The sequence below is a fragment of the Cydia amplana genome, chromosome 14 (genome assembly GCF_948474715.1).
Source record: "Cydia amplana chromosome 14, ilCydAmpl1.1, whole genome shotgun sequence".
In the NCBI taxonomy this organism is placed as follows: domain Eukaryota; kingdom Metazoa; phylum Arthropoda; class Insecta; order Lepidoptera; family Tortricidae; genus Cydia; species Cydia amplana.
Genome location: NC_086082.1, coordinates 5,789,244 through 5,850,191, shown reverse-complemented (window position 1 = coordinate 5,850,191; position 60,948 = coordinate 5,789,244). Strand labels below are relative to the sequence as shown.

The following is a 60,948-nucleotide window of genomic DNA, read 5'->3' as shown; positions in this document are numbered from 1 at the left end:
GAGACGGGTATATTTACCTAAAATATTTAAATCTTAGCTCCTGTTGGCTCTTAAATATTCAATTACTCACGATAAAGAGTATAAAGTTCAAGAAATGTTCGTATCTCGAATTTGGCAGCTGAAGTAAATGGCGCTGCACAGGCTCGTAGATTATGTAGGTAGCAAAAGTTGATGTTTGACAATTCAGTCAATTACTAGTTTTTAAATCTTCTACAGTTGCTGCGTCTTGCTTTACGTTAAAATACATAAATATTTTGTCAAAAATATCCTTTCCAAAACATCCAACCTTTTACGAGTATATAGTTATCTGTAGGTAGGTAGCTAACCTAACCTAACCTTACCACATAACTTAAATAGATTACAAAATGTGCAGAAGTATGCGAAAAATAAACAAAAAACTAATTTAAAATTTCTATCCTACATTCCTAGTCTTTCCTAGACAAAGCATTTTTTCTACACAGTAACACAAAAGCTGATTCATAACAAGCAGCGAGCAACGATGTCGCTCGTCTTTCATTTGCTCTTCGTAACCGAAGGAGGGTGGGGCGACAAAGGTGCATATCGCACTTGGGGTATTGCATTTAATATTTTTACCTGAGTTAATTCGGCGAACGGCTGCCACTGTCTTCCATTTAGTCAGTAACTATTCCCGTCTTCACTTGTGTTCGAAATTTAAAATGTCGCAAAGATTGTGGTTGCTCGTGGAATGGGTGGACGAACGTGATGTATTCCCCAGTTATGGAGTGGTTAATGTTGGATCCTTGATTGGTAATGAAACTCAGCTACACGTTGGGAAAATGATATTTGTTCGAGATAAGCACGGGAACAATACTCGGCGGGCGCAAGTTATGCGGATATCGGGTAAGTTTTTAAATAACCGTTATCTAACTGTCATTTGAAGTAATTTGAGTAATTTCCATTATTAAGAGGATAGTGGACGAACGGTTCTCCTTACAATGGTAGTCTCCATTTTCCTCTCTGGATATTGATATTATGGAAAACATTTTTTCCATAATTTAATGTACTCACAGTTTACACAAATACATATGAATATTTATAGGGCTCATTTAGACGGCGCGCGAAATCGCATGCGATTTTAGTTACATTGCGGATTGTTGGTTACTTCCAATTCAACCGACCGATCAAAACCCGCAATGTAATGAAACTCGCATCGTCTAAATGAGCCCAATTATCCTTCAAAAATGGATAGGAAAGTTGCATTCTATCCTCTAGACTGAAGAAAGAAGAGATCCCTCAAAGGGATAAGTTCGCCTTTGTACTTCTTACTATTTTTTTGTTATTTTTAATATGTCTTTTTGTACAATAAAGAGTTTACTACTACTACTAGACTGGCAAGTTGGATTTTGTGCAGAAGATGATTTATTTTGAATGATAAATCGTCAATCATTTGTAGGTATAGTTTTACATCTTTTATGGGGTGAAAATTACATCGATTTAGTGTGTTTGTGTTCAACTAGGTATAGCAAAGTTTGTTTAACCCTCGTGTTTTTAAACATTATAGCAATGTTCAAGATTGTACTTTTTAAACACTCGCAACGCTCGACCGTGATTTAATTGTTGGATTTTTTGCTCGTACATATATTTATTTATATTGGCACGAGGGGTTAGATAACAACTGAGCCCCCTTGTAAAACAAAAAACTGTTTCCAGATAATAAACACTATGTGAAAGAACAAAAGAAATTGGTGGAAAGAGAGGACCATCAAGTGAAGAATGTATTATCGCTTTGTATGCGCACTATTCGAGAAATGAAATCCGGTCCAATGGTAATTATTATAGATAATACTTATTTACTTAGTAGTAACTAACTAATAAGTAATCTTCTCTAGGGGGTAATTGCACAAAAGATCCCTATGGGTCGAAGTGTATCCGCAAGGGCCCCCGAAAACAATAAGATAAGATAACTAATAAGTACTCGAAAGATTTTTTTACAACGTATTTATCTGTTTATTAATAACCCCCGACGGTAGGTAAATCCAATCTTATGTGAAGTGAGATGTGAAGAAAATGAACTCATTTCTACGTATTACGGAAATTAAATTGTTCAAAACTTCAGCAAAGTTTACCAAGGCATATTGCCTATAGCTGGTCAAGCAAATCTTGTCAGTAAAAAAAGACGCGAAATTAAAATTTTCTACGGGAAGATATCCCTTCGCGCCTACATTTTTCAAATTTGCCGCCTTTTTCTACTGACAAGATCTGCTTGACCAGCTATATCTACCTTTACTATGGCTACAGTAGAAAGCTTGTACAAAAAAAACAAAAATGTATTTATTCTAGTTTTCCGGGATGATGAGTTGCGATCAACCGCCTCAAGGAGCTGCCACTGGACCGGTATCATTGCCTCAAGTGGTGCCGGATACTGATAATACTAGCAGCGAAAGTGAACAGGAGGTTAATATTTTTGTTTTTTAATATAAATTTATTATTTATTTATTTTATCGTGACCTTGTGAGCGCTCCTAATAGCCAATTTAGCCGTCTCGTGGCTCGGCTCGCGGCTCGTCTCGTGGCTCGCGCGAGAGTCTAAATCGCTTTTAACAGTGATTTTCCATATCCGTCGTGGCTCATAGGGGCTACCGCGAAAACCGATGTTCGCAAATTGTGGGGGGATCTTTCTCTTTTACTCCAATGAAGGCGTAATTAGAGAGACAGATGCCCGCAATTTGCGAACTTTTTCGCGGTTATAGCCCAGGTCGCAAACTCTTTAGATATATAGTTTGTCAAAGGACTGTCTCATTTCAAACATCGACAGAGAGAATCATACTTTGTCTTATACTCTAATACCTACTATAGCACCCAAAAGAAAAGGATGAGTATAATTTTCCTGGTTCTTACTGACTGACAAATTGGTTAGACCAACTATAGAACCTGATACTGCCGACAAAGAGGCAGAATAAAAAATCTTAAAGCAATTTTGGGCCCCTTGGTTTTGGTTTTCAAAAATAATATTTGTCCAAAACGCATTTCTTGATTCTTACAGATGCATTATGAAGTCAGCCGACGTCATAAAAAGTCGTCCCAGAATGCCCAGTATCATCGTGATGCTTCCAACAGCCGAAGCAGACAGTCCTCTCGCTACCTGGCTCCAAACCCCAGAAGCCGCTCCATGATCTGCAGCACTCCAGTATCAATACCAGGCGCACGCATACCCGTCTTGACCTTCGACCAGAGCACCCAAGTTGACTTCGACGCGGAAGACCGTAAACAAAAGATGGAGGAGATGGAGGTTGTCGTTAAAGGCCTCTACGCCCGCTTTCTGGCATTAGTGGCTAGATGTCATAACGAGAACATCCCATTGCCGGAGGGTGTGGTTGACCCTTTTGAACGTGATGTACCAGAAAGTCAGAACGGAACGAGGTCTCCGATAGATCCAGCCAACGCAGTGGGGGAGAATTTGACTGTGAACGGAAACCATGTGAAAGGCGAAGCGGCTTCGAATCCAAAAACGTTGGAGGTTCGTCGGGTTTCAGCGCACACGACAAACACTGGCGAACCGAGCTATAATGTGATCGACTACGACATGGTATCTGTTGTTTATTTATTAAATAAAAGCATATCTTTTATATATATTACATATATGAAATGATATCCCGAAATAATAAACTATCTTTTTAGATACCGATTGGAGCTGGCAACGCCGTTGTGCCAAGCAGACTGTTGAACGATATAGACTGGACATCCTACAGCACCGCCACGAGGCAACTCCTGCAAGCAGTGTTTCCTCGCAGGTACCTAACTAATTTTACACTACTTACCTATTTTATCAATGTATAAAAATATTTCAATACCTAATTATTTATTTAGCATTTCAATGAGTTTACTTGTAGTCTGTACGGAAAGAGAAGAGTCGTGGATTATATGGGAACCAATACATTCTACGACTCTTCTCTTTCCGCACATACTCGTATAGGTACTCTTTATTTATATTACGATTTAGTTAATGACTCAATCGACAAAAACTGAGCTCATTAAATATTATGATGATGCTGATTTTTTAACGACTATTTACGATTATATACATGTTTTATTTCAGGATACTTGCTACTCATTCCCTGACTGGCAAGCAATCGCCAGCCTTCATGAACATCCCACCGAAGAAGCGGCTCGACCCTCAAATCGTGAATGACATCGTGGACACCGTTGCTGAGCGCTGCGGCGTTTCTAAACGGCTGGTCAGGTATACAAACAGTTTAACTTGTTAACGCTATGATAGCGTCTAGTTTTGGTTTATATTACGGAACCGAAAAGGAAATAGCGGGACGACTAGGATGCATTCTACAATGAATGCTCGGAAAGAAAAGGCCACGAAATAGCTACACGGGATCACAGGCCCGTGGTACAATTGATTAAATAGGCTAATGAAGATGCTCTATTGCCGAACCGATACTGGAATCTAACCAACTGCGAATTAAACCAGCCAAAACCGCTGTAGGTAATATAATTTTCGAAATCAGTGAAGACAAAACAGAACTTTATAGAGGGTGCTAGCCTCTGGCAAACGTATACAATTTTGAGAGCTCCCCCTCTAGATCCAAGTCTTTTGCCAGAAGGCACGCGGCTAAAGTACCGGCTTTCTGTATTCGTCCATAAGATTACCTCAGACGTAAGCCTAGCTGCTTTGCTGTGTGCGCAGTTTAAAAATGGTTAACATTAACTCTGTTATCTTTTTTCGCAGAGGCAGCATAACGATAAAGTGCACTGACGAGGCGAAGCTTTACCGCAACCGGCTGCACTACAGGCAGTCTCGCCAGCACCCGAACCAGGAGAACGTACCGCCCGGACCGTCCTCGGACGAATCATCTACCGTCACCGAATAAATTCGTTGACACGTTGACGAATGATCCTTTGTCTCAAATGGTTTTGAATATAAACAGCGCTGCCTTGTTCCAACGTTCTAACTGCTGACCACGCCATACAATGAATAAAAAATAAAATATAACTTTAGACACGTGTTTTCAATTAAAGCCTATACCTAATATATAGACATTTTTCTCAAACACGCACAGAAATATTCGTCATTCGTGTTGGAAAGGCTGCGGAACATACCTTTGTGGACACTAGGGTCCATCATCATTCAGTTTATAAATTCGCTATTGCCGGACTACGCCGGTAAAAAGAGCTGGAAAATCTCCAGTTGAGACGCATGTCTTTTGTTTTTTGGGAATAAAGCATTATACAAATACCTAGCCGGGTCATGCGGAAACGTAGGTGGCTCCATCCTGCATGGCATGAACACACGTGGTCGTTCGGCGTGGTCATTGGTGGTGCTGAAGCTGCAGAGTTGCGCAACTACGAAAAAAAGAAAAACAGGGCAAATTCGTGTGGCAGCCTTATTGCTCATGGACACACTTTAGAACCTTGTTAATATTGTCATATTGCAATGTTCATTGCATATAAATTATATACCTACCTACGTAAAGAGATTCTTTGGCCCAGTCGATAAGGTCTTCAAACTCTGGTCTGGCGCCGCGACCTGATGCGGCTCTTGCACATGGCGCATGGTAAACCGATGTTGAAGCGCTTACGTAGTTTACATACATCGTTTAAAGAACAGCAAAAAAGCATGGGTCTAGTGGCTTAATCATATGCGGTGAGCCAGCCACGCAAGTAACCACCACAATCTGCGCAACTGAAGACAGTAAAAGCGCGGGATACTACTAATAGCTTAAAGGCATGTTACTTGCGCAAGTAGCTTGCACCAGTTACAGTGGTAACACACTATCGCACCGCACCGCGACCTTGGTGCGTCGCACTCATAAGTGAGAGCGAGAAACAGATATCTCTTTCTCGCTCTCACTTGTGGGTGCGACGCTCCAAGGTCGCAGTGCGGTGCGATAATGTGTTACCACTTTTATATATGTCAGACATACAAATATACGCGATTAACAAGATAGTATGAAACGTGACGTTTATAAAGACACACTTTGTTCTGAATGTTCTGTCAAAGTCGGTTCAGATTCAGAGTTCGCGTAAACAGGCTCTAGTGCATGTTGCTTGCGCATGCAGCCCATATTAAAATTTCATCTCAATATGCGCAACCTAAAGTCTATTTTTTTATTCGGTAGACTGAAATGACAGTTAGTATGGTCATGAAATGTCATTTCATACTATTAACTGTCATTTCAGTCTACCGAATAAAAAATAGACTTTTACATGCACCGTGTGCAATAATTTTAAATCCGGAGCTCGGTTTTATTAATGACTCAAACAAGTTCATGTTTTAAGTCTTTGTCACTTGTCAATGTTAGTTTTGTAGGTTATATGTAATAACGTAGTGTCGTGTGTTGTGTTACATTTTACTAAAATAAAATAGTATGGAGGATATCGAAGAGTCCGAATTTGTGGCTTCCGAGCACGATAAGCTGGTCCATGCTATATCGAAACTAGACAAAACTCAATTCATTACCGAGCCAACGCGAAGTGAACCAACTAACCTCAATTCAGAATTTAACTTGATCAAAACTAAACCCAAACTCGATCTTACAAATGTTGTGAAAGTGTTAGAAGACACATCTCACCATGTAAAGATTAGTAAAAAGCTTAAAAAGAGTCAGGACAATAAGCAAGTACTGGCAAAACCGCTTGAAAAGCCGCAAGCTGAACGCATTAAGCGAGCGACAGGGTACGAGCAAGCGAAGGAAAAAGTAGGCAGATGGGATCCTGTCGTAGCAAGAAGCCGTGCCGTAGACTTTGTCTCGTTTCCTCTTAAGCGTGTCTCAAACAAAATGCAGCCAACGCATGAGTTCTTATCCAAGTTTGAACTCAAGTCGAACCTTGAGAAGGAGTTGGAGGAAATTGATCCGCCTAATGTACCAGTTGAGGAAGATGAAGAGGAGAAAGTGTATCCGATGACTTATGAGGAAATGTTGGAACACAGGCAGCATTCGGCTAAATTTAGAGCACAACAATCTTACACGGCCGCAAAAGCTAAGAGACAGAGTAAAATAAAGAGCAAGAAGTATCACAGGTTAAGTTTTAATTGCCAATAGTGTATTTTACACAATATTTATTGAAACCCTGTATCATTCCTTTGTGTAATAAGCTATTAAGTAATGTTTATGTATGTCAGTAAGTTGTGTTCTGTTTTTATATATATTATAATTATCTTTATAGCCCTCATCAGAAGAATCAGAATGCTTTATTTGTAAAACATAGATAGGTAGGTGTGCGGGTTGGAAAAACTGTATTGTGTATGAGTTCTGTTTTATAAACATTTTATAATTTTTAAATTCATAACGAACACTTTCAGTGCCAAGCACCCAATTCCAATACAAAATTAACCCATGCAGCGGGTTCTTGGCAGTGAATGTGTTAACTCCTAAGATAAATTGGGATTTTCTTGAACTAGTATATTTTTTCAGGATTCTCAAGAAGGAAAGACTAAAGTTGCAGCTCAAAGAGTTTGAAGAGCTACAGCAGAAGGATCCAGAGGAAGCTCTCAAGAAGTTAGAGGCTCTGGAGAAAGCTAGGGCTTTGGAGAGACATACACTGAGGCATAAGAATACTGGAAAATGGGCCAAAAGCAAATTGGTTCGTGCTAAATATGACAAAGAGGTACTCTTGACATTTTATTCTTTGTTCTAATTAGCCCTTGTGGCTCTTAGTAATGTTTTTTCAAATTTTATAAACTATAAACCCATTTCTATTACAGACCAGACAAGAACTTGCTGAACAATTAGCAGTAAGCAGAGGCCTAACTCAAAAAACACAAGCCAAAGACAGCTCTGATGAAGAAAATGATGACTCTGAAAACATGCCAAATATCACTCTATCTCAAGACCCCATGAACCCCTGGATGATGAAGAGGTCAGATAAGTCAAATGTTGATGCTGAATTTGATTTTGGTTACAAGAAATATGTCCAAGGGAAGACAAATAAGAAAGATGATAGTGATAGTGATTCAGATGATGATGTATCACAGCATACTGGCAGTGATAAAGGTAGTAAATCACTAGATATGTTGCTTTTGGGAAATAGTATAAATAGAATTAGTCAGGAAGACAGTGATGATGAAACTGAAGAAACTACTAAAACTCAAACGGAGACAAAAGAAACACAAATTGCTAAAGTAAAGAATGTTGGTAAGAAGAAACCACAACTTCCCAATAAATCTAAAACAACTAAACAGAACGATGAACCAACAATTATAGAACAAAATTCTAAGAAACCTAAACCACTCAAAAGAAAAAATGAAGTAAATAATACAATTTCATTTAAGAAAACCAAAACAGCTGTAGCTACTTCTAGTTGGTCTGTGGAACCAATCAATGTTGCCCCAGAGACAAAGAAAGCAAAGAGAGATGTATCAGAGGCATTTGAAGTTCTTGAAAAAAATATTGCAAACAAAGTTGCAAGTAAACTTAACAAACTGAAGAAAGATATTAAAAATTTGGAAAGGGTTACTAAAAAGTCAAAGAAAAATGAAAACAAACAAGAAGAAAGAGATAACCTTGAATACTTGAAACTAAAAAAACAAAAAGTAAAACCAGTCATAGATGAGGAGTTAATTGAAACAGCTGCCAATGCTCCAGAAGATGTACAGCTTAGCAACAAGCCTCTCTCTGATATACTGAAAATAGCACAAAGTGAAGTACCTGCCCAAGAAAATGTTGATGCAAATATTGATCCAACTAGATTCATACAAGCTAAGCCTAAATATTTGAACTCTGTTGTACCAGAAGGAGAAGGTGGCCATGATATGTTAGATGATGATGATGAACAAGTTGTTCCAAAAGTAAATATTGAAGAGGTATTTGAGGAAGATGATGTAGTTGACAGCTTTAGGCAAGAAAAAGAAGATGAAATAAATAAGGATAAAATTGAAGACATTGATTTAAGTCTACCTGGCTGGGGCAGCTGGGGAGGAAAAGGAGTAAAAGCTCCTAAAAAGAAAAAGAATAGATTTATCTCTAAACCTGCTCCAAAATTTCCGAGAAGGGATGAAAACAAAGGTGATATAATCATAAAAGAATTTAAGGATCCTAAACTAGCTGTTCATAAGGTAACCAATGTACCATTCCCATTCAATAGTGTCAAGGATTATGAAGCATCAATCAGAGTTCCGCTCGGTAACACTTTCATCACTGAAAAAGCACACAAGAAGTTAATCAAACCAAGTGTTATTACTAAGGCTGGTGCTATCATTGAGGCAATGGATGAAGATGAACTGCTTGAAAAGAAAAACCGGACTTTCAGAAATGAGAAACTTATGAAATTATTGGGTCAGAAATAAAACTAATCTACTTAATTTATGTTTTATTTTCTTACTTATACTCCAACTCGGATTGGTGGTGAGACTAATATGACACCGTCACCTCGCACAAATAACATGGGAATAGTCCGCTTTGTTGTTCTATAGACTTCCTCGTATGTTTCTTCATCAATCTCCACTGTAGTGATTGTCTCTTCTGCATCTCCTAGGACCATGTTTAGATGTTGATCATAAGCCTGTGACAAAAATATAAATAAGATTTTCAATAAATATTTAACATACCTACATGATAATTTAATTGTTTACTCCTTTGGGTATTTGCACCTACTATTGACATTAAAAATGTTGTTTGGGAAGAAAATGAATGTGCCACTGCAGGGTTTATGTTTTATATAGTTTTATTTGGGTGTCGACTGCAGTCCCCATGCCATGAAGTGTTTATGTGGCTGGATCCATAAAAAAGCCTGTCGAGTTTTTTAATCTAAGCAGACTGTAATGAGGGGAAACACGCTTCGAAGCCAGCATCTTATGATCTACCTACTGCAGGAATTCAAATTACATCATGAAGTTACTGCTACTTGTAAAGAGGCAAAATTATGTAGTATATTCAAACTTACATGCAGTTTGCCACGAAGTTCTCGTTCATTACGCATTTTTACATATATTCTTTCATCTAAGCTTAGCCTTATAAGATCTAATGGCTCCTTCACAGTCATTACCGATACCTGAAAGAAAACAAGGCATATCAAAGTAAATAGTAAAAAAAGAGCAGATACAAAGTATAAAAACATCATGAATTGGCTTGAAGTCTTTGATAAATAAGAAATAAACAACTAGAACTACAACTAGTGTTACATATACGAAAAAATAAACAAATATGTTCAAACCATCAACCTACATTTTCACCATCATCTGCCATGATTTAAAGATGATTCTGTAAAGTTGGTAAGTACAGATAATAAGCTTTACGAATAAAATTCAGTCACAGTCACTGGTTAAGTGATTAATTTCTACAAACGTATTATTTCTTGGTTATATTCGTTACTTGGAGCAATGCAAAGCGTTTGCCGCTACCGCTAGCCGAAGAGGCGAAGAGGCTGTCAAGTTTTTTTTTAATTTTATTTGAGACGCCATTTTAACCGCTCACAAAGTATAATGAGTATGAATGAGCATTACTTTATCTGTTACTAAGAAATGTCAAAAATGTACGATTGATTGCGTGCGTGCATCATTCATTACATTGTTTTAGAATAATTGCTTGAATATATGCGACAAGACAGCGATTAAACTACAGTAAATCAACATGGTTAGAAGCGGGTTAGTATCAACAAGTTATTTGTTTGATAAACAAGGTAACAAAGTCCTTTTAAAATATGGTTGTTTCCAGGCGTGATCGTGAACGCGAACGTGAACGTCGTCGGTCCCACAGTCGGTCAGCTTCGCCCGACCGCAAGAGGCGGCGCTCCAGGTCCAGGAGCAGGGACCGAGCTTCGAAATCTTCGAAAAGGAAGCGTAGCCGTAGCAGGGAAAGGGATTCTAAACGAGATCGCAGCAGGGATAGAGAAAGGGACAGGAAAAGGTAAGGACCCGAGTAATAACACTTGTTTACTTATATATCTAAACACAAAACTCTAACTAATTATGGCTCTGCTTCACAAATTGAATTGAAATTGTTAACCTCATGTTCATTGTTTTGTTTGTACACATTACAAGGTATTTTATTACACAACTATATCCAAAATGAAGTATCTTTTGTGAAATATGTATGGCAAGAACTGGAAATTCCAAGACTGGCGTATATAGAAAACCAGTACCAAAACATGCCTGTTAAACTTTAGTACTTTATTGCAGTGATTTTTAAAATGGCTGGTTAAATATGTCAAGGTACAAAACTGCATAGCAAGTATAGCAACTTCCAATTTACCTACCCTATTCCATTACTTTTCAGTGATAAGAGGGATGACAAACGCAATGGTGCAAGCAGTAAGTCATCAAGGAAAAAGTCACCAGATAAGGATAGAGACCGATCAAAATCCAAAGAGAAATCTATTAAACAAGAGTCAACGGAATATGACCCTGGCTCTGTGGACAAGGTATGTTAAGTTCAAAGTTTTGAAGAAAAGAGCCCTTATGGGATACAAGCATTATAAATCTATAGGTTGTATAACATAGACTTGGGATCTAAGTTTGACTCAATACTGATACACTATAGAATCTGATTGTCACATTTTTGTTCATGAATGTTTCCTTTTCTGCATTAGGAAGAAGAACAAGTTCGCTTAGAGGCGGAAATGCAAAAGCGCCGTGAACGCATCGAGCGATGGAGAGCGGAACGGAAGCGAAAAGAGCTGGAGTCCGCCAAGAAGGAGGTCCAGAAGGGCAGCTTGGTCAGCAACTTTCAGATACCCGCCAAGAAGTGGTCTCTGGAGGATGACTCTGGAGATGAAGGTGAAAATGCTCGCAATGGTATTTACAACAATTTTTATTTATTTTTCTTAAGGGAGCTGTCTGATGGTGGCGATAAAGTAGGGGTTTTTCTAGACAAGTGTTTTCTGTCAATTAACCTGTTCTTGTGCATCTGTTTTACACGGGCTAAACATAACATACATTTCTTTCAGAAGAAAAAAGTTGATCGCTGCTCCTACTCGCTTCTTGAGTTATCACCACTGTTTGGACAGCTACCTTAGTCTTAAGTTTTTTAATACTTATATTTCTGTTTTATGTACCTATTTGATTTAGTCCCCAATTGATTTTGATCTTTTTTGTGTTGAGTGTGTTCTTTCTAGTGATGCCTAATTTGTTTTTCCTTAACACAATTTGTCATACTTACAATTTATTTTTGCTTTACATTTCTGCAGAAGCAATTAAATAAATAAATATTTTGGGGACTATTCTACACAGATCGACCACGCCTAAAAATATTAAGCAAAACTATTAATTTCAAATTTAATTTAATTATACTTGATATGGTCCTTGCAAAGGTCTCCCTTTCATTTTTGTTTTTTTTTTTTTTTTTTTTTCTAAATGGAGGAGCTATACATTTATTCAGTTTTAAGTTATGCTCGCAAGGTCTACAGTTCACATAACCACTAAGTGAGTTAGGTATATGCAAGTTTTATTTTGCCTTAGGTGAGGATGCGGAGGCCAGAGAAAAAGCTGCAGCTGAAGAGAAAATAGAGGTAGAAGATGAGATTGACACCCTGGATGCTTACATGCAAGAGGTTCAACAGGTAAACCATTAAAATACTATTCATAACGTTATTTACATGTTAAGCTTAAATATTAGTGTCTAACCGAATCCGGATGTTTAGCCGATACCGGATTCGGTTGATTTTTATGCCGAAACCAAAACCAAAACTTCAGCCGGACATGACCAAAGACACAGTTTCGACACACACTATTAATAATACGACGCTGTGGCACATGGCTTATGCATGTCTGTAAATTTACATACATAATCTACCCCAGTGGGGACGTACAAGGAAAAATTATGTCTAAACACCATGGCTTTCACTTATGTTCTAGTGGTGTGTCTTTCTGTCTTTATCAGTACTATCTCGAAGAATGAATACAATTTCCGGTGACTACACATATGTGTGTATGTTTTAGGAGGTGCGCAAAGTGAACCAAATGGACCAGCAGAGGGGAATGACTGTGCCAACCAACGGAGGCACGGGCGTGGTCATTCTGACGGGCACGGCAAAGAAAAAGGTCACAGAACAGAAAAATAAAGGTAATTTTACCATTAAAAGCTTAGTTTATTAAATCCGTCAATGTAACATTTTCCAGCCATCCCATTTGCGTCTAGCTTACATTTTACCCTTTTACTTGTTAATATTTCACAGGTGAACTAATAGAACAGAACCAGGACGGTCTGGAATATTCGTCCGAAGAGGAAAACGAGGACATCAAGGACACGGCGGCTAACCTCGCGTCCAAGCAGAGGAAAGAGTTGGCTAAGGTGGACCATGCTGCGTTGGAATACATGCCGTTTAGGAAGGCCTTCTACACTGAGGTAATACAGGTTTATTGCAGCATACTGGTTTAATATATAAGAGGACATCAGGGACACGGCGGCGAAGCTCGCGTCCAAGCAGAGGAAAGAGTTGGCTAAGGTGGACCATGCTGCGTTGGACTACATGCCGTTTAGGAAGGCCTTCTACACTGAGGTAATACAGGTTTATTGCAGCATACTGGTTTAATATATAAGAGGACATCAGGGACACGGCGGCGAAGCTCGCGTCCAAGCAGAGGAAAGAGTTGGCTAAGGTGGACCATGCTGCGTTGGACTACATGCCGTTTAGGAAGGCCTTCTACACTGAGGTAATACAGGTTTATTGCAGCATACTGGTTTAATATGTAAGAGGACATCAGGGACACGGCGGCGCACCTCGCGTCCAAGCAGAGGAAAGAGTTGGCTAAGGTGGACCATGCTGCGTTGGAATACATGCCGTTTAGGAAGGCCTTCTACACTGAGGTAATACAGGTTTATTGCAGCATACTGGTTTAATATATAAGAGGACATCAGGGACACGGCGGCGAAGCTCGCGTCCAAGCAGAGGAAAGAGTTGGCTAAGGTGGACCATGCTGCGTTGGACTACATGCCGTTTAGGAAGGCCTTCTACACTGAGGTAATACAGGTTTATTGCAGCATACTGGTTTAATATATAAGAGGACATCAGGGACACGGCGGCGAAGCTCGCGTCCAAGCAGAGGAAAGAGTTGGCTAAGGTGGACCATGCTGCGTTGGACTACATGCCGTTTAGGAAGGCCTTCTACACTGAGGTAATACAGGTTTATTGCAGCATACTGGTTTAATATTATAAGAGGACAGCAGGGACACGGTGGCGTACCTCGCGTCCAAGCAGAGGAAAGAGTTGGCTAAGGTGGACCATGCTGCGTTGGACTACATGCCGTTTAGGAAGGCCTTCTACTGAGGCATAGACTAGGAATCCTCTAGACTGAGTTTAGAGCAATTATTTCATGAAACCGATGCTGCCAAAAATACGGGGGTGCGGGGGGACGAGGTGAGCGAGTCCCGTGCCGTGATTGGTCCGTTCAAACTTGTTCAAAGACACGGACCAATCACGGCACGGGATTGACTCAAAGATGGAGTAAAACTACCGTATAAGTGGCAGAGGGGGTAGCGTTACTATGCTCAGTCTAGAGGATTCCTAGTCTATGTACTGAGGTAATACAATTTATCCTCTACCCGTGACCAGGCGTGGCTCTCCGCGATTTCGTCGGGTCGCTACAAGTACATACGGCCCACACCAATTTTGGTGTATAGCCATAGTAGTTGCCGCGCACCGCTACGGAACGGACGCCTGCTCGCGCTTGCGCCACCTAGCGGTCATATCTGTCGTTATAGACGCGTTTTGTTAGAGAGTGAATCTTCTGTACCTAGTACTATTATTTATTCTGTGCCGTGACTTCGCGTGGATATTGTTAAAGCGAACCCTTCCTTCCTTAATAATCCTGGGCATATAATGTTTAAGGGAACCTCGACATGAAAGAACAAGAAGAATGCATGATCTAAGTTAAGATGAAAGCGAAAGTTAAGCTTGAATTTATTTTAAGTGTTTGTTCAAAAGTGTCGAAATGTTGGTTTAGCTAACCATAAGAAAATACAAGAAACAGTGTTTCTTAAGACTGCCAAATCAATGCATATTCTAGTAATTCAGCTCCCATTTTGTATTTATGTTTTTGATGGAATTATTTATTAATTAAATATCAATCTGTTAATCACCAGGTCAGCGAATTAGCCCGAATGACCCCTGAAGAAGTGGAAGCGTACCGCACAGAACTAGAAGGCATCCGAGTTAAGGGCAAAGGGTGCCCTAAACCCATCAGAACCTGGGCGCACTGCGGCGTGAGCAAGAAAGAGATGGACATACTGAAGAAGCTCAACTTCGAGAAACCTACCCCGATTCAGGCGCAGGCTATTCCGGCTATCATGTCGGGAAGGTGAGTTCAAATATCCCACATAATCTAAAATGGGGCACAAAATATAAATGGATCATAAAATATTTGGTAGAATGTGAGCGATGTTTTGTTATACATATAAGATGCCTTTTTATATATGTAATGTGCAGTTTTCTCATTGTAAAACAATTGTACCTATTAAAAAGTAGGATATTTTTACATATTTATATTTAAAGAGTTCATAGAAAAGGTAAATACTACTTTTTTTTTAAATTAAATAATAGATTTACCTTATTTTCCTCAGCCGGTCTAGCACATGATTGGCGCGACAGTATCTCGCGGCGAGATAGTCTATTCCCGTCCTTCTTCAATTAACATAGAAAAAGACGGGTAGTCTATCTCGCCGCGAGATACTGTCGCGCCAATCATGTGCTAGGCCTACTGGACTCTATATTAAAAGTACCAATAGGTATCACAACTAAATATTCTATTTTCCAGGGACCTAATAGGCATAGCCAAAACCGGTTCCGGCAAGACCCTCGCCTTCATCCTGCCCATGTTCCGCCACGTACTAGACCAGGCCCCATTGGAAGACACCGATGGACCCATATCACTCATCATGACCCCCACTAGGGAGTTATGTATGCAGATCGGGAAAGATATAAGGAAATTTGCCAAATCGCTGGGTCTGAGGGTTGTCTGTGTTTATGGAGGCACCGGGATATCTGAACAGGTTAGTCTCGTGTCTAAACTATTTTTTTAAATGCATACATCATTCGACATATTAGACCAGCCACCCTTAGAAGACACCGATGGACCCATATCACTCATCATGACCCCCACCAGGGAGTTATGTATGCAGATCGGGAAAGATATAAGGAAATTTGCCAAATCGCTGGGTCTGAGGGTTGTCTGTGTTTATGGAGGCACCGGGATATCTGAACAGGTTAGTCTTGTGTCTAAACTATTTTTTTTAATGCATACATCATTAGACATATTAGACCAGCCACCCTTAGAAGACACCGATGGACCCATATCACTCATCATGACCCCCACCAGGGAGTTATGTATGCAGATCGGGAAAGATATAAGGAAATTTGCCAAATCGCTGGGTCTGAGGGTTGTGTGTTTATGGAGGCACCGGGATATCTGAACAGGTTAGTCTCGTGTCTAAACTATTTTTTTTTATGCATACATCATTCGACATATTAGACCAGCCGCCCTTAGTAGACATTAACGGACCCATATCATTCATCATGACCCCTACTAGGGAGTTATGTATGCAGATCGGGAAAGATATAAGGAAATTTGCCAAATCGCTGGGTCTGAGGGTTGTCTGTGTTTATGGAGGCACCGGGATATCTGAACAGGTTAGTCTTGTGTCTAAACTAATTTTTTTAATGCATTACATCATTCGACATATTAGACCAGCCGCCCTTAGAAGACATTAACGGACCCATATCTCTCATCATGACCCCCACTAGGGAGTTATGTATGCAGATTGGGAAAGATATAAGGAAATTTGCCAAATCGCTGGGTCTGAGGGTTGTGTGTTTATGGAGGCACCGGGATATCTGAACAGGTTAGTCTCGTGTCTAAACTATTTTTTTTTATGCATACATCATTCGACATATTAGACCAGCCGCCCTTAGTAGACATTAACGGACCCATATCATTCATCATGACCCCTACTAGAGAGTTATGTATGCAGATCGGGAAAGATATAAGGAAATTTGCCAAATCGCTGGGTCTGAGGGTTGTGTGTGTTTATGGAGGCACCGGGATATCTGAACAGGTTAGTCTCGTGTCTAAACTATTTTTTTAAATAATAAATAAAAATAAATAAATAAAATAAAATAAAATTTGTTTATTTCAGACCATGAGATCCATATTTTTGTTAGTTAACCAGAAAAACTTACATCCTATGTTAGTACTTAAATAAAAACACTTATAACTATTGACTAATTACTACCTTAATATTACTGCGTGCAGAGAGGAACACGGGGAAAAATGGATTATTTAGCCCTGCCTATCACCACCTCTACCCAGTATTTCGTGAGGCGGCAGTCCAGACGTTCGGACAACGTCCTCAGGAGGCAACGTCCCACTGGTACGCACGCGCTTCAGCAGAGACGCTATTCTTTTACGCCTAATTGCGTAAAAGTCATCCACTCGCGCCTCTGCAAACATGCCCGAGGCACTACAGTGCTTCGGCTGTTTCAACAGCATCCTCAGGACGTTGTTGTACTGAACTCTCAGCGAGTTATACGCCCTCTGTGTAAATGTTGCCCACAGACTGCACGTGTTTGACAATATGCCCTAAAGAGCGTTAACTTTACTTGTGTTTGTAATACAAATCTGTAATAAAAATCGTGCAAATCTGCGGGCAACCATATTGCCCCTTACCGCCATGGCCCTCCTCTCACGCTCCAGATCCATATCGTCCTTCAGATCTCCGGTGAGCATATGCCCTAGATATCTGAAGCTGCCCACGACTTACTCCTCCATTTTAATGCATACATCATTCGACATATGAGACCAGCCGCCGTTAGAAGATATTAACGGACCCATATCCCTCGTCATGACTCCCACTAGATCATTCATTCGATCAGATCTTTTAGAATTAATGATAAGGTTACGTTAAAGATATCCGAAAAATTTTCGTCTGCAAGCACCATTTTTTCGAGCTACGTTTTTCTCAATGAGAAAATGAAATGAAAATGGCACAAGGAATTTTGGGCATATTTTACTTTTGAATTTTGACAGTGAGTAGAAAGTTGACAGTAAGTGAAGTTTGCGGTTGGTTCTAAGTACAAAATGCCTCTACTTGCGCTAGCACCATTAAAAAAACACTTTTCGCTAACCGTATAGCAGAGCTTTTATACTGTGGGACGATTTGTAGGTATCATTGACAGCTATGTATAACTTTACCTGGTAAACTGAGCCGCCCTAATAGTACAGGAGAAGTAGCATATTTTGGCGGCAAAATATGTACATCCATGAAACTCTGTTTATGACCTTTATCTTCGCACTAGAAATGAGGATCTGCCGAGTCCTATCAAAATTTTGGTATTATAAAAAAACAACAACATTAGAAAACAACATTATATGAATGGCACATATGTATTCTTTTGTTTTCAGATCGCCGAATTAAAGCGCGGCGCCGAGATCATAGTATGCACTCCCGGCCGAATGATAGACATGTTGGCTGCCAACTCTGGTCGCGTCACCAATTTGAGACGAGTCTCCTACATCGTGCTGGACGAGGCTGACCGCATGTTCGACATGGGCTTCGAGCCGCAGGTACAGCGAGCTGCTAAAGTGCATGTATATTTTATGAATGAATTTCATTCATAATGTGGGTACCTATGCACGTTTGCAGCTGTGTGTACAAAGAAAAAATGTTTCGAATATAACGACTATATTTTTTCGTATAAAACTGGGTTTTGGCAATCAAAAATGAGTATTGCCCCACCTAATATGTAGAAGCTTTATTTCTAAGCATTGTGGTATCGTCTGTAGTCGTTTCTGCTTATCTATCTATCTTATTAACCATTTGAACGCCACGCCTGTCGAATGATAGACATGTTGGCTGCCAACTCTGGTCGCGTCACCAATTTAAGACGAGTCTCCTACATCGTGCTGGACGAGGCTGACCGCATGTTCGACATGGGCTTTGAGCCGCAGGTACAAAAGCGCCTACCGCGAACCACGTTCGACGTCGCACTTGTAAATTCGTACGTAAGTGTGACAGGAAGGCAACACGTCGAACGTGGTTCGCGGTAGGCCCTCTGTTACTTTTTTAGAACTGTCAAAACTATTTGCTAATATGATATACTAGCTGTTGCCAGCGACTTCGTCCGCGTGGATTTGTATGTTGGTGGTAATATATTCTACATGAGCAGAGAGCATTAATGCGGCAAAATATAGTAGTCTTCTTCTTCTTCTTTAATTGCCATGCCCTAACGGATGTCGGCGACCACCTAAAGAAGATAGCAGTAGGGACTGTTAATAATTTGTTAATAATTATACAAAGCATGAGATTTGTCTGTCACAAACTACTCATGAAGTTTCAAGCCCCTAACTGAAAAAAAAAATTCTCGATATAATCCCTCTTGCCTACAGCTCTTAGAAGATTTTCATGTCCACTATTTAAAAGAAATCGCGCCCGATGCATACTTTCAGCCCTTTTTCACCACCTTGAAGGATGAATTTTCAAAAACGCTGAAATGAGTTTTCTTCTCTTTTAATAAAATATTTTTTTACGAAGTTTCAAGTTCCTGGCTAAAAATAAAATTTGAACCCCATACAAACTTTCAACCCCTTTTTAACCCTTTTAACGCTGGAATTACTTTACTTGTATTCTAATAATATGCTTTCGTACAAAGACTCATGACCCGCACTCACAAAAATGTTTGATCTCCATACAAACTTTCAACCCCTTTTTCACCACCTTGAGAGATGAATTATCAAAAACGCTGAAATTAGTTTTCTTCTCTTTTAATTAAATATCTTTATACGAAGTTTCAAGTTCCTAGCTTAAAATAAAATTTGAACCCCATACAAACTTTCAACCCCTTTTTAACCCTTTTAAGGGATGAATTTTTAAAAACGCTGAAATTATTTTTCTTGTCTTCTTATAATATGCCCTTGTACAAAGATTCAAGTCCCGCACTCAAAAAAATATTTGATGTACATACAAACTTTCAACCCCTTTTTCACCACCTTCGGGGATGAATTTTCAAAAACGCTGAAATTCGTTTTCTTCTCTTTTAATATAATACCTTTTTACGTTTCAAGTTCCTGACTTAAAATAAAATTTGAACCCCTAAGACAAACTTTCATCCCCTTTGTAACCCCCATAGGGGTTGATTTTCCAAAAACGTCTTAATTACTTTTTCTGTAATCGGCTATTAAACCTTTCTAAGAAGTTTCAAAGCTTTTGTAATGGATTTAAACTTTCAACCCCTTTTTATCCTTTTTAGGGGATGAATTTTTGAAAACACAGAAATTACTTTTCTTGTATTCTAATAATATGCCCTTATACAAAGATTCAACTACCACACTCAAAAAAATATTTGGACTCCATACAAAATTTCAACCCCTTTTTTACCACCTTGGGGGATGAATTTTCAAAAACGCTGAAATTAGTTTTCTTGTTTTTTAATAGTATACCTTTTTACGAAGTTTAAAATTCCTAGCTTAAAATAAAACTTGTACCCCATACAACATTTCATCCCCTTTTTAACCACCTTAGGGGTTGAATTTTTCAAAATCGCTTCTTATCTCTTGTACACTTTATAAATGCAACCTAGTGTGCAAATTTCAACTTTATAGCTTTTGTAGTTTCGGCTCTGCGTTGATGAATCAGTCAGTCAGTCAGTCAGGACACTTGCATTTATATATGAATATATATATGAAACATTACATCGTGACGCTGTCAACTCACCCATTTTTGAAGTGAAAACTTCTTTAGCGGCGCTGGGCACTTTTTGAGGTGGGGAAAAAATGATAAACTCGAGACAGCGTAAGGCGATCACGTGACCGTAATGGGCGTAAGGCGATCACGTCACCGTAAGCCCCGTAAGGTGGCCACTCATAATTTAAATATTTTAAATGGCATTTAAATCAATAAAGAAAAACTCAATGTTATTTGACATTTATGTTGCGGACTCCTTTCCAAGACTCTTTACCTATGTTCTAATAATTTGACGTTGTCGTGGCAGTATGTAAATAAACATGTCAATGAAAAAGTGTGATCTTATTTGAGAATGATAATAATATATAATAATAGTACATTACTGCAGACGCCGGGAAAGAAGGGCTTGCCGGGTGAGTAGGTATAGCCGGCCGACCGTAGGGAGGCCGGATAGTGATACGAAGCCGGCAAGACCTTTTCACGGCTAGGCATGTATAGTGCTTTTCTCAAACATGCAATGAAATAAAAAAATACACCACTCAAAAAAACAAATTTATAATCTTTATAATAAAAATCCAACTTCACAACAAAAGTTTTTTAATTTTTCTTCCAATCACGCCATAATTGTTTTTTTTTTACGGAAGTCGTCCGTATTTCGCGTGTGTAGTGTTCGAATAGACCTTATTAGGGCCATTATACACAATCTGATAATAAGAATCTCAATTTCTATAAATAAAATAAATGCAGAGGATTTTAAATATTGTCTATGGTCTCTGGTGACTTACGTATAGACAAAATTTTAAATTTATTCATCTACACATTGAATCATACAGATTCGTATTCTTAATATCAGTACGTTCGTGTATAACAGGCGTTAACACGGATATTTTGGTCCGATAACCATTCATTCACCAAAAATATAAAAAAAAAAAATTTAATTCGGCTGTTTAGTCTGTTCATGGACACAGACCCCATGTTTACATTAGAATTTAAAAAAAAATTACTTCCCGGCCTAGGCCTTCAATTTCGTATGAAATTCCTTTACAGTTCTCTGGAGTTGCTCCGCCCTAAACGTGATACTTCGAAGCCTGATATAACGCCCGGAGCGACGACATTTCATTGCATGTTTGAGAAAATAAATAGAATACCTCCGCTAAACGTATGTATCGTGTTACCGGGCGTCGGTAACATAGTGAGGTGAGGTTTCACTTCTATCGGCACTCCCGGAGTGCAACCGTTGTTGTTTGTTTTTTTTTATGGATATTTCTATCCGATTTATTAAATAGAACTTGTGATCTATGTTTATCTAATAATTATCTGGTGCTTTATTTCATGCAGGATGTAAAATTATTTATTTTAAATACAGTCTTATATCCTATTGCGCAGGTGATGAAGATCATAGACAACATCCGGCCGGACCGGCAGACGGTAATGTTCAGCGCCACGTTCCCGCGCCAGATGGAGGCGCTCGCCAGGCGCATTCTGCAGAAACCTATTGAAATTCAGGTAAGACCAATCAATATGTTTGTTGGGAATGTAACATCCGTAATGTGCTCGATTTGGGTTTACAAATAGTTACCTAGCATCGTTCATTTCAACGACGTTATATATTAAAGGTATGGACATTTTCAAAATAATCTTAGGTATATCTTTAAACGAGCAATTCTTGTTTATTTATGAATTTTTATATATGGGCGGTTTTTTTTGTTGTCCCAAACACTTTTTTTTTCAAATTTGGGTTTTTTTATGTTATTTCTACTCGGAATCACAAGCTATTTCTATCCTAATAGGAGAAAAAAAAGTGTCCTAAGGTTTTTATTTCCATTCCGTCACCATTTTTCATAGACTTTGTATGGTGGTCGCGTAATGGAAAGATCGAAAAATGTATGGAAATTTTGGGACACTTTTTTTCACCTATTAGGATAGAAAGAGCTCGTGATTCTGACTAGAAATAACATAAAAAATCCCAAATTTGAAAAAAAAAGTGTTTGGGACAACAAAAAAAAAACGCCCATATTTCGGGGATCTCGGAAATGGCTCTAACGATTTCGATGAAATTTGCTATATTTCGGGGGCGAAAAATCGATTTAGCTAGGTCTTATCGCTGGGAAAACGCGCATTTTTGAGTTTTTATATGTTTCCGAGCATAGCTCCGGTCTCCCAGATATTCTTCTTTATAAGCCAAGGGAAAGGATCGCCTTCGGGTGAAGATTTCTGTCAATGCTCAATCTGTGTCCATATTTTGATTGACAGTAACTATTTCATGCGGATTATGAGGGTTAAAAACACTGACGTAAAACGTCTTTCCTGTCAGGTCGGTGGCCGCAGCGTAGTCTGCAAAGAAGTGGAACAGCACGTAGCCGTTCTAGAAGATGATGCCAAGTTCTTCAAACTGCTGGAACTGCTGGGGCTGTACAGCCAGATGGGCAGCATCATCGTCTTCGTGGATAAGCAGGAAAATGCCGACAGTCTGCTCAAAGACCTGATGAAGGCGTCATACTCCTGCATGAGTTTACATGGAGGTATGTTGATTAATGTAAAATGTATTGTGATTAATCTTTTTAACCGACTTCAATTTCATAGAAGGAGGAGGTTCTGTATTCGCGTTAGGCTATTTTTTTTTTTTTTTTTTATGTATTACTCCTTTTTAATAAGGCGAAAAGTGTAAACATATTTTTAACGTCAACTGTACCTACAGAAAGTACGTTCATTGTCGTCGTGTAAGACAATCCAACGTACATCCTTATTGAATCGCACCAAAATCATGGTATGCAACAAAATTTGGCTTGGCACCGACTTCAAACATATCAGTTGGTAACGCATAGACTTCAAAAAGGATAATATTTTATTTCATCCTTTTTGAAGTCGGTTTTCTTTTTTTTATAAAAAGTTTTTATGTATATAACTTTTTCATGCAAAAAAAAATGTTCTAGAGTCTGTTCGGAAAGACACATGTATGGGGCCCAATACATTCTACGACTCTTTTCTTTCCGCACAGATTCTAGCCTCGACTGTGCCATGTATAGCGAAAAATAATCGTCTGCTTAAAAGAGAAGTGTTATATTAATTCGATACAGAGATATAGTAAGAAGAAAAAAACTACCTGTAGCCAAATATGGAATTCAAACCTGGGTATTTGCTTAACGTTTTATATTTTGTTTTGATTTATGGGAAGAACAAATATTCGCTATCAACGGCTTGACTTGGGTTTTATTAAAACTCGAAATGATACATTTATGGCTACATTGTAAGCATTTGTTGAGATTTTTAGTGTATGTTTAATGTTGCATTGTCGATAGATAACATACGCAATTCCAATTAGCATTATAAAAAACCTTTAGAGACCATCGTTTCCAATATGACTAAATGCTAGACATATAAATTGAATTGCTCGATAGCTTATGGTACATAAATCAATAGTGTGACAAATATCATGTATATTTGAGTATGGTAGAAATAAAGTATATAATTCTTTTTTTTTTATTTTTATTAATGAAGACGAGTTAGATATTGACTCCCAAATGTAATAAAATGATTAAGTACCTATAGATAAGTTTACCACAGAACAGACTACAGGTTTTAATATTTCTTTACAGGTTGCTGTGCGACTTCGACTAATACTTTACCCTGTTTAAAACTTAACTTACAATGGCCAAATTAAACAAAGCTCCAATCTTGTTCGTCACAGATAGATTATCGGAAAACTAAACATTGGTTTATAATCACTAGCCAAACGCTTTAACTATTATATTTTTCGTAATCACAGAAAACTGGCCACCTGTTAGTAACTGGCCACCCTAAACCAAAAATGAATTCTATTTACTTATAAACAGAATTCATTTTAGTATAAGGTGGCTAGTTATTGAAGGCTGGCCAGTTATTGAAACCGTATAGTAAAACGAATTCTGTTTATAGGTCAATAAAATTCATTTTTAGTTTAGGGTGGCCAGTTATTGGCCGGTGGCCAGTTACTGGCGAATTACCCTACCAAGAAACATTTTGTATGTACGTAACGTTGATTTTTCGAACAATCTTTGGACGATTTTAAACATTTTCACGCAACGACTCAATTATCTCCTATTCTTCATACTTGACTGTAGAAAAATACTTTCTCGACGATTGAGAGGGTATCTTTCTACCCAACTGCAATATTGACTATGGAATATATTAATGCGTGCCTGTTACAGGGATTGATCAATTCGACAGGGACTCCACGATCGTGGACTTCAAGAATGGGAAGGTGAAATTGCTCGTCGCCACCAGCGTCGCCGCGCGAGGCCTCGATGTCAAACAACTGGTGCTAGTTGTCAACTACGACTGTCCAAACCATTATGAGGACTACGTGCACAGGTGATATTTAATTTGTGTGGTATAGTTTGTAGCTTTCTAATAGACCCCGAAGGCTAATCCTATTGTCTATTGTTAAGTAAAACCGCTCGTGCCACGTGCCACAACCACCTGCATAAAAAATCGGTACTTCGGTTACTGAGTGCCGGCGAATCGAACGCTACAGAACCAGTCTAAAATGTGTCATCGAGATGCGTAACAAAGGCGCGTTATCGGAGAGCGCACCTACACTGGTTTTATGAGCGTTGGACTAGCCCGCGCTCAGGTACCAAATAGAATAATTAGGACCCTTTTTTGCAGGTAAGTAGCACGTGCGGTTTTACTGAACAATAGACAATAGGATAAACCTTCGGGCGCTACTAGAAAGCTACATACAGGGTTGCTTTTTCAACGCTTAGACATATTTTGCGATATAAGTCGAGAAAGTTTCTATACAAATTGATTTGATAGTAAACGAATTTTGATACAGTCAGTAGAGGTTGCTATAGTTCGTTTTTTTTAGCATTAGAAAGAACTTGCAAGAAGGTAAGCGATCTTGACATGTATTTTAATTGAAAAACGCTTTTTAAAAATCGAAAACTATTACTTATGAAAGTAGAAGAATATACATGATCGTATTAGATTCATAATTGTTACATATTTGCCGTAACTTATTTTTAAAATGTGTTTTTCAATTAAAAGACACATCAAGATTGTTTACCTTATTTCTAATGCTAAAAAAAGACGGAACTATAAGCGGGCGAGGTGTTCAAAATTACATTGACACACTCTTATTCGCTGAACAATAAAGTCGTGTCAAGATCATTTTGGACAGGTGTCAGGTGCCAGGTGGCCTGCTTAGCAACTTCTGCTGCTGACGTACCTTGATGAAATATCCATTTAGTGCGCACTCGTTAGCCGAACCAGTTGGTAGTTGTCACATGTATACACACAAGAATAGCAAAATTATCTAATTTTACAAAAATGGATGTTAATTTCTAATACTTTCACTTTTCTAATAACACAAACTTTACAGATGCGGTCGCACCGGTCGGGCAGGCAACAAAGGTTACGCCTGGACATTCCTCACGCCGGAGCAAGGAAGATACGCGGGCGACATATTACGAGCGGTAGAAGTTAGCGGGGCGGCCGTACCGCCGGCCCTCAGGCAGCTGTGGGAGACGTACAAAGAGGCACAGGAAAAGGATGGCAAGAAGGTGCATACTGGAGGGGGATTCAGCGGGAAAGGTGAGTGATACTTCTATAAACGTCCCTTACCCTGAAGAGGGTAGATACGCGGGCGACATATTACGAGCGGTAGAAGTTAGCGGGGCGGCCGTACCGCCGGCCCTCAGGCAGCTGTGGGAGACGTACAAAGAGGCACAGGAAAAGGATGGCAAGAAGGTGCATACTGAAGGGGGATTCAGCGGGAAAGGTGAGTGATACTTCTATAAACGTCCCTTACCCTGAAGAGGGTAGATACGCGGGCGAAATATTACGAGCGGTAGAAGTTAGCGGGGCGGCAGTACCGCCGGCCCTCAGGCAGCTGTGGGAGACGTACAAAGAGGCACAGGAAAAGGATGGCAAGAAGGTGCATACTGGAGGGGGATTCAGCGGGAAAGGTGAGTGATACTTCTATAAAAGTTCCTTATCCTGAAGAGGGAAGATACGCGGGCGATATATTACGAGCGGTAGAAGTTAGCGGAGCGGCCGTACCGCCGGCCCTCAGGCAGCTGTGGGAGACGTACAAAGAGGCACAGGAAAAGGATGGCAAGAAGGTGCATACTGGAGGGGGATTCAGCGGGAAAGGTGAGTGATACTTCTATAAACGTCCCTTACCCTGAAGAGGGTAGATACGCGGGCGACATATTACGAGCGGTAGAAGTTAGCGGGGCGGCCGTACCGCCGGCCCTCAGGCAGCTGTGGGAGACGTACAAAGAGGCACAGGAAAAGGATGGCAAGAAGGTGCATACTGGAGGGGGATTCAGTGGGAAAGGTGAGTGATACTTCTATAAACATCCCTTACCCTGAAGAGGGTAGATACGCGGGCGACATATTACGAGCGGTAGAAGTTAGCGGGGCTGCCGTACCGCCGGCCCTCAGGCAGCTGTGGGAGACGTACAAAGAGGCACAGGAAAAGGATGGCAAGAAGGTGCATACTGGAGGGGGATTCAGTGGGAAAGGTGAGTGATACTTCTATAAACATCCCTTACCCTGAAGAGGGTAGATACGCGGGCGACATATTACGAGCGGTAGAAGTTAGCGGGGCGGCCGTACCGCCGGCCCTCAGGCAGCTGTGGGAGACGTACAAAGAGGCACAGGAAAAGGATGGCAAGAAGGTGCATACTGGAGGAGGATTCAGCGGGAAAGGTGAGTGATACTTCTATAAACGTCCCTTACCCCGAAGAGGGTAGATACGCGGGCGACATATTACGAGCGGTAGAAGTTAGCGGGGCGGCCGTACCACCGGCGTTAAGACAGCTATGAGAAACGTACAAAAAGGCGCGGGAAAAGGATGGCAAAGAGGTGCAAATTGATGGAGGATACAGCGGAAAAGATGAATGATTTTTATAAATCTTTCCCACCCTAGACAGGGAAGATATGTTGTTCTAGGTACTATGAAGATGCTCTGATGACCAAATGCAGATTGGAACTCTGTAATAAAATAACACAACCTTTTCTTGGACTCATTGGGGTAGTCCATAGACTAGGAATCCTCTAGACGGAGTTTAGAGCAATTATTTCATGAAACCGATGCTGCCAAAAATACTGGGGTGCGGGGGACGAGGTGAGCGAATCCCGTGCCGTGGTTGGTTCACGGGATTCTGACACTTGACTCGAAAATGGACTAAAACTACCTTATATTTGTGGCAGAGGGGGTAGCGTTACTATGCTCAGTCTAGAGGATGTCTTCTCTGTGGGGTAGTCTTAATGATTAGCACAAGCCTGTCTAATGACGAGTACAGTCAGCGACAAAATCTTGTGATATAATAACCTAAGATTTGATTATTGTTTTTATTTTTATTTTATTTATTGAGAATTGTTGTTTAGGTTTCAAATTCGACGAATCCGAAGCAATGGCGGCGAGTGAAAAAAAGAAGTACCAGAAAGCGGCGCTAGGGCTCCAGGACTCCGACGACGAGGACGTGGAGGGAGACCTCGACCAGCAGATCGAGACCATGCTGGCCGCTAAGAAGATTGTCAAGGAGATCAAGGTAGGAAAAACTAAATAGGATATATGTAAAGCTCTGTATAATGTTTGGTAACAATTAGAGATGCAACGGATAGTTGTTTGGCCAGATACCGGATACCGGATATCCGGCCTGGACGCTGACCGAATATCCGGTATCCGGCCGCCGGATATTCGGCCGGCGGAACTATACCTATATTTTGAGTTTTGCAGGTGCGCGTCGTGCAGGTTTCGACCTATTTCGTAGTGAACGTTCGCGCGGACACATTTCTAGGATCGTAACGAGTTTTATCATGTCATTACGTAGTAAGTTCGTTTATAGTTACAAGTGCGCGCGCGTATTTTTGTGTAAACAAATAAGTGTATTGTGTGACATTGGTTACGTATTCATTTCTATTTACAGTGTCGTTAGCATTATGACCGTGACTGTTTTTTTAGATTCCATTTTTTACCCCAAAATGTGTTAATTTTACTAACCGGTATCCGGCCGGATAGAGTAGGTCGCTATCCGGTATCCGGCCGGATAGTAAAATAACGGCCGGATAGGCCGGATACCGGATAGCAACCGGATATCCGGTGCATCTCTAGTAACAATGGCTGCCGAGGCGAAGCCGAAGTCGACAAACATGTGATCTGAGGCAAAGTCAAAGTCAAAATATACTTTATTCATGTAGGGCATGTAGGCCTAGCAACAAGCACTTATGAATCTTATCTAGTTATTACATATATATTATCTCTAGGCTTTCTTATTTACTGGCCGAGGTGTGTATACTATTTTTCTATTCTATGGAGCCGGAAAGCGGCAACCTCGTTTAGCGTAGCGGGCCGAAAGTTGAAGCTTTCCGGCCGGAGGGCAGAAACAAAAATTGCATGTAAGGGTCATTTGATTTCGAATAATTGAATGGCTGTACACATTCGGCATTCCCGCTTAACCTTTTCGACGCCGTGTCAAACGCAAAAGCTGTCACGCTGACGCCACGTCACCGAAGTGTCAAAACTGCAATTGGACTTTATGCTTATGCACGTAGGTCTATGTTGCTCTGTGATATGTGACCGATTAATCTTTGGCGTTGAACCTACGGTGCGGATATATCGGTCAGTGGCTTAGAGGATATAATCAAACGGAGACGCCTTGTCTGTAATTTTCTGTACAAAACAGTCTGCCGATTTTTGCGGGGGAGGGGAACGTCAAATGTATGCGTAACGTAAAAATAGCCATGTCAGATAAACGTCAGTCCATACATTGTGTATGACCGTTGGCCGCCTATTTTCGACAGAGGGGAAAGCTTGTTAATGGCTACTCCGTTTAGTTGTATCCTCCAAGGTCAGTGGCGTCCAAAAGGTTAATTTTGCCGGGCCAGTCTGTATGATCTGTAGCACTGTCTTTCAGGCCAAAAACTAGGGGCCTTAGGCCGTAATTTGGAACCCCTATAGGGCTAATTTTATATCAGCATCTCAACTTTTGTCAGGGGGGTGTCACTCCGCAGTTTAGGTACATTTGGCCGGCGCGCCCATCGGACAGGCGTATGGCAGTGGGCTGCCGCTCGGCGTGCACGATAGTCGTGTCACGTGGCGCTCGCGCAAAATTGAAAATACACAATGGCTTCGAAACTTACTTCCGTGAGAATCAGACATACTATCTCCGGATAAAAAATGTATGTTTACATAATCAACGTTTGTAATTCTTACATATTTATCTTAAAAATAATAAATCAGTGGGTATAGGTATAAAAACTTGTCAAGTGATAACCCCGTGCCGACACTCACAGCTCGGTCATAAAACTGCGGCGCGCAAAGGAGATTCACGGCTCGTGCGCGGTTATAAGTTTCAATTTTGCCTGCAGGCGGCGATATAGGTGTAATTTTATACCTAAATCTGACTTTTGTGAAGGAGTGAATTTTCTGTACGGTAGTACTATTAGTTATTCTGTGCTTTTGTCCCCAGCCGGGCGTAGCGACTCCCGGCGTGCCGGCCGGCGCGGCGGCCGCGGCCGGGGCCGATGGCAAGTTGGAGCTGGCGCGGAGGCTCGCGTCGCGCATCAACCTGGCCAAAGGGCTCGGAGCTGAGCACAAGGGCGCCACGCAGCAGGCCGCCGAGGCCATCCTCAAGGGCGCGCCCTCCGCGCACACGCTCATCACGGTAAGTGTAAGGCCTGAGTGGACGCTCGAGTTGGGCGTGCAGCGGGGCGGCCGCGGCCGGCGCGGACGGCAAGCTGGAGCTGGCGCGGAGGCTCGCGTCGCGCATCAACCTGGCCAAGGGGCTCGGCGCCGAGCACAAGGGCGCCACGCAGCAGGCCGCCGAGGCCATACTCAAGGGCGCGCCCTCCGCGCACACGCTCATCACGGTAAGTGTAAGGCCTGAGTGGACGCTCGAGTTGGGCGTGCAGCGGGGCGGCCGCGGCCGGCGCGGACGGCAAGCTGGAGCTGGCGCGGAGGCTCGCGTCGCGCATCAACCTGGCCAAGGGGCTCGGCGCCGAGCACAAGGGCGCCACGCAGCAGGCCGCCGAGGCCATACTCAAGGGCGCGCCCTCCGCGCACACGCTCATTACGGTAAGTGTAAGGCCTGAGTGGACGCTCGAGTTGGGCGTGCAGCGGGGCGGGGCGTGCGGCGTGCATGTTAAACAAATTATGGCCCGGCAGCTTGAATATGTCATGCTCGCTTAAAAGTCTTTGCTTACGGTGGCGTTGTTGATCGGGTCGCCACTTTCCCGAATGAAGGTTGAGAGAGGCGATGGCTGAGATACGCGTCATACTCGTGAACGGGTGCTGTTTGTGGAAACTGGTCTATTTAAGCTAACACGAGCTATTATATTTAGTAACTTTATTTTTGAGTATAATTACATGGACACACCTCATTCGGTTCTCGTATGCTATTTTATTTTTACTATCATTTTCTTTAATTTAATGAATGTTTTAATTAGGTATACAGGATTTTGACTCTTGGAGACCCTATACATCTCTAAGGATAATTTGATTAACTACTATATATTGTAATCTTTTAGTTATGATGACACTTAGAGACATTTACATCTCTAAATAATTTTAGATTATAGTTTTTGTATCTTTGTGTTTTTTTTTCAATACTATTGTTATTGCGTTTTTTGTAATTCGACATTTAGAGGCTTTATACATCTCTATGTTAGTTTGATTTGATATTTACGGCTTAGTTGTATTTTATAATTATTGATGTGTTTTTTTTTGCTGTATGTAAATTCCATATCGACGTGTAAAAGTGCCCTTGTGGCCTATTTGCTGAATAAATGTTGATATTTGATATTTAAATGCAAGCGTATAGGAGCGGCCTTAGTGCACGCTGCTCACATCACGCGTGAGCCCGACGCCACGCTGCACGCCCCGCCGAACGCTGCGCTTCGAGCGTTCACTCAGGCCTTGCACTAAGGATTTCCTCAGTCGCCAGGCAGATCTTCTGTCCCTTTTGTACATACAGTAATAAATAGTGTGTCAAAGGACTGTCTCATTTCAAACAGACAGAGAGAATCATACTATCTTTGTCTTACACTAGCACCCAAAAGAAAAGGATGAGTATAGTTTTTTAGTTCCTATTTACTGACAAATTGGTTTGACCAACTATAGATGGAACGGGTAGTTTATCTCGCGTTAATGTGCTGGAGAGGGATTCTCACCCTTTTTTGTCGAACTTAGGCAAAGGAGGTGATACCTTGATAATAATTGTTTTCGGTGCTTTTTAAATTTGGTGGTATTAAAATACAATAACAATCTGCGTAGTTTTAGCACTCCCCCTTACATCTTATATTATCCTGGAGATACAGACTTTGTACTTTTGACTTAGGTACCTATTAATCTGTCCTATCCCAATGGCTCAAATATGGGTCGTAATTATAAGGCGTCGAGAGGTCGTGGGAACGGAGAGGTTTTACCTTCAAGGAAAAATACAACAACACAAATTATATGTGAACTTATCAATTAACGAGCACATTCTCCTTATCACTAAAATGCAATACCTTGTTTACTCCCAAGTTGATCGGCAAATAAATATAAATGCACTTAATTGTAAACAATTAAATATCCGATACCGACGCTTGTATTTTAAAAACATATTTTATTCATATCATAAGCCATGCCGACTCGTCGCCAATATTGCGTATCCTTCTCAATAGCACTTACAATGTTTCTCTTATTCTATTCTACTTCCAGGCTAAGACGGTAGCGGAACAGTTAGCGGCTAAACTGAACACCCGACTGAACTACCAGCCTCGTGATGAAAGCAACAACGAACCAGCCGAGGAGGTGTTTCGGAAATATGAAACCGAGTTGGAAATTAATGACTTCCCGCAACAGGCGCGCTGGCGGGTCACTAGCAAGGTCAGACACTGTTTATATCCGGTCCGGTTTGTTGCCAGTCCCATATTGGGATACCATCCTCCAAGGGGGGATTTAAATCCCATACTCCAATTGAGGGGGGATTTAAATCTCGAGGCAGAGGTGTAGGGTTGGAGCCGGTGTAGCTTTATTTGGCGTTGATAAGCGCATTGTAATATGCCTATTTGAATAAACTATCTTTTATCTTTATTTTATCTTATTTTGATATATGCACGTTTGGCGGTGTGCTCAAATTTGGTCAAACTCTGTCTGCCAACACGCTATGGAGGGCAGCATTTTAGGTGTCAAAAGGACCGACTGCGCTCCAAAACCCGCATTGCTGATGTTGGCAAAAAAACCGGACAAGTGCGAGTTGGACTCGCCCACCGAGGGTTCCGTACTTTTTAGTATTTGTTGTTATAGCGGCAACAGAAATACATCATCTGTGAAAATTTCAACTGTCTAGTTATCACGGTTCGTGAGCCTGGTGACAGACAGATGGACGGACAGACAGCGGAGTCTTAGTAATAGGGTAACGTTTTTACCGAAACCCTAAAAACAGCCAGGCTCAAATGAGAATGGGTCGGGCACGTGTATCTCATGTATCAGGATAGGTGGTCTAACGTAGGCCACCAAGTCGATGCCGGTACAGAAACGTGGGCGCGGTAGGCCAAGGATGAGATGGCGAGACGACTTTTACACCTTCCTTTACAACTGGCCGGAGAAAACACAAAAAACTGGCCAAGTGCAAGTCGGACTCGCGCACGAAGGGTTCCGTATCATTACGCAAAACCACGGCAAAAAAATCACGTTTGTGTCTGTTTTTAGTATTTGATGTCATAGCGGCAACAGAAATACATCATCTGTGAAAATTTCAAATGTCTATCTATCACGGTTCATGAGATACAGCCTGGTGACAGACAGATGGACGGACAGACAGACGGACAGTGGAGTCTTAGTAATAGGGTCCCATTTTTTACCCTTTAGCTACGGAACCCTAAAAAGCAGCAATTTCATCTTTGTTGCTATGATAACAAGACATGTTAATGTGTTATAGTTTTTTAATACGTTCCAAGTTATTCAATAAAGGTGTATAAGACACCTATTTTCTTCCGAAACTACGCTTTTTCTGATTAAAACGCCGGTAAACAGCTTACGGCATTCGACTTCTAGACGTGTTTACACCAAGTCTGCTCTTAGATAACCTAAAGCCCTAGTACATATATGCCCCTTCCGTCAGTGCAATTCTCAGTTCGTGTTGATTGATCGTCCAAAATGTTGTTGAAACTTGCTCTCATCAGTGCTTTGGTGTTCTTCTGTATTAAGTTACTGAGGAACAACCGGCATCATTATTGTGTTTCTAAATGTCATTAAAGGTTAGTTCTCTGAAGTTACATTGTTTATCTTAAAATATAATTATCAGTCATTTTAAATTTGCGATAAATCATATTATATTTTGTTAAACATCGCCTCCCCCTTGTAGTCTCCCCTTCCTAGTTCTTGCTGCAGATCTGCTGGCTGGAGTATTAGTATCAGCATTTGACACTAATTTAAAATTCTCAAATTATATGTGACGTTCCACGGGAAAAGGTACCTTATGGCACTTGGCGCTTACGTCGCATAGCACCGCAATTGTATTGGAGCGGCGTTAATAATAGCGTAGGCGCCAACCGCCATAAGGTACCTTTACCCGTGGGACATCACATATTATGATATTGATCTGAACAGCAGATACTCTGAAATAAAAAAATCAAGCTATAATACCACTTGAAATCTTGAATTCCCAGTTTAAATGTTATTTATCAGTGAAACCTAGTTTTATTTTCATTAAATTTGTAGCTAACCTAGATTTAGAAAATAACTTTTAGTTGTCGATCACGTCTGAATAAAAAGGGATATTATATTTTAATAGCTGATCGCTGGCTTTTCACAACGCCGACAAGCAGTTTTCTAATTTCACCCGCTTAGATAGATTGGTTGAATACCTGCCTTAGGCTAAAAGAGTTAGACCAAGATAACTCTGCAACCATTATGACGGCACAGACTATGCAAGTGTTATTTTAACGTCATAATTTCAAAGAAGTTTGTCGTTTAAAATAACATTAGCACAGTCTGGGGTATCAAAATCTCTGCAGACTTATCTTGGTCAAACTCTAGTTACCTGTGGATAACTAATCTTCCTCTTTAACCAACAGGAAGCCCTGGCCCTCATCAGCGAGTACTCCGAGGCCGGTATTACAGTCCGCGGCACGTACGTCCCGCCCGGCAAGAACCCGCCCGAAGGCGAGCGCAAGCTATACCTCGCCATCGAGAGCTCGCAAGAGCTCGCGGTCGCCAAAGCCAAGTCGGAGATCACTCGCCTGATCAAGGAAGAGCTGCTCAAGCTGCAGACCTCGGCGCATCACATGGTCAACAAGGCTAGATATAAGGTTTTGTAGGCGAATACATGATTGGTTGTAATTGGTGTTTCATTTCATACCCTCCTGTATTCAGAGATATTATAAGATTTATTTACTAAGTAGCTATGTACCTCAGCAAAGCTATTAGCTTGGCACTTCGACATACAAATGTGTATGCATCAATTCATTGACAGCTGTAAAAATAATATGCAAAGTCTGTCTACAACTTAGAAGTCAATAGGAATTAAAATCTTCGCTTTAAAAATATGACATTCTTCACAAATATGGTTTTAAAACTCCGGCCGAACGGGAGTGCAAGCTATACCTCGCCATCGAGAGCTCGCAAGAGCTCGCGGTCGCCAAAGCCAAAGTCGGAGATCACTCGCCTGATCAAGGAAGAGCTGCTCAAGCTGCAGACCTCGGCGCATCACATGGTCAATAAGGCTAGATATAAGGTTTTGTAGGGGAATACATGATTGGTTGTAATTGCTGTTTTATTTAATTCCCTCCTGTATTTAGATATATTTATTTACTAGGTAGCTAGGTACAGTCAGCAAAGCTATTAGCTTGGTACTTCGACATAAAAATGTGTATGCATCAATTCAGTGACAGTTGTAAAAATAATATACAATGTCTGTCTACCACTTAGAAGTCAATAGGAATTAAAATCTTCGCTTTAAAAATATGACATTCTTCACAAATATGGTTTTAAAACTCCGGCCGAACGGGAGTGCAAACTATACCTCGCCATCGAGAGCTCGCAAGAGCTCGCGGTCGCCAAAGCCAAGTCGGAGATCACTCGCCTGATCAAGGAAGAGCTGCTCAAGCTGCAGACCTCGGCGCACCATATGGTCAATAAGGCTAGATATAAGGTTTTGTAGGCGAATACATGATTGGTTGTAATTGGTGTTTTACTTCACTCCCTCCTGTATTTAGATTTTAGATATATTTATTTACTAGGTTGCCATTAGCTTGGCACTTCGACATACAAATGTGTATGCATCAATTCATTGACAGCTGTAAAAAAAAGAATATCCCGAACATACTAAAGGTAGGTCTAAAACGCACCATTAAAAATTTGTAACAATTTTTGCACTATGGCTAAAAATTCAAAAAATTGCTTATAAAAATGCGTAAATTTATCGATTGAACTCATGGATGAAAATAACTCATAAATAAACAATGATATGGTCCGGGTTCCCGGGCACGCACAGCGGTCTCGCTCACGCTTAATAGTTACAGTGAGAGAAGACACTGAGCTCACGGTGCCTTAAGACTGTTTGTACAGTGTGTAAAGTCATTCTACTCTGAGATTTAAGCACTTACTTAATTCAAAATCCGAAATGGACCATCGCTTGGCGCAAATTACCTATCCCATCAAAAACATTACATGTAAAAAGGTGCAAGTCTCGCAACGCTTTTACTACAAAAAAGTTTTGAGATGTAATGTGAAACCAAGTCGGTTATTTTAATCAGTGCCAGGGGGTGTTAAAACCGTATCAATAAGATATCTTTAATTTGCAATTAAAGATATATATAGATAACATTAATTAAACCCTAACTCTGTACCAAATTTCAGCTCTCTGAGTTTATGGGAAGTACTAGTTCCATTCTGATGATCATGAGTGAGTGAGTGTCATAAATGCGAAACTTTGCTTTCGCTTAACTTCGGAACCAAATGACCTACAGACTTGAAATTTTGGATTTTAAGTATGTGATTATAGCTTACTGGATGACAAAAATTTCTGCGTTCTGGTCTTATCCAGAGGTTCTCAAATAGAGGCCTGAAAATGCGGCGAAATGGTTCCAGTAAAGGATGGTACGGCAGTGTTTGCTTCGCGCTCGACTTGGCGGGGGCACTGCCGTGCCCCCAGATATGCAACTTGGTTTAATAGGTAGGTACCTAATTATATAAATCGACATATAGGTACTATCTCCACGTAAGCCCAATATCCACTCAGGACTTTAGACCGTCAACCGGGGTGAATAGGGACAAAATTTAAAATATGATTTACGTGAAAATATCTACACAAACCATATAATTCGATTGAAAATAATAGCAGAGTTTGTATGATCCAATTTATGTGAGTACTTATTAAGAAATTGCCAGGTAAATCACATTTTAAGTTTTGTCCCTATTTACTCCAGCCATCCCTATTCACCCCTGTTGACGGTACCCACCTTTAAATTTGATGGCAAATGTATGCAAAGTTTCCTTTACCGAAAAGTTACTATATAGTGCAAGTACATACTTAAATATCAAATCAAGTCGAACACACTATTTGAAACACGTCTGACCGCTTAGCTATCAGACCTTTATCATGCGCTCTAGTGCCTGATCGAATGCGTTGCACGCATTGCACTCACACCTTATAATTGTGTTCACGCCTTTACCGCATACCTGCATGGTCTGCATGGACATTTCCACTGATAAGGCCGTGCCAATGCACACATGGGTACTATTACTTACCTACACTAATCTTTCGTAAACCATACTGCACGTAGATAAGGTTTAATATTGGTTAGTTGCTATTAGTACACGTGTTCTAGGCCGAAACGTTGGTTATAAATAACACGGACAGGGTCTCGTGCCCAGCCGATAACCCCGGGTTATCCTTATCACCGCGGGATGATTCCACGACAAACAAGTTGCTGACTTAAACACAAAAAGTCTTATGATAGTGGGTTGTTATTGAGTGCGATAGTCGACTGTAAAGTGTCGACGTGACAAAACGGCGGATGTGTACCTAGCGTTTGAATTTATTCTAACTTAACGTAAAATATTGCTTATTAGAAAGGTCAGGCGTTATAGGCTTTACGCGATGTGCGTTGTCGGGGACTCGGGGAACTAATATAAACGGTAGTCGATCATCAAATTCCAACTTTCGTAGTTCATCTAATAAACTGACAAATAAGTAAGATCCGCCAGTAAGAGCGCCACAGCAAACATGAGCCTCGAGATAGATGTAGAGTACGGTGTTGGCCAGCTGCTCAAGCTGCTGTATAAAGCGTAGTAAGCGTTTTGCTTTCTAATAAGAATGTTTAAATCCAGACACTGTTCCGCAATTAAACTGTAAGTAAATAGCGCCTGAATCAAGTATACAAGGTTTCTACTTAGACTTTAATTACTAAACCAGTGGGCGAGGCAACAATACAAATGTATCACCCGCTTGCCTATTTCGAGACAATTTGAACAAGAAACCATGACCATGCTCAGTGTAGGGTTCCGTAGTTGCTCGTACGTCACAATAGCCTTTTTCTTTTTTTTTTAGTTTTTATTTTACCACTTTGTCAACGTGATTTATTTATATACCTATCCATGCCAATTTGCAGCTTTCTAGCACTAACGATCACCGAGCAAAGCCGCGGACGGAAAAACGGACATGGCGAAATTGTAACCGTTCCTAGTTGACTAATACGGATCAGGGACCGGAAAACCCCTTTTAAAGATTAATCGTATCGATAAAGTAACCCTATTAAATGCTTACCCAGAGGTCATGGTTACCCTATCGTTTGGCTTACCCTATCGTTATGGAAACCATTTTGAATATGATTAATCATATTAGATGTGGTTACCAAATCAAATAGGGTGTAGATAAGGTAGTTAAGCCTATAATATTTACCGCTTACCCCTTCATAGGGTAACCCTTTTCCCGTCTCTTTTCTACGTAGGCGGCGATTCTACCTTTCTCATTGAACAGAACAGGATAGATAGAGATAGGTAGGCGGGGGGCGGGGGGGCGGCAGCCGCAAAAGCGAAACAAGTGGAGTGAATTGGAGCAGTCACATCACATTCTGGAGTCATCTCTAATTACTCGTATTACTCGCGTCCTGAGTTTGGTGACACGACGTCATGGAATATACAGGATGGATTTTCTTTTTGGGTCAGTGAGGGCAGCTACCAGATCCCGTGCTGCTACGAGAAAACGGTCTAAGAAGACCTTCCCTCGATTTCAAATTAATGAAGATTGGCTTTTACACGTTTTGGAAAAAACATACAGGGTGAGAGGAAAAGGTCATTTTTGACAAACTTTTTTTTTGATGCCAATCGATCCAATTCCCATTAAGGATCAAAAGCTTGTATGGAACAAAAAAAAAATTTCCGGCTAGAAAAGCCACAAATTGAGGAAAACTTTTCCCATACAATTTGTATGAAAATGGAAACTTTTATTTTTCAGATGCTATTTTTGTATGCCAATCGATTCCATTCCTATCCAGTATCATTCGTTTCCTAGGGGTCAACTTACGGCAATGTACTAAAAAGCCACAAATTAATAAATACTTTTTCCATACATTTACTATGGATTTTTTTTTTGGTCCCATACAAGCTTTTGATCCTCAATAGGAATGGGATCGATTGGCATCAAAAAAAAAGTTTGTCAAAAATGATCTTTTTCTCGCACCCTGTATGTTTTTTCCAAAATCTGTAAAAGCCAATCTTCATTAATTTGAAATCGAAGGAAGGTCTTCTTAGACCGTTTTCTCGTAGCAGGACGGGATCTGGTAGCTGCCCTCACTGACCCAAAAAGAAAATCCGCCCTGTATAAATGCAAGTGTCCGGACGGACTGACTGATTCATCAACGCAGAGCCGAAACTACAAAAGATAGAAAGTTGAAAATTACACACCAGATTACATTTATAAAGTGTACAAGAGATAAGAAGCGATTTTGAGAAATTCAACCCCTAAGGGGGTTAAAAAGGGGAGGAAAGTTTGTATGGGGTTCAAGTTTTATTTTAAGCTAAGAATTTGAAACTTCGTAAAAAGATATATTATTATAATACAAGAAAACTAATTTCAGCGGTTTTGAAAATTTATCCCCTAAGGTGGTGAAAAAGGGGTTGAGAGTTTGTATGGATATCAAACATTTTTTCGAACGCGGGACTTGAATCTTTGTATTTGGGGATATTATTAAAAGACAGGAAAAGCAATTTCAGCGTTTTGTAAAATTCATCCCCTAACAGGGTTAAAAATGGGTTGAAAGTTTGAATCCATTACAAATGCTTTGAAACTTCTTAGAAAGGCATAATTGCCGATTAAAAAAAAAAGTAATTGCAACGGTTTTGGAAATTCAACCCCTAAGGGGGTTAAAAGGGGATGAAAATTCGTCTTGGGGTGCGAATTTTATTTTAAGCTAGGAACTTGAAACTTCGCAAAAAGGTATTAAATTAAAATACAAGAAAACTTGTTTCAGCGTTTTTGAAAATTCATCCCCTAAGGTGGTGAGAAAGGGGTTGAAAATTTGTATGGATATCAAACATTTGTTTGAGTGCGGGACTTGAACCTTTGTATTGGGGATATTATTAGAAGACAGGAAAAGTAATTTCAACGTTTTGTAAAATTCATCCCCTAACAGGGTTAAAAAGGTTTTGAAAGTTTGTATGGGGTTTAAATTTTATTTTAAGCGAGAAACTTGAAACTTCCTAAAAGGGTATTATTTCAAAACGGCAAAAAACGCATTTCAGCGTTTTTGAAAATTCATCCCCTAAGGTGGTGAAAAAGGGGTTGAAAGTTTGTATGAAGATCAAACATTTTTGTGAGTGCGGGGCTTGAAACTTTGTACAGAGGCATATTATTAGAGTACAAGAAAAGTAATTTCAGCGTTTTTAAAAAAATCTTCCTTTATAAGGGTTAAAAAGGGGTTGAAAGTTTGTATGGAGATCAAACATTTTTGTGACTGCGGGGCTTGAATCCTTGTATAACTCCTTGCATACGAGGGGTGTTCAAAATATTCTCGGTATGAGAATGAAAACAAACAAGTACGAAAAGTTTGATATTTTTATTTTTCAATATACTCCCCCCCCCTATGTTCATACACTTAAAAGATCGATCAATTATTTTTTTTAATCCCTCGTAAAAATATTTTTTATCTTTCGTGTAAAAATGCTCCTCCACTGCCGCCTTCAATGCTTCATCGTCAGAAAATTTATTTCCACGCAGATCCTTTTTAAGATTGGGGAGCAAAAAGAAGTCGCTGGGGGCTAAGTCCGGACTATACGGTGGGTGAGTAACAGTTTTAAACCCACATTCAACAATAGCTGCCTTGGCAATATGAGCAGTATGGACGGGGGCGTTGTCATGCAGAAGCAGAATACCTTTGGTTAACTTTCCTCGCCTCTTTTCTTTAATTACATCCTTTAATTGACGTAGAATGTTAGCGTAGTACTGTCCTGTGATATTTACACCTTTTTCTTTATAATCGATTAGTAATACTCCTTCACAATCCCAAAATATCGTGGCCATGACCTTGCCAGCTGAAGGGATGACCTTGAACTTCTTGGGATGAGCTGAACCCTTAATGTGCCACTGCATGGACTCTTGTTTACTCTCTGGGTCATAATGATGAACCCAGGTTTCATCTCCAGTAACTATTCTTTGCAGCACCTCATCAGGATTTTCACCGCACAGGTCAATAAAATCGGAACAACAAGCTACACGCAACACGCATGTCTTTTTGAAGCCGAGTCAGCATTCGCGGAACCCATCTTGCACTTACTTCTAACATATTAAGATGGTCATGTATAATATCATGTACGGTACCAATAGAGAGATTGGTTACTTGTGCTATAGATTTTACCTTCACTCGACCATCTTCCAATATAAGTTTTTCCACTTTATCAATATTTTCTTTTGAAGTAGCTACTACAGGCCGGCCAGGTCTAGGGTCATCTTCAATACTCTCCCTTCCGCGTTTAAACTCGCTTGACCACTTTTGAATGGTAGATAAAGAAGGAGCAGACTCACGGTAAACACAATCCATTTCCTCTTTTATGGTTTTTTGATTTTTACCCTGTTTTGTCAAGAATTTTATCACGCATCGATGTTCTAATTTAGTTAACATTGTCAATTCGCACATGATGTTCATGTTTGTTAAGCAATTGCAGAAAAACAAAAGACTATCTCGGTTCGAATTATACTTTTTTTTAATGTCAATGAATAAACCTTAGCGGCCAGTAACGAAAGAAATTTTAGAAGAGGTCGTAAGATATCAATACCGAGAATATTTTGAACGCCCCTCGTATTATTAGATAACAAGAAAAGCAATTTCAGCGTTTTTAAAAATTCATCCTTTAAAAACTTTTTACAAAAAAAATAAAACCGACTTCAAAAAGGATGAAATAAAATATTATCCTTTTTGAAGTCTATGCGTTACCAACTGATATGTTTGAAGTCGGTGCCAAGCCAAGTAGTAACAATACCAGTCAAAAATGGGATTTATAGCCGTAAAGCTGATTATTTTTGACTGGTATGGTATTGTTACTACTTGGCTTGGCACCGACTTCAAACATATCAGTTGGTAACGCATATACTTCAAAAAGGATAATATTTTATTTCATCCTTTTTGAAGTCGGTTTTATTTTTTTTGTAAAAAGTTTTTATTTTTCCATTTTTAGTTTTAACGCATTGTTAATAGCGCGACACATGAATGAAAAAAATCGGACTACTCTGTAAAAAGTTATGCGTGGTCATACGTTACAATCGGTGAGTGAAAAATCAATCATCCCCTATTTTCCTACCCTTAAGGTTGGATTTTTTTTCCAAATTTATATGGGACCAACTTCGGGGTATACCAAATCCAATAAAAAAATAATTATCAAAATCGAACTACTCTGTAAAAAAAAATATGTGATCATACATAAAAAAAAATACGCGTCGACTTGAGAACCTCCTCCGTTTTTTCGTCGGTTAAAAAGGGTTAAAAAGGCCGTGGTTGAAAGTTTGTTTGGGGTTCAAATTTTATTTTAAGCTATGAATTTGTAACTTCTTAAAAAGTTATTTCATTAAAAAAGAAGAAACCTATCTCAGCGTTTTTCTAAAATTCATCCTTTAAGTTAAGGTGATGAAAAAGGGGTTGAAGATTTGTATGGAAGTCAGACATTTTTTTAAGTGCGCGACTTGAATCTTTGTAAAACGGCATATTATTAAAACACGAGAAAAGTCATGTCAGCGTTTTTAAAAATTCGTCTCTTAAAGGGTCGAAGGGGGGTTGAAAATTTTATAGGGTTCCAATTTTATTTAAAGCTACAAAGTTGAAATTTCGTAAAAAGGTATTTTATCAATATAAAACTAATTTCAGAGTTTTTGATAATTCATCCCCCGAGGTGGTGAAAAAGGGGTTAAAATTTTGTTTTTTGTTTTTCTAGTTTTTTAAATATTACTTACGGGTTTCAAAGGGGAACGAAAATTTGATTATTTTTGACTACGATAAAGTTTTTGTTTTGTTTTTTTTTTATTTCTCTTTTGTGTTTTTTTTTTAATATTTATTAGGGGCTTCTTACAGAGGAATGAACATTTATTATTTTTGCGCTACGACGCACGGTTTAGGAGATACAACCCATAAACATTTTTCTTTCTTTTTTTAATTTTTTTTTTGTTTTTCGTGTTTTTTAAATATTACTTACGGGACTCAAAGGGGAACGAAAATTTGATTATTTTTGCGCTACGACGCACGGTTTAGGAGATACAGCATTATAAAGTTTTTTTTTGTTTTTTTATTATTTCTTTTTTGTTTTTTTTTTTATATTAATTAGGGGTTTCTTACAGAGGAATAAACATTTTATTATTTTTGCGCTACGACGCACGGTTTAGGAGATACAACCTATAAACATTTTTCTTTCTTTTTTTTAATTTTTTTTTAGTTTTTTGTGTTTTTTAAATGTTACTTACGGGTTTCAAAGGGGAACGAAAATTTGATTATTTTTGCGCTACGACGCACGGTTTAGGAGATACAGCCCTATAAAGATGAAAACTGATGATGATGATGATGATTAACCAAAACATGTCTATGGTTCACTCATCTGTCAGAAATGAAAATTAAAATTAGGTTGGCAACAATGTATTCCATACAATATTTTTTAAGTGGTGATTACACGAAGTACCGTAAAAGTGCCAAAAAGATACTGCGTGTATGCACAAATACTTTTTTGGGGAATAGACTAAAGACTTGTCTTGACAACTATAAGAGAGGGGTTTAAAGGTGTGTGCACGACCCTTTAAATGACAAATAAAAGTACGGGAGTAGAAAAAACATTTTTTTTTACTTTTGGCCATATGAAACGTAGAAATGTAGGTATATTATTATTTACCAAGTCCAGCCCCCTACTAAATAACTATGATTTTTAAGCCGGGACAATTTCCTTATCGGCCGGGACGCCGGGACACCGTGCTTCAAACCGGGACATGTCCCGGCGAACCGGGACGTATGGCAACCCTACCTTAGGGGCTTGAAACTTCGTAGGTTGTGAATAGGGTTGCCAACTATTTTTTGGTAGAATATAGTATTTTCCAGAATAGGGCATCAAAAATATAGTACATTTCAAAAAAATATGGTACTTTTAGATAAAATACTAAACATAAGTGTAACATACGTTTAATCGGAAATATAGTATTATAGCGTACTATATATTTTTCCAAAAGTATATAGTACAGAGAGCCAAAATATAGTACAATACTATATAATATAGTACGGTTGGCAACCCTAGTTGTGAAAGAGAAGTCTCATGCGTTGTATAATATTAATAATTAACAACTGATTAACCGTCCTACTGCAATCTTTTGCTGCATAATGTTCTAAGCTAACGTAGAATATATATATATAACCACCAAGTGAAGTAAGTGTTCACAATATTTTGCAATTTAAAATTCCGCCGACCGCAACGCACTATTACGAGCTCCGTCCGAACAATTCTATAAACACAAACAGCAAGCTCAGACTTGTTCGCCGCCGCCGCCCGGCAAATCACAACGATATTTTCGCGCACGGACAAGCAATAATAGCATCTTGATCAAAGGCGTAAGCGCTACGGCTAATGCATAAAGTCTGTTTATTTGTGTGTGTAGGCTCGCTCGTGCCGCCATACTTGTACCTATTGTCAACCATGCGCTTGTATGTTGCTGCAATAATCAACCGAAAGCCTTGGTCACAGAGATTAAAATAGCTTGATCGCATTTGAAACCCACTTCATAGGGAAACTTTAATAAAGGGTTTTTGGTTTTGGTAAGCGCTTACCCGAGTTAACTGTATTCAATTTGGTAATTTTTTCGTTTGGGTAAGTCAATGATGGGCTTTCCGAATTGATAGGGTTTTTAAAAACCACTCTATCATTAACCCGGGGTAAAACCCTCTTCAGGGTAAGCGGTTCCGGTCCCTGATACGGATCCCTAAAAAAGATAGCCAAAATATTAAGCCTCGGCTGGCTTACAGATATACATATATGACGCCACGTTCTTAATTATACTTACTAAATATAAACAAATTCTGTTACAGACAATTCAGGCTTAATCCGTCTATCAATAGCTTATTATTAGATTCGAGTACGTACTTACTGAAGACAGATGACATCACCGATATTACGAAACGTTGTGTAGCGCCAGTCAGGAACATAGATATGGAATGATAAGTTTATTAATACTTCACCGAAGTCACATGATGAGTGCGTTTAAATTTGGAATATACTCGTAAGCACTTAATTGATATAAGTAGTAACGATCAAAAAGTAAGGTAGAGTTAGGTACAGGGGACTCGGAGGCCGATTCAAACTTGCAAACTGATGTCAATTGACGACCGGTCTGGCCTAGTGGGTAGTGACCCTGCCTGTGAAGCCGCGGTCCTGGGTTCGAACCCCAGTAAGGGCATTTATTTGTGTGATGAGCACAGATACTTGTTCCTGAGTCATGGTTGTTTTCTATGTATTTAAGTATTTGTATATAATATATATCCTTGTCTGAGTAGGTATAGTTTGTAGCTTTCTAGTAGACCCCGAAGGCTTATCCTATTGTCTATTGTTCAGTAAAACCGCACGTGCTACTTACCTGCAAAAAAGGGTCCTAATTATTCTATTTGGCACCTGAGCGCGGGCTAGTCCAACGCTCAAAAAACCAGTGTAGGTGCGCTCTCCGATAACGCGCCTTTGTTACGCATCTCGATGACACATTTTAGACTGGTTCTGTAGCGTTCGACTCGCCGGCACTCAGTAACCGAAGTACCGATTTTTTATGCAGGTGGTTGTGGCACGTGGCACGAGCGGTTTTTCTTAACAATAGACAATAGGATTAGCCTTCGGGGTCTATTAGAAAGCTACAAACTTATACCCACAACACAAGCTTTCTTGAGCTTACTGTGGGGCTTAGTCAATTTGTGTAATAATGAAAATATTTATTTCAGACACCAGGTATCCATGGGATAGGTGTAGGATAGGAGGTCTTATGACATATCATTAACAGACTTAACGTTCGAACCAGGGATGTTGCGGATGCCGATTTTTTGACATCCGCGGAAGCGGATGCGGATGCGGATTTTTAGAGGCTCACATCCGCGGATGCGGATGCGGATGCGGATGTCAAGATAGTACCATAAAAAACGTCAAATATTACATTTTAGTAATTTTTATTTCAAAAAACCGGCCAAGTGCGAGTCGGACTCGCATTCCAAGGGCTCCGTACAATAAGTCCCACTCACGCTTGACTGCTCATTTCTAATAGGTTTTTTGGTTAATGACTAAATTACCTAGCAGTCTAGCACTTACGCCGATGCTACGACGTTCCTACTGTACCGACCTGTTCCACATCCGCATCCGCATTACATCCGTATCGATTTTATGCGGATGCGGATGCGGATGCGGATGTTGAAAATAATGCGGAAGTTCTGCGGTTGCGGATGCGGATGCGGATATTCGCAACATCCCTGGTTCGAACGCCGCTCTGAATAAAACAGTTATTTATGTATGTCAGTATTTTTTATATACAAGTCTATTAGACCATTGTATTCATACAGCGATAACTTCGTTGTACTCATAGGTAACTATTTAAATATTCTAAAATTGTTACGTTCGTAAAGCCTGACCAGGAATACCTATATGATCACGCGCCAACGCCATGTTGCGGAATTTCACTGGAACAATTTTTTTCATACTAATATACTGAACTGTCACGACCTATACATGAGAATAACAGAAGGCCTACCGCGAACCACGTTCGACGTGTTGCCTCCCTGTCACACTTACGTACGAATTTACAAGTGCGATAGAGATGCAACACGTTGAACGTGATTCGCGGTAGGCCCTCTTGACAATGATCATATATTATTGGTCAGACTTTACTATCATTCAGTAGTTGTTTCTATGTAACCTTATTGATCCCGGCAAGTTTCTGTTTAGTGATACAGACACGTAAACATGTAATTCGCGAATATCAGCGTCTTGACCTCAGTTCAAACAGGCTGATATAACTTATCGTAATTGAAATTGATTCCAATGGAAAATTTTTGCTTGACATTTTGGCGGTTCGTTATGTTTAAATAACACAGTTCAAAATTGCTTTGTCTCATCTACATTAGAGAGACTGAGGATATGAGCTTATAAAGGTCTGTCTTAAGTACCTACTCCAAAATGTTTGTAACATCTGCGTTAGAACTAAGTACTATAAGAACTTTAACGCTACGTCTTACGTAGGCGAACAACGCGCGAACGCCGCGCGGCCGCCGCGCCGCTTCGCGTCTAAATCGCTCACGTACGAGTAGGACATTACCTATACGTATCAACGGTTTATCCTCGCCGCGCCGCGCCGCGTTCGCGCGTTGTCCGCCTACGTAAGCCGTAGCGTAAAAACCGTTGATGATAGGTATAGGTAAGCCGCAACAACAGACTATTCAGTACTTATTATAATTACATGTGTACTTGTTAATCTATCTATATATATCTTTAGTTTTCAAGCGATTGCTTTAATTGCGTGGCTTCGCCAGTAAAATAAGGGTTAACAACCAATTCAGACTGATTTATCACATTGACGTCCTTAAGAGAACGACTAGTAAATTCAATTTAGCTTCATTGAAGCTACTCTACTTGTGGGCAAAAAGGTCCCTGAATGTAGACATTTTTAGTAGGTACATACGTTCACAAGGAAAAAACAAAGTCGTTGAGTTAAAAATAACTATAGTGGTCAACAGATAATGTTTGTTTTCTCACAATAATCAACTGGGGTCAGTTTAATTATGTGCCACGGAGAAAGGGGCCGTTTGAGTAGCATGTTGAGTTGAACAATGACTCATTATAGTCTAATCAACTAAGCCGATTTCAGCCATCGCATCAGTGTATGACAACTTACCCCCGTACCAACTTACTTACTTACCCCCCTTACGTAAGCACGCTACCATAGTAGAGGAGTAGATGCCTGTTTGTATTTTGTACCTACCTACTCAGAAAAGTAAAATATAATACAAATTGACGACCGGTCTGGCCTAGTGGGTAGTAACCCTGCCTGCTAAGCCGATGGTCCTGGGTTCGAATCCCGGTAAGGGCATTTATTTGTGTGATGAACACTAATATTTGTTCCGGAGTCATGGGTGTTTTCTATGTATATAAGTATGTATTTATCTATACACCGTGTTTTTTTTGATTTCCGTTAATTTCAAGGTGCATTCCTGAGCTTAAATTATGTAACTTTCTCAAAGACACCGATATTCTAATTAACTCCATTTCGGAGATAATCAATAATTTATTTTTTTCCTATAAGGCCTCTACAAGCGTGTACACTTGCCTTAGGGCCGGTTTACATATTGATTAGTGTTTAGAATGAGTTCATACATTTGCTACTAAACTTAAGTACAATCTCGGTCGATCGATGTTCGAAATGACATTGATATGTCACAGATTTCAATTGTTCGGTTGAGTTAAATGTAATGCCCGTGTTACAACAACGCTATATGCTACATTTAATTACTTTTCAAACTTATTATTTTTTGTAAAAAAAGCAAAAAAAAAATTTTTTTTTCAAAATTAACTATGCCATTTAGTTCTCTTAGGCCCACTTGCACCATTCCACTAACCCGGGGTTAACCGGTAAAACCTGGAGTTGCCGTGGTTACCAGTACAATTTGACACTGGGCTAACGAGTTTAACCAGTTAACCCCGGGTTAGTGGAATGGTGCAAGTGGGCCTTAAACGTACTTAACCATACCCCGAAGTTAACGGAATTCAATAAAAACATCGTCGCCTAGCACCCATAATACAAGCTTTGCTTAGTTTGGGGCTAGGTTGATCTGTGTAAGATGTCCCCCAATATTTATTTATTTTATTTATTTATTTATTTAACCACAATAGCCCACAACACAATTAGTATACCCATAGAACATAGGCAAATGACCTGATAACATCCTGATAAGGATGGATTAAAACTGCGGTTGAATTTTAGATAAAATAAATTAAATAATTACAAATAAGAATTATTTACTTTTGAAATAGAACAGTGTCAATTTATGCTGACCCCCGCACCAGGCATTAAATAGGCTACATGACTAATTTTCATTTATGGTATCAATCGATCGGGTTTGTTTTTAGGGTCAAATGTCTATATGGGACCTTTTGCATTAAAGCGTTAATTATGTATATCCGGGTCATAAACTGAAACCAATAAAATTGACGTTTCCCTCTGCATTGATCAGGGTAAGCGCTATCTCGTAATTGTGGGTAAACTCGCGCGCTGTAAGAATGTCTAATTGTTTCATCATTGTGGGGTCAATGGATAATTGATGTAGGTACGTCGTTTACTGTGAAATACACTATCGGTCTAAATACTAAGTAGCGTAATTAAGTCGAATTAATACACTTGAATACAAATACTTAGCCCCTTGGTGCAATCTAAGTTCTTGAACTGAAAGGTGAAATTACCAAACTGTATTTAAATATTTTGAACTTCTATCGAATCTATCGTGTCAAATTTTAATTATTGGTTCGTACTGTTACCTATACCTAGCCAAGATGACAATCGTTGATAGATAACGTGAATCGAAACTTAAATAATGTATGAAAAGGAGGATGGGCTGATTTCTATGGACACTGGCCTATGAACCAATAAGAATAAGCGACATATTTACCATTGGAAAGGTTTTTTTATATACTCCATTTCTTTGTATGACGAGACTTGTCAAATCTCTGTTTAAAAAAAAATGTTATGACACAAAAAAACATAAGAAAACGAATAAAAAACTAAAATATCGTGACACCAAATCATCCACAATAACAAAACCTTAATAATCTGCGACACAGGAACTTAGTATCGAAAAAAAACTATACAGTCACGTTTAAACCCACACTACTTTTTGCGGTGATAACTTTTTTCACACAAAGATTTGGGACTATCTGCCATAGTAAAAGTTTTAGAACTTAGAATAAGCTATCCAGTGACATATCGCTTGTCCTTATTGGTCAATAGGCCAATCTGCCCACCCTCCTTTACACGAGGGTTTTCGTAACATCAGTCATCCCGGTACAGTCGCCATCAGATATTATATCGGAGCGGCCAAGGCGTTCACAATATCGGAACAAGCACTCTAACGCCTTGACAATAAAGGCGTGCTCAGATATTTGTGAGAACCTTGGCCGCTCCGATATATCTGCCTCTCCGTAGCCTAGTCGGTAGTGACCCTGCCTACGAAGCTGGAGGTCCCGGGTTCGAATCCCGGTAAGGGCATTTATTTGTGTGTTCATCACAAATATTTGTTCCTTAGTTATGGATGTTTTCTATGTATTTAAGTACTTATATGTATCTATATATTATATATATCGTCGTCTAGTACCCACAACACAAGCCTTATGAGCTTACTGTGGGACTAGGTCGATTTGTGTAAGATTGTCCCATAATATTTATTTATTTATTTATTTTATTTTATTTATTTTAACTTGCCTTGCCTTTAAGGTATGTATGTTAGTAAAATTTTTGAAGCTTAAGGGATGATTCACGCTAGACCGGGCCGGGGCCGGGCCGAGGTGTCCGACATGTCATTTTCTTCACATGGTGTTTTCCATAGACCATAGAAAACGAAGCGCTAGATTTCATGTGTCAGTCTAAAAGGGACTTTATATTATCATTGTGACGCATGTTGATTGAGTATACCTAATCGCAATAATCTAGGTAAACAGGTAAATAACATACACGTGGCCTGACGTATATCTGACTCAGATTAAAGATAGACAATATCTGCCAATTCATCAGAGGTGAAAAACCTTGACTGTTTATTTATAGAGGTAGGCACCTATACCTATATTGTATTTGTAGGTAGATCACAGACTGAAACCCTTTGTAGAGGGACCTATACTGTATTTGTAGGTAGATCACAGACTGAAATCCTTTGTAGAGGGACCTATACTGTATTGTAGGTAGATCACAGACTGAAACCTTTTTCAGTGAATGTGGCAATTTTTCTTAAAATCATAATGTCGTGTCTTTTAGTATTAATTGTTACAAAACCAAGTATGTACTCTCTCTCTCTTTCCTTCCTGGATATTAACATCATGTAAAATATTTTAACACAATTTATTGCATATTAACCATAGCTATGGAATTTACGAAAAATCTTAGTTTTTTTGGGGCATTTTGTATATCACTACATAGTATAAAACAAAGTCGCTTCCCGCTGTCTGTATGTATGCTTAGATCTTTATAACTACGCAACGGATTTTGATGCGGTTTTTTTGTTAATAGATTCAAGAGGGAGGTTTATGTATAATTCGTTAACCCGTGCGAAGCCGGGGCGGGTCGCTAGTCCTTACATAAGAATAGGTAGGTATTGGATTCGCGCTAACGACGATTCATCTAAGTTACTTATACATACAGATTCAAAAGCCATGACCTGCGGCTTGTTCGGTATCTGACATTACTTGTTTACTTTTGAACATGGAATATAACTTGACGTCAATGCATACGAAATTGCCTACTAGATAATAAGTGTCAGAGTTTAAAGTACGGCACAAAGTGATGATGCGTGGATGATGCTGACAAGCCTAAAGTCTGCACGGGTATTGCCCCATACCAAAGAGTATAAAGTGAATAGAGCGTTACTGTCATGGTAAATTACATATGTAGCCCCAGTACATTTACAGTGAAAGAATAAGGGTCAAAGTCAAATGGCGATCTAACAATTTTAATCTTTTGTCAAAAGATGGCAGTGAATTGACTGTGGCTACGTAATTTACTCTGACAATCCGCCTCTTACAGCGACACGAAACTGATCTGTCAGCGTCAAAAGTGACGTTTTTGGTTGAAAAAATTGATTATTTTCCTGTTGGCCCCAGTAAAATTCCCAAACTATACGCTATCTACATCAAACAATTTACTAATTGCTGTCAAAATGTCCTTAAACATTGTTATCGTCACCCTAATAGCCGTAGACTCGTGCCGTGCCTCTAATCACGTAGCGATATCTTCGCACGTAGACTCGAACACGTAGTTCAAATATTTCGCAACATTAAAAAATAAATCGAGTACTTACTTAGATATCTAAATACAGCAGTCAACATGTGGTGTGACGTGTGGGTTGACGATTCAGGATCCCTCGTAAAGCTCGTAAACCCTTATTCCGAGATCTTTGAGAATTTAGACACTGAGTTTTGCCTTCAACACATATTAACTAGGTACCTATATACATATTTTTGGCGTCTCTAATTAGGTACCTACTACCTATCCCTATCCGTCTTAAACAAGTACAAAATAAAGTAATCCCTAGTGTTGTTAATACCTAGGTTGAAGGGTACAAGATTTCTTTTAGAAAAGTACTCGTACGTATTAACTACATATTCTGCTGTCGACCATTATATTAATTTTATTGCTCGTATCAAAATACGAGGAAGGAAATGGTAGAATTCCATAAGACTTACATTAGTATGATCACAACCGGATGTCTAGTTTATGATTGAATTCATATGTATATTTGCCATGATCCCCTAGTACCCAAGAAACGTTAGGTACCTACGTCTTACCTATTTACCTACTTAAGAAATGAATTTAGGCGCTTCCTATTAATACAAGTGTCGCAAGCAATCAATTTTATTGAAATAGGATTTAAATAATTCATTTCGGTCTTCATAACCAGATTAATAAACAGTTTTGTGTAGGATTACCTTCAGTTAATAGTTGGAAGTAATAATAATTTTATCACATAGGTTAATAGAAAAGAAGTAGGTACCTATTCATTTAATGACAAAACTTACGTGAGATACAGACATAATTAAAACGAGTTGGTCGCGGAGAGATGCAGCTCGCAGTCTGCATCGGTCCGCCAACGAGTGCTCGCGTTGAAGCTCCTCGTTATGGAGCGAAACATGTCGAGTAATTTTCGACTTAAAAATACGTGAGTGACCCGTTTTGAATATATTTAATAGGCATTAGGCACCTACTCCTTTATGAGAATATGGGTTCAAATAGAAAATTTGGCCTTTGAACCCTTAACTTTAGGTATGTCCACAGGAGAGATGTGAACCTAATTGCTGTATATGACTCGTTTCTTAAATGTTACAATCTGTTAAGTACTTGAAAGTTTAAACTTTTAAATACGTGTACCTGTACCAAAACCTAGGTACCTACTTACCTATACTTAAAAATAGTAGTTTTCTTCGTCGTATGTATAATTATTATGGACTAAAGGCTTAAGTCATAACAATTAAACAACATATTACATCAGCTACTTTTACGTATTTGTAATCGTTTTCAAACCAGTGCTTTATCTGAAATGGGGGTCATCACAATAGGGTAGGTTATTAGTTATTAATACTGTTAATCATTAACGAACATAAACAAATTTACAAAGTAATGTTTTTCGTCTGTTATAGATTTTTTTTCTGCGCTATGAATATTGAATAGATACAGGTACAATTGTAGTACCTTTTTCTTTGTAACCGTAGCTTTTTTGATCATTTGTCTAAAACTAGTTAGATACTTACATCCAAAATCTCTAGAAAGTTTGTGTTGGTACATAAGGAAAACTTAGTAGATATTTCAGCGGAATGCTCCACAAGTGACAATAAATATAACTAGGTATTAAATTAAACATTTTTAAATCCCGCTACGCTATATGCCAACAAAATCTATTTTATGCCAAAAATGCCTTACATCATTTTGGAAAAGAGCATAAGTATAATCTTCAAAATGCTGGATAATAATATAGATAAGAACCACCGCAGGAAATTCGCTTTCACGTAAAAAAACATCATCGAAATCGGCCCATCCATTGGAGAGCTACGATAGGCTACAGACAGACTGACATTGGCGTCAAACATAAAACGCCCTTCTATTTGCGTCGGGGGTTAAATTAAAAATAGGTACAATGAAAGTACGAAAACAAAATAATCTCATTATAGTCACAAGCAACGCGTCGTTGATTGATATCCTTATTTGCTGCTGTTATCTCGTATAAACTTTCCACGCGCGGCTGTATTTTGCCGCTCGCTCTAATTATAGGTGTTATCGTTCATTACTTCTAGCTCGGAGGGGGTCGGTGCAATACAAATACGTATGCAAATGTGGTGTTTAATGACTTAATTAAGCAACTAGTCGGTTTTATTCGAGTGAGAAGTATTTAAACTAGTTGGCGGCACGTTTTCTCTTAATGAGTGGCACTTTAATACGTAGACCCATTACACAACTCTAGCAGTAGTTTCACTAGCTTTTGACTGTTCAATTTTGCTTTTCAAAATGCACTGAGCCATGAAAAGTTGAAGAGCGAGTATGCATGGTGACCATTTTTTTCAGAAAATATGTTGATGTCATTCAGGCTTACCTATACATATTTCAAATACCTAAATACATAAAAAAAATTACATCAGACGTTAAAACATATGTTGATAAATACCTAGTCCGACCTAGAAGGATGTTGAAAAATTTCAGTCTTTATTGTATGTCTTTCTCGTAGTAGCTAAGCATTTGATGTTTGCTTACTTATTCATCCACATCAACCATAAGTAGGTATTCTTACACAATATCACATTATAGTTATTTTTATTAATGAAATTTTCCTTATCATTTTCCCGTCACGTACACGAGCATTTCGTAAACACCTTTTTATAGAAACACTACATCACTCCCTCTATTAACAGTTTTTATCACCAAATCTAGAATCGTCGACAGCCCGTTAGCAACAGCATTATGTCGTTATCTGTAGAGGTTTGTTATTATTTATACGACGAAAACGTATGACGAGATAATGGCACACGTAACAGTGATAAGGTCAACGTCACGTGTAGTCACGGGTGGCAACAGCTGGAGGGAGTTTCTGTGGCTGTATTTTCATCACTCATCCATAGTTCTCATAAAACTTGATCTTTAAATGTTTGAAGTGAATTTCTCAACTTCGACTAAACATGTTGTGAGCGACGCGATGGAAACATGATGATGTTCACAAATCGTACAGTCTAAAGCATAAATGTAGACTATGTTATTATATCTATGGAATAAACTCGACACGAATAAAATAACCTAGACTTTTTGAGCAATTATCCAATTATCTGAAGCTAATTAACTCTCGCAGCCATATTCGAACTTTAAGATACGTCAAATATTAGATATAGAAACGATATGGATCGGATATGTCAGTGGCAAACAAGTGTCAAAAGAGACATTTCATTGAAGAAACGTCACTTATGATTTTACACTTGTTTGTCTGTCAGTGTTCCTATTCCTATGTCAACTCTGTTTTAAATCGTGGTATAGTATGAATTATCTCAGATGATTTTTTCGGGCTCGAGCACTAATCTGTTAAACAAAAGCCTTTGTAAGCACTGCATAAAGGAAACAATACCTTTTGTTTAATAGACTAGGGCCCGAGCCCGAAAAAATCATCTCAGATAATTCATACTATAGCTATCGATTCAGCCAGACGGATATGATATGATATGATGGGATACTTTAGGTACCAATATGACATCGGTACTTAATTAACTAGCAAGCATTGACCTCTGCTTACGATAGCAGTAGTTAAGGCACGTGATCTTTCATTACTTGTCTGATAAACTGTAAGTTACCGTCTACATATCCGTGGCGAGGTGTTCATTTGTCCAATAACTATTCTTGTGTACCATTACGATTCCCATTGCCTGGCTTAACTGTAAGGGAAGATTCTGCAAAGTTTTGGAAAAAAATAAAAATTGAAATGGACTCGCACGTGAAGAGTTCCGATCAATTTGATTAGATCAATTGAGCCATAGGAAAAGGTGTGTCGCACCTCCGATCTGCGATCCGCTGCTACAAGCATCTGTCAAGATGCTGTGGCCAATGATGATGAGATCAATTTGTGTAGGTTTAGGTACATGGTACGACTTTGTTACGTGTGGTTCTGAAACTTCTGAACATATGAAATAAACTTGTCTTGCTTCATCAACAGGTTATTGAGGGCTTTGCCTTTGCTTTCATTCCTTACTTTGCGCTAATTCATTCCTTACTTTGCGCTAATGTTAAGAAATGTAATATTAACTTTGAGTTTAGTCAAGTAGATTCAGCAAATATTGTTAAAACATTCAAGTCACTCAATTTAAAGAAAACGGAAGATTTATGGGGAACATCAGTTCGAGTCATTAGTCATGTCATAGACGTAATAGCGCCTTACTTAGCCGTAATTTATAATATTTCAATTTCACAAGGCGTCTTTCCAGATCTTATGAAAGTAAAGTAAAGTCATTCCTCTTTTTAAATCTGGTGACTCGAGTAATATGGCTAATTTCCGACCAATATCAATACTTCCTGTACTAAGTAAAGTTTTTGAAAAATTAATGTTAAATGATCTACTGGGTCACTTCAACAGACATACTTTACTTACGAGCAATCAGTTTGGTTTCACAAAGGGCCGTTCCACGACCGATGCTGCTTCGGTACTAATTAAACATATTTATAATATTTGGGAAAATTCTTGTGATGCAATTGGCATATTTTGTGATCTTTCTAAAGCATTTGATTGTGTGGATCATGGAACGCTCATTTTGAAATTAGAACACTATGGTCTGTCAGAAAATGCCCTAAACTTTATGTCTTCTTACCTTAGCAATAGAACACAAACAGTTGTTGTAAACAAAACCCAGTCTAGCGGAGCTGTAGTCCAATTAGGAGTGCCGCAAGGTTCTATTTTGGGTCCATTCCTGTTTTTGGTTTATATAAATGATTTGCCATGTATAGTAGAAAATCTTTGTGAAATAGTTCTTTTTGCTGATGACACATCATTACTTTTTAAGGTTGATCGGAAATCTACCGATTACAGTGTAATTAACAGCACACTCGTTAATGTACTTAACTGTTTTACTATGAACAATTTGCTTCTTAATGCTAAGAAAACCAAATGTATTAGATTTTCTTTGCCGAATGTTAAACCAGTCGATACTAAAATACTTTTGAATAATGAATGCTTAGAGATGGTAGATAAAGCTCTGTTTCTTGGTTTAACATTGGACAAAAATCTACAATGGAGTCCTCATATCGGTACACTAGCTAACAAATTAAGTTCGGCCGCTTACGCCGTGAGGAGAATTAGACAATTGACTAATGTTGAAAAAGCTCGCCTTGTTTATTATAGTTATTTTCATAGTGTAATGTCATATGGTATTCTGGTTTGGGGCAAAGCAGCTGACATACAGACTATATTTGTCTTACAAAAGAGAGCCATTCGTTCTATATATAACTTAAGAGCGCGTGAATTATTAAGAGAACTTTTCAAAGAAATTAATATTTTAACTGTAGCTTCCCAATACATATATGATAGTATTATTTATGTTATTAAGAATCTAGACTCCTTCACTAAGAATTCTGATGTCCATAACTTTAACACTAGAAATAGAAATAAGCTTGCTATCAGAAAGTTTCGTGTCCGTAAAGTACAAAAGTCATTCGTTGGGCAATGCATTCATTTTTATAACAAGTTGCCTGAGGATGCTTTAAGATTACCCTTTCCAGCTCTTAAGAATTACTTAAAAAAGTCATTGATGTTAAAAGCTTATTACAGAATCGAGGACTACTTGACAGACAAACATGCATGGTCCAAACCAGAAACTAATAAAAAGTAGTAGCAATTAAAAACATTGTATTATGTATAGAGTTATAGGTGACACAGCTCAGGTAAGCAGGAAAGCACATCAAATATTATATGTTGGTAATTCATAATAATCAATCAGATTTATATAATATGTTTTCCCATTTCTTTTAATAACTTTATTTTCTTTTCCTTTTGTAAGAATTTGATATGTTTTCTGAAAGAGCTACGAATTTGTATGATTCCATGTACATATGTATATTTTCTAAATCAAATTTCTATTACACCTTATGTGTATAATTGCATGAATTCTATAGTAATTTAAATTGTATTTTTTCCCTTATTTTCTCGTAATGCATGTTAATTATAAGATGTAATTATTTTTGAAAAGATGTGTCCCGCCGAGTTTGTTGCCGGTCCCATATTGGGATACCCTCCTCCAATTGAGGGGGGATTTAAATCTTCTCGGGGCAGAGGTGTAGGGTTGGAGCCGGTCTACCTAGCTTTATTTGACGTTCACAAGCGCATTGTAATTATGCCTACTTGAATAAACTATCTTTTATCTTTTATCTTATCTTATCTTTGTTACAGTGGTGGTCAATAATATATTCCGAAAATATAATACTGATTACTTTATTAACTTGTAAGAAATTTCTAGGTACTTACTCTAAACATAATCACTCACTCATATTTTCTTTCGCATATGACATCTCGTGTAGGAAGCCAATTCAGCTTGAAATCATTTAAATATCATTTTGATGTCACAATGTAAGTCTGAACTAGTCTCTAGGTCACAAAATAGTGTTATCATATGTAAATGAATTCGGAGTAGGGTCGACAAAGACGCGTGTGCGCCGTTATCTCCCGACGGCGACGCGTGATGCAATACAACGGAACAGTCCGTAAGACAATCAAGGTTCATACACGCATGTTACACTTTGACAGGTTACGGTTCAGATTTGACTCGTGCACTGATAACTGGCTAAACTTATCTATTGTGCCGGTAGTTTTCACTGGATCTAGACGATAAATACGTTGTAAAGTGTTCTATTGTTGTAAGTAGGTATAGTCATGGTATAGTCGCCATCAGAGGGCCTACCGCGAACCACGTTCGACGTGTTACCTCCCTGTCACACTTACGTACGAATTTACAAGTGCGACAGAGAGGCAACACGTCGAACGTGGTTCGCGGTAGGCGCTCAGATATATCGGAGCTGCTAAGGTGTTCACAATATCTGAACACGCACTCTAACGCCCTGACAATAGAGGCGTGTTCAGATATTTGTGAGCGTTTTCGCCGCTCCGATATATCTAATGGCGACTGTACATAGTTACACAGATGTTAAAATAATAACCCTCCTTTTACAATTGAAAAAAGGCTACAAATCACGTGTCTTGTATGTACTTACCTACCTACTTTAGTTTTCTTTTATTTATTGTAACAGGGGCAATAAATTCACACAGTAAGTATGAAAATTCCAACCATCTAACAATTGCGAATATGAATTAATCGTAATTCATGAGAGACAGCATGCAGTTGGTGATGTATGGTTCCCGAGCCCCCAGGCCGCGTAGCCAACATGCCAATAATATCGCTTACGCTCCGTAGCGATCGAAACGCAACTGTCACTGGGCCCGATTCGGATTTTGTAATAGACATCTATTAGACATCGCCAAGTTACGATAACGATATCTTTAAGATCTAACCTGTCAAATTTGACATTTCCGCGATTCTGCAGATACTCTTGAACAATTTCCACAAGATATTACTTAGAGATCTAATTCACATCTAATAGATATCTAACACGATCTATCGTAAAAGTGGCATTGGTTGCCCGAATTGCGCTGCAAAAGAGAACTAGTTTAAATCTAAACTATAACGTATCTAGAATGGATCTAGTACGTGTCGTCTCTTGTGAATATCTTGAAGTTCGAATACGGCAGACTGTCGCACTAATATGGAAGAGTAATAGACACAAAGCGATTCGATGGCGCGGCGATAGCGATTGTCACCTAGGCCGCCAGGCTCTCCAAGTGAGCCGTGGTAAGTAAAATGACGATACAACTAGGAGAATGATGAATCTATCTACTTCGAGAGACTAGGAGGATGAGGAGAGCGTGCTGACGTCACACAGGTGACGGACAACAAGCGGCATAAATAAAACATCGTTTTCACGTGAAACAATGAAACGTGTCAGAATACCTAATCGTTTTAAAAGGTGTCAAAATATTCGAACTTTCGTATTTACATACACGAGCAGGATTTTCCTCCACAACAAGGAAAATAGGCCATAAAGTCTCGTACGCGTCACGTGGCTTGTAAATACAAACATAATTTGAATACAGAGATGCGATTTATTTGAAATACTTCTATTTAAAATGCAAATACAAAATGCAAAATACCTATTTTGTATTTTGCATTTAAATGCCTTTTAGTAAAAACCATTTTGTATTTTATTTGAAATACTTTTCGAGACGTATTTTGCATTTTTAATATTCATTTCAAAATGCAAAATACTTTGTGATTAAGTTTAGCCAACATTATCAGTCAAACAAAATGAAATGAACGAATGACGCTTGTATTGCCGAATTTGACCGATAGAGGCACCTGCTAGCGCCTGGCGCCAGCGCCAGGAGGCCGATTTTTGAAATTCGACCGCTCGATTTCGTGTATTTCGTTCAGTAATATCTCCACTACTAGGCATGTAAATTCTACTAATAGAATCAAAAACTAGTGGTCAATACCACTAAATTCACAATTTATATCGCTCGTATTTCAAAAATCAGCATCTCGCCGTTTTCCACCGATTTTCGAGTGACGAAATCGAGCGATCGAAATTCAAAAATCGGCCCCCTGGTATTGTTAAAAAGCGTAATAAATAAAAACTGATGTTTTTTTCACTTTTTAACAATACCAGTCCAGTTGTTATTAATAAAAGAAAAGTGTAATAATAATAAAATAAGAACTAGATGCACAATCAACCGAAATAAATGGCCACACAAGTCACAAAATTGAGCCATGGCTCTCTTTTCGTTAGTCTAGTTTTTTACATTATTTTAAGTGAGTATTATTTCCTTTATTTATTTCTCTTCTTAGGTTGGTTTTTTACAATATGTATATAAAATTAAAATATAAAAACACTTACAAAAATAATATAAAAAATATTATAAACACATTATAAAAAACTTAACCTAGGGTGCCGCCAGCAGCGGGGCAGGGCCCAAGCTGCCGGTGGTCAGGGCCGCAGAGAGAGGAACCGACGGACTATTATTAATACCATAACAGAATTTATTGATACGCGTACTGATAAATATGACCAAAATGTCATGCATAAGGT

General features: G+C 39.2%; 4 protein-coding genes across 4 annotated transcripts; 3 read left to right on the top strand and 1 right to left on the bottom strand.

Annotated features, from left to right (window-relative positions):
* The first annotated feature begins 515 nt into the window (after positions 1-515).
* LOC134654028 (uncharacterized) lies at positions 516-4,842 on the top strand. Its single transcript, XM_063509417.1, has 7 exons — positions 516-861; positions 1,672-1,787; positions 2,302-2,415; positions 3,004-3,550; positions 3,643-3,751; positions 4,057-4,200; positions 4,699-4,842. Exons 1-7 carry the CDS (start codon positions 678-680, stop codon positions 4,838-4,840), a joined length of 1,356 nt encoding a protein of 451 aa, XP_063365487.1. The 5' UTR covers positions 516-677; the 3' UTR covers positions 4,841-4,842.
* A 1,438-nt stretch (positions 4,843-6,280) lies between these two features.
* LOC134653978 (U3 small nucleolar RNA-associated protein 14 homolog A) lies at positions 6,281-9,270 on the top strand. Its single transcript, XM_063509346.1, has 3 exons — positions 6,281-6,990; positions 7,385-7,577; positions 7,675-9,270. Exons 1-3 carry the CDS (start codon positions 6,338-6,340, stop codon positions 9,253-9,255), a joined length of 2,427 nt encoding a protein of 808 aa, XP_063365416.1. The 5' UTR covers positions 6,281-6,337; the 3' UTR covers positions 9,256-9,270.
* Positions 9,271-10,286, bottom strand: LOC134653979 (U6 snRNA-associated Sm-like protein LSm3). The gene is made up of 3 exons (XM_063509347.1): positions 10,133-10,286; positions 9,852-9,959; positions 9,271-9,470 (listed from the first exon to the last, which is right to left on the bottom strand). The coding sequence occupies exons 1-3, from the start codon at positions 10,151-10,153 to the stop codon at positions 9,291-9,293; spliced, it is 309 nt and encodes a 102-aa protein (XP_063365417.1). The 5' UTR covers positions 10,154-10,286; the 3' UTR covers positions 9,271-9,290.
* A 148-nt stretch (positions 10,287-10,434) lies between these two features.
* LOC134654045 (probable ATP-dependent RNA helicase DDX46) lies at positions 10,435-34,895 on the top strand. The gene is made up of 18 exons (XM_063509441.1): positions 10,435-10,551; positions 10,622-10,813; positions 11,183-11,327; positions 11,496-11,700; positions 12,364-12,464; positions 12,844-12,967; positions 13,080-13,249; positions 14,987-15,201; positions 15,658-15,892; positions 18,301-18,462; positions 21,965-22,084; positions 22,893-23,100; positions 24,766-24,928; positions 25,941-26,152; positions 27,956-28,119; positions 30,040-30,234; positions 32,271-32,438; positions 34,631-34,895. Exons 1-18 carry the CDS (start codon positions 10,538-10,540, stop codon positions 34,871-34,873), a joined length of 3,036 nt encoding a protein of 1,011 aa, XP_063365511.1. The 5' UTR covers positions 10,435-10,537; the 3' UTR covers positions 34,874-34,895.
* Positions 34,896-60,948: the final 26,053 nt, after the last annotated feature.

Coding starts and splice junctions, on each gene's coding strand:
- LOC134654028 (XM_063509417.1), top strand. CDS start 678: ATGTCGCAAAGATTGTGGTTGCTCGTGGAATGGGTGGACGAACGTGAT. Junction 862..1,671: donor GCAAGTTATGCGGATATCGG/GTAAGTTTTTAA, acceptor AACTGTTTCCAG/ATAATAAACACTATGTGAAA. Junction 3,752..4,056: donor CAAGCAGTGTTTCCTCGCAG/GTACCTAACTAA, acceptor GTTTTATTTCAG/GATACTTGCTACTCATTCCC.
- LOC134653978 (XM_063509346.1), top strand. CDS start 6,338: ATGGAGGATATCGAAGAGTCCGAATTTGTGGCTTCCGAGCACGATAAG. Junction 6,991..7,384: donor AAGAGCAAGAAGTATCACAG/GTTAAGTTTTAA, acceptor ATATTTTTTCAG/GATTCTCAAGAAGGAAAGAC. Junction 7,578..7,674: donor GTGCTAAATATGACAAAGAG/GTACTCTTGACA, acceptor TTTCTATTACAG/ACCAGACAAGAACTTGCTGA.
- LOC134653979 (XM_063509347.1), bottom strand. CDS start 10,153: ATGGCAGATGATGGTGAAAAT. Junction 9,960..10,132: donor TGGCAGATGATGGTGAAAAT/GTAGGTTGATGG, acceptor GTTTTCTTTCAG/GTATCGGTAATGACTGTGAA. Junction 9,471..9,851: donor AACTTCGTGGCAAACTGCAT/GTAAGTTTGAAT, acceptor TTTTTGTCACAG/GCTTATGATCAACATCTAAA.
- LOC134654045 (XM_063509441.1), top strand. Junction 18,463..21,964: donor ACATGGGCTTCGAGCCGCAG/GTACAGCGAGCT, acceptor CCTATTGCGCAG/GTGATGAAGATCATAGACAA. Junction 30,235..32,270: donor CCGCGCACACGCTCATCACG/GTAAGTGTAAGG, acceptor TTCTACTTCCAG/GCTAAGACGGTAGCGGAACA.